At 36.7% G+C, this 72,089-nt stretch overlaps 3 protein-coding genes and 2 pseudogenes across 3 annotated transcripts; 1 reads left to right on the top strand and 4 right to left on the bottom strand.

Moving 5' to 3' along the window:
• The first annotated feature begins 8,482 nt into the window (after positions 1–8,482).
• LOC147372227 (olfactory receptor 9S13-like) lies at positions 8,483–9,418 on the top strand. The gene has a single exon (XM_086403643.1). It carries the CDS (start codon positions 8,483–8,485, stop codon positions 9,416–9,418), a length of 936 nt encoding a protein of 311 aa, XP_086259769.1.
• Positions 9,419–34,864: 25,446 nt separating this feature from the next.
• Positions 34,865–35,806, bottom strand: LOC147372226 (olfactory receptor 9K2-like; annotated as a pseudogene).
• Positions 35,807–53,771: 17,965 nt separating this feature from the next.
• Positions 53,772–54,798, bottom strand: LOC147372225 (olfactory receptor 9K2-like). The gene has a single exon (XM_086403642.1). The coding sequence runs from the start codon at positions 54,741–54,743 to the stop codon at positions 53,772–53,774; it is 972 nt and encodes a 323-aa protein (XP_086259768.1). The 5' UTR covers positions 54,744–54,798.
• A 3,672-nt stretch (positions 54,799–58,470) lies between these two features.
• On the bottom strand, positions 58,471–59,473 carry LOC147372224 (olfactory receptor 9K2-like; annotated as a pseudogene).
• Positions 59,474–61,151: 1,678 nt separating this feature from the next.
• On the bottom strand, positions 61,152–63,389 carry LOC147372223 (endogenous retrovirus group K member 6 Env polyprotein-like). Its single transcript, XM_086403641.1, is given in 2 exon segments — positions 61,152–61,826; positions 61,829–63,389. Coding segments are annotated over 2 exon segments (1,929 nt in total). The 3' UTR covers positions 61,152–61,458.
• Between the last annotated feature and the right edge of the window lie 8,700 nt (positions 63,390–72,089).

Raw genomic sequence — 72,089 nt, 5'->3', positions numbered from 1 at the left:
AATTCCTGCTGGAGAGACTGTATCCAAATGTTGTATGACTTCACATGACTTACAATAAAGCCAATCAAGAAAATCATGAAAGGCATTGAAGACAGGGCAAAAAAGCTGGTGAAGTGAGTAAGGTGTTTCAAGATATGGATGTTGGAAAAATTCAAGAGCTGATTAACACAACAGATGAATTAACAAAAAAATTGATTTATTTTTACTTTTGTTACCCTTGTTAGAGGAGATTGATCCAAAAAAATACTGCTAAGAGTGATATCAAGAGTGTATTGTGTATGCTTTCTTCTAAGAGTTTTATGATTTCAGATCTTACATTTGAGTTCTGAATCCATCTTGAGTTTATTTTTGTATATGGTATGAGAAAGTAAACCCTTTTGTATGATTCTTTTGCATATGGCTATCCAGATTTATCAACACCATTTATTAAAGAGTCTGTCTTCTCTCTATTGTGTACTTTTTTCTCTGTTATTGTTATTTATTGATGCATAAACCTGGATTTACTTCTGGGCTTCCTATTCTGTTCCATTGATCTATATGTTTGTTTTTGTGCCAGTACCATGCTATTTTGGTTACTTTGCTTTGTAATATAGTATGAAATACAGGATCATGATATTTCCAGTTTTGTCCTTCTTTCTCAAGATTGGTTCAGCTATCTGGGAGCTTTTGTTCCCATATAAATTTTAGAATTACTTGCTGTCATTTTGTTTAAATATGTCATTGGTAATTTGATAGGGATCACACTAAATCTGTAGATTGCCTTGGGTAGTATGGCTATTTGTACAATATTAATTCTTACAATTCAGGAGCATGACAGATATTTGTTTCTTTTGTTGTCTTCAATTTCTTTCATCAGTATCTTACAGGTTTCCATGTCCAGATCTTTCATCTCATTGCTGCTAAGTCACTTCAGTTGTGTCCGACTCTGTGCGACCCCATAGACGGCAGCCCACCAGGCTCCCCTGTCCCTGGGATTCTCCAGGCAAGAGTACTGGAGTGGGTTGCCATTTCCTTCTCCAATGCATTAAAGTGAAAAGTGGAAGTGAAGTCGCTCAGTCGTGTCCGACCCTCAGCGACCCCATGGACTGCAGCCTTCCAGGCTCCTTCATCCATGGGATTTTCCAGGCAAGAGTACTGGAGTGGGGTGCCATTGCCTTCACCCTTTTTATCTCATTAGTTAGATTAAAACTTAGGTACTTAGTTCTTTTTGAACCAAATATAAATTGAATTTTCCTTAGTTTCTCTTCCTGATAGTTTGTTCTTAGTGTACAAAAGCACTATATGTTTATGTATGTTAATTTTTATTCTGTAACTTTGATGAATTCACTTATTAGTTCTAATAGTATTTTTGGTGGCATCTTCTAGGATTTTCTATACATAGTATCATAACATTTAAAAATACTGATAGTTTTATTTTATTCTTTCCAATTTGAATTCTTTTTCTTGTCTGATCATCTTTATTTTATTCCTAATTTAGAGGAAATTTTTTCAGCTTTTCACTCATGTTGATCATTCAAATCTAAATGGATGTTGAATCCTATTCAAAGCTTCTCATGGATCTACTGAGATGATCATATAACTTTCATTTTCAATTAGTTAATGAGGTGAACATATGGACTGAATTGTTGATTTTGACCCATCCCTTCATCCCAGGGATAAATCTCACTTGAAGATGGTATATGATCCTATTCATGTATTGTTGAATTTTTTTTTTTTTTTTGCTAATAAGTTGTTGAAAATTTTTTCATCTATACTTAACAGTGATGTTGGCTTGTACTTTTGTTTTATTCGTGTTATGTCTGGTTTTTTCATCAGGGTGTTGGCCTCATAGAATTACTTTGGAAGTTGTTCTTTCCTCTTCAATTTTTTGTAATAGTTTGAGAAGGATAGGTGTTAAGTCTTCTTAAATGTTTGGCAGTATTCTTGGAAAGCTGTCTGGGCTGGCTGTTTGTTGGGTAGTTACTATTACTGATTCAATTTCATTCAGTTCAGTTCAGTCGCTCAGTCGTGTCCGACTCTTTGCAAACCCATTAGCAGCAGCATGCCAGGCCTCCCTGTCCATCACCAATTCCCGGAGTCCACCCAAACCCATGTCCATTGGGCTGGTGATGCCATCAAACCATGTCATCCTCTGTCATCACCTTCTCCTCTTGCCCTCAATCTTTCACAGCATCAGGGTCTTTTCAAATGACTTAGCTCTTCGCATGAGGTGACCAAATTATTGGAGTTTCAACTTCAACATCAGTCCTTCCAATGAACACCCAGGACTGATCTCCTTTAGGATGGACTGGTTGGAACTCCTTGCAGTCCAAAGGACTCTCAAGAATCTTCTCCAACACCACAGTGCAAAAGCATCAATTCTTCAGCCCTCAGCTTTCTTTATAGTCCAACTCCCACATCCATACATGACCACTGGAAAAACCATAGCCTTGACTAGACGGACCTTTGTTGGCAAAGTAATGTCTCTGCTTTTTAATATGCTGTCTAGTTTGGTCATAATTTTCCTTCCAAGGAGTAAGTGTCTTTTAATTTCATGGCTGCAATCACCATCTGCAGTGATTTTGGAGCCCAGAAAAATAAAGTCTCTCACTGTTTCCACTGTTTCCCCATCTATTTCCCATGAAGTGATGGAACCAGATGCCATGATCTTAGTTTTCTGAATGTTGAGATTTAAGCCAACGTTTTCACTCTCTTCTTTCACTTTCGTCAAGAGGCTCTTTAGTTATTCACTTTCTGGCATAAGGGTGGTGTCATCTGCATATCTGAGGTTATTGATATTTCTCCTGTCACTCTTGTTTCCAGCTTGCGCTTCCTCCAGCCCAGCGTTTCTCACGATGTACTCTGCATATATGTTAAATAAGCAGGTTGACAATATATAGCCTTGACGTACTCTTTTTCCTATTTGGAACCAGTCTGTTAGGTTCATGAATCAAGGCAAATTGGAAGTGGTCAAACAGGAGATGACAAGAGTGAACATCGACATTCTAGGAATCAGTGAACTAAGATGAACTGGAATGGGTGAATTTAACCCAGATGACCATGATATCTACTACTGTGGGCAGGAATCCCTTAGAAGAAATGGAGTAGCCATTATAGTCAACAAAAGAGTCCTAAATGCAGTACTTGGATGCAATCTCAAAAATGACAGAATGATCTCTGTTTGTTTCCAAGGCAAACCATTCAATATCACGGTAATCCAAGTCTATGCCCCGACCAGTAATGCTAAAGAAGCTGATGTTGAACAGTTCTATGAAGACCTTTAAGACCTTCTAGAACTAATACCCCCAAAAGATGTCCTTTTCATTATAGGGGACTGGAATGCAAAAGTGGGAAGTCAAGAAACACCTGGAGTAACAGGCAGATTTGGCCTTGGAGTACAGAATGAAGCGGAGCAAAGGCTAATAGAGTTCTGCCAAGAGAACACACTGGTCATAGCAAACACCCTCTTCCAACAACACAAGAGAAGACTGTACACATGGACGTCACCAGATGGTCAACACCAAAATCAGATTGATTATATTCTTTGCAGCCAAAGATGGAGAAGCTCTATACAGTCAGCAAAAACAAGACCAGAAGATGACTATGGCTTTGATCATGAACTCCTTATTGCCAAATTCAGACTAAAATTGAAGAAAGTGGAGAAAACAACTAGACCATTCAGGTATAACCTAAATCAAATCCCTTATGACTATACAGTGGAGCTGAGAAATAGATTTAAGGGTCAGATCTGATAGACAGATTGCCTGATGAACTATGGATGGAGGTATGTGACATTGTACAAGAGACAAGAATCAAGACCATTCACAAGAAAAAGAAATGCAAAAAAGCCAAATGGCTGTCTGAGGAGGCCTTACAAATAGCTGTGAAAAGAAGGGAAGTGAAAAGCAAAGGAGAAAAGGAAAGATATACCCATTTGAATGCAGAGTTCCAAAGAATAGCAAGGAGAGATAAGAGAGCCTTCCTCAGCAATCAATGCAAAGAGAGGAAAACAATAGAATGGGGAAGACTAGAGATCTCTTCAAGAAAATTAGAGATACCAAGGAAAAATTTGATGCAAAGATGGGCTCAATAAAGGACAGAAATGTTAGGGACCTAACAGAACCTAACAGAACCTTATATCTTAAGGTTCTGTTAAGATATTAACAGAAGATATTAAGAAGAGGTGGCAAGAATACACAGAAGAACTATACAAAAAAGATCTTCATGACCCAGATAATCACGACTGGTAATCAATATGTTCATATTTTCTATTTCTTCTTGATTCAGTCTTGGGAAGTTATACATTTTTAGTAATTTCTCCTTTTCTTTTACTTTTTGCATTTTATTAGCCTTTACTTTTTCTTAGTAATATTTTATAATTATTTGTATTTTGGTGGTGTTGTTTGTGACTTCTCTTTTATTTCTGATTATACATACTTGGGTTCTCTTTTTTTCTGACAATTTTGGTTAAATGTTGATCAATTTTCTTTATTTTCTCAAAGAAACAGAACTTTGTTTCATTGGTCTGTTCTATTGTTTGTTATTTGCTATTTTACTTGTTTCTGCTCTGATCTTTATTATTTCTTTCCTTCTACTCACATGTAGTAGTTGGTTTTTCTTTTCATTTAATCTTTATTATCTCTAACTTCCTTTAGGAATAACATTAGAGTGTTTATTTGAGATTTTCTTCTTTCCTGAGGTAGGATTGTACCAGTATAACTTCCTTCTTGTGATCTCTTTTGTTGCTTCCCATTATTTGGATCATTGCTTTTCATTTTCATTAGTCTCCATTTAATTATGACTTCCTTGTTGATTTCTGCACTGACCTATTGGTTATTTAATAGTGTACTGTTTCATCTTCACATCCTTATGTTTTTGTAGCTTTTTCTTATAATTGATTTCTAGTCATATACTATTGTAGTCAGTAAAAATGCTTGATATGATTTCAACCTTCTAAAATTTACTGAGACTTACTTTGTAGTCTAGCATGTGATCTATCCTGAAGAATGTTCTGTGTACACTTGAAAAAATGTGTTCTGCTGTTTGGGGAATGTGTATGTGTGTGTGTATATATATATATTCCATATATACACTTTATGCATGTATAGAAATAGAGGAAAACAACAGAATGGGAAAGAATAGAGATCTCAGAAAATCGGAGATATCAAAGGAACATTTCATGCAACATGAGCACAATAAAGGATGCATAAGTATCTTTTCTAGCTAAAGGGAAATATTATTAGAAGAAACAAGAATCTTAAGGAACATTTTCAAATGTACAGAACATAACTGTGAAGTCTTAAAAATATTTTATGTAAGAGTTCTTCTTTTCCAACATATTCATTGAGGAATCTTTATATATTCTACAGTCATCCAACTATAGCCTCTAGGCCAAATGTTTGCATTTGTTCATTTACCTATTGTCTATGGTTGGTTTCACACTATAAAGGCAGAACTGAGGATACAGGAATACAAGACATATGTTTCTCTTTCAATTGGATTGTTTCTCTTTTCCTGTTCTATCGCCTATTGTTCAAACCCCACCATGGTTCTCAGTCTTGAAGAGATTTCCAGGCTTCTGAGATCCTTTAACATCTCCTCTTTTAGTGCCTTGAAATCATAGGTGGATCTATAATCTCCTGATCTTGCTAATACCTATGTTACTTCAAAATCAGCCCCACCTTTCCCTTCAGCTCTTCCATGGACTGTTTAGATTATTCTGTGTATTAATAAAAACATGATGTATTTACAGTAGAGATAAGAAATTAATTTCTAAATGGTTGTAACCCATTCAAATGAAAAATTATGAATACCCTTCTGTGTAAATCATGAAATAAAAGAAGAATCAAATATTTATTATCCAAATGTGTTTTTTAAAATTATTAAGTTTTGTAAGTATAACTCTAGTCCTTATGTCCTCTAGAGAGAGTATCTAACTCTCTAATGGTCTTGTGAACTTACTAATTAATATTTTTTCTCTCATTTTTCTTTTTTCATTATATCGATAGAAAATACATCATAGGTGAGAAAGGTCTTAATCCCCAAAGAATACCTTGCAGAGGGAATGCTCACCATCAAGATTTCCCTTCCCATGAAAGAATTTCTCTCAGGACCCATTTCTAGTATATTTTTTGATTTAATCAATGAAAAGTATAGTAAATGAGACAGAGAGATAAACCACAATTTGTGTTAGCACCTGTTCACCTTAGCAATTTGAGACATGATCTTAACAGTGATGAAATGCAACCTACATCGCAGAAAAACTTCCTGTTAAACAAAGATTTGTTTCTTTTCATACTTTTGTTTCTTTTCATACTTTTGTTTCTTCATAAATGTACAATACAGTACTTATCATAGAGGATATACTAAGATGAGAAGTAGTATCCATTCTTGTGAATCTATTTTATACATAAGTTGTTCTCAACACTTTTCCCATTTAGATAACTTTTTCTGTTGAAATAAGAAACTTTATATATGAATTTTAAGGAAAGTAAGCATTTTGTAGTTGACAGTCTTGACAGAGGTTTTCTTTCTCTCTCTCTTTTTTAACCATTCCTCTGCCTTCTAAAATCGATCAGTCAAAGCTCTTAATAACCTTTAAAATTTTCAAAAAAGTAGATACTCTAACTGTGCTGAATTGATTTTAATATACTTTCACAATTCTAACTAGTCTGAGAATAATGTCACAGGAATAAAATCATAGTTCTGGCAACAAAAAATATAAAAAATTTTAGGAGACATTTCCTAATTTAGATCATATGTGATTTTATTTATTTACTGTAATTATTTTATGTATATAAAGTTATAAATTTTTATTATAAAAGATATTTCTATGGTACATGAGTTTTTTAATGTATCATTTTTATAGTATGTGAGGTTTTAAATTTATTGTCAGTTTTCTTTAGTATTTTATGATTATTGAATAACAAGTCACTATGCTGCTCAACCTCATGACTCTAAATAAATCTCTTGAATATGTTATTTGTTCAATAAATAACATTCATAAAATTAGAAGAAAAGCTACTTTCTTTCTTTACCTCTCAGTGTATTTTATCTGAGGACATTTTATAGTCAAAATAGCATAAATCTAAATAAATATAGTACAAGCTTGTTTAAATACATAGTTTTTCTTTTGTGGCTATCTCTAAATTGTTCTATGTGCCTTCCATGCTGCATATGAACAGATCTTTGTATTTGTAATTAAATTTTTTCTGCTTCTGAAAAGACAGAAAAATATGTCAAAGATCTTTAGAATTCTTCACTTGCATTCTAATCTGAAAAATTCAAAATAAGCAAAAGAGAGAAGAAACAAAGGAAGAAAAATAGGAAGGAAAGAAGGGTGGAAGGAAAACAATAAAGTCTGATTTCATTGTCTTCAGGAAATATAAGCAAGAATCATTCTGTTTTCAGCAAACTGTGCTATTAAGAGTGTATGTCACCATAGGCACAAAAATAATGGAGAAACAAGGATATGATGTAAATGTGTAAAAATGCATTTGAGTCAGTTCTAATGAGGTGGATGAAACTGGAGCCTATTATACAGTGTGAAGTAAGTCAGAAAGAAAAAAACCAATACAGTATGTTAACACGTATATATGGACTTTATAAAGACGGTAATGATGACCCTATATATGAAACAGCAAAAGAGGCACAGATATAGAGAACAGACTTTTGCACTCTGTGGGAGAAGGCAAGGGTGGGGTTATTTGAGAGAATGGCATTGAAAAACGTATATTACTATATATGAAATAGATGACCAGTCCAAGTTCGATGTGTGAAACAGGGCACTCAAAACCGGCGCACTGGGACAACCCAGAAGGAAGGAATGGGGAGGGAGGTGGGAGTGGAGTTTAGGACAGAGGAACACATGTATACTGATGGCTGATTCATGTCAATGTGTGGCAAAAACCACCACAACATTGTAAAGTAATTAGTCTCCAATTATAATAAATGAATTAATTTAAAAAATTTTAAAAAAGGATCATGCTTTTGTCAGAAGTGTTTCTTCTAAAGATAGAAAGACAGGTACAATATTTACATATTATTTTTCTAAAGTAGATAAACTAATCATTAACAATAAAATGAGATTATAAATTAAACAGATTTTACTCCAGGTAAAATCTTAAGTGGGAAACACCATTCATTAAAGGAGGCAGCTTTCAACACCAGCAAACTGATAATAAACCCAGGGGGAAAGGGCTATTTCCAAACATTTTCTTAGAATCTCCACTTTGCCAAAGCACATTTGGAGAGCAAATCCATAATATTTGTAAATAAGCATATCTGAAAAAGGATAACCAGTCAGATTTAACTCTTCACTAGGAAGACTTTTTTAAAAATAGTTATCTTTTTTTTTCATTGATGATTTGTTAAATATTGGGAACAATATGGTATGAAATGATTTTATCCCATGCTGGTTCCTTCTTATTTTTACTACAACATGTATTCTGATTGTTCATTTCTTTCATGTTACTATCTCTCCAGCTCTACCTTTATCTCAGCTATGAAGAGTAAGCTTAATAGGAACTTCTCAGAGGTGACTGAGTTTATTTTGCTGGGATTTAGAACCCCTCCAAAGCTACAGATCCTCCTGTTTCTAGCATGCCTGTTGGTCTATGTGGTCACTCTGGTGGGAAATATCAGCATGATAGTTGTCATTAAGATGAACTCCAGACTTCAAATGCCTATGTATTTCTTCCTCAGAAACTTGTCCTATTTAGATCTCTGCTACTCCACAGTCATTGCTCCCAAAACTTTAGCTAACTTCTTGTCTAATGAAAAGAAAATTTCTTACAAAGGCTGTGCCGTCCAATTTTTTTTCTTTGCTCTGTTTGTCACCACTGAGGGCTTTCTTCTGGCTGTCATGGCATTTGATAGATTCTCAGCCATTTGCTCCCCGCTCCTGTATCCTGTGCAAATGTCCCCAAAACTCTGTGTTCAATTGGTAACTGGATCCTATGTCTGTGGCTGCATTAATGCTGTAGTCCAAACAAGTTTCACCTTTAGTTTGCGTTTCTGTGGAGAAAACAGATTGGACCACTTTTTCTGTGATGTCCCAGCCCTGATCAAGATCTCCTGTGTGGACACCTTTGTGAACAAGGTTGTACTGTTTATTCTTTCTGCTCTCATCATCATCACCACCACAACTACCATTCTGGTTTCCTATGCATATATCCTCTCTACTGTCCTAAAGATGCCTTCAACTCATGGCAGGAGTAGGACTTTCTCCACCTGTGGCTCCCATATAGCAGTGGTTAGCTTATTCTACGGGACTGTGTTCTTCATGTATGCTCAACCTGGAGCCATCTCCTCACCAGAGAAGAACAAGGTTGTAGCTGTGCTCTACACCCTTATAATACCAATGTTAAATCCTCTAATATACAGTCTGAGAAATAGAGATGTGAAAGATGCTGTGAAAATAATATTACACAGTAAATGATTCTCTCACTGATATTTGTAATGCCTTTATAATATATAATGGACAAACTGTGTTTTCTAATTGTCTTAGTTATTCTTGTTTTTATAAAATTACTATACCAAAGATAGTTATATATATGACAACAAATATTTTTCTAAGTTTTATAATATAATATGTCTAACAGATACAGATATATAGATCATTATTTTATTTCCTTAAAATGTATGAAAACATTGTATGTTCTCAACTTGTGATGTGACAATATTTTTATTTCAATGTTACTTTGATTAGGAATTCAATATTAAGAGCTTCTCTTACTCATTAAAATAATATTATATCAGTGTGAATAATATTATATCATAGTTTCTGTAGATAAAATAATTATTCTTTAATTCAAAGCAAGTGAACTGATATTTCTTTGGACAAGATAACAGCCCCACTGTGTATTAGTAATGGAATAGTAATGGTTAGTTACATAGAATACTTTTGATATGAGGTATATCCTTCTCCAAATTTCCATATTTGTATTCTGAGGAGTATCATCCAAAGAGTTCAGTTCAGTTCAGTTCAGTCGCTCAGTCATGTCCGACTCTTTGCAACCCCATGAATCTCAGCACGCCAGGCCTCCCTGTCCATCACCAACTCCCGGAGTTCACTCAGACTCACCTCCATCGAGTCAGTAATGCCATCCAGCCATCTCATCCTCTGTCGTCCCCTTCTCCTCCTGCCCCCAGTCCCTCCCAGCATCAGAGTCTTTTCCAATGAGTCAACTCTTTGCATGAAGTGGCCAAAGTACTGGAGTTTCAGCTTTCGCATCATTCCTTCCAAAGAAATCCCAGGGCTGATCTCCTTCAGAATGGACTGGTTGGATCTCCTTGCAGTACAAGGGATTCTCAAGAGTCTTCTCCAGCCCCACAGTTCAAAAGCATCAATTCTTCAGTGCTCAGCCTTCTTCACAGTCCAACTCTCACATCCATACATGACCACTGGAAAAACCATAGCCTTGACTATACGGACCTTAGTTGGCAAAGTAATGTCTCTGCTTTTGAATATGCTATCTAGGTTGGTCATAACTTTCCTTCCAAGGAGTAAGCATTTTTAATATCATGGCTGCAGTCACAATCTGCAGTGATTTTGGAGCCCCCCAAAATAAAGTCTGACACTGTTTCCACTGTTTCCCCATCTATTTCCTAAAGAGTTACTACTCCCAAAGAGTTTTCCAAAGAGTTACTATTCCCATAAAACAGAGGCCCATAATATAATATTTGAGGAAAATTCTTCAGATGGAAATATGTCAACATTCTACTAATTTTTTTGCCCCATTTTCTTCTTAATATATGTATAATATCATATATGAAATGAATAGCCAGTCCAGGTTCGATGTATGATACAGGATGCTTGGGGCTGTGCACTGGGATGACCAAGAGGGATGGTACAGGGAGAGAGGAGGGGGGGTGGTTCAGGATGGGGAACACGTGTATACCTGTGGTGGATTCATGTTGATGCATGGCAAAACCAATACAATATTGTAAAGTAATTAACTTCCAATTAAAATAAATTTATATTAAAAAAAAACAAAAAAAAGGAAAGAAAAAAAAGTAGAATGATATATCTGCAGTGATTTTGGAGCCCCCAAAAATGAAGTCTGACACTGCTTCCCCATCTATTTCCCCAAAGAGTTACTATTCCCAAAGAGTTTTCCAAAGAGTTACTATTCTTATAAAACAGAGGCCCATAATATAATATTTGAGGACAATTCTTCAGATGGAAATATGTCAATATTCTACTAATTTTTTGCCCCATTTTCTTCTTAATATAAAATGATATATCTTATGATAATAAAAGCTGATACATAAAGAACAGGTTCTATATGCCATAATCATTTTTATTCACTATTTTCAAATGAGAAAATTGATATTAAGCAACTTGGTGTATCTAAAACTCTATACTAATATAGGTCCAAAATTTTAATTATGCAAATATATCTTTCAAAGCATGTGGGTTTTTTTTTTTAAATGTTATCTTGCAACCTAAAAACAACCATTTCTGAATGGAGGTATTGATATGGAGCCAGTCTGGGAACTAGAATAAATTTGATGTTTCTCCTTTTATTATGTGTGTAAATAATATTCTGGGTTTCTATTTCAACATTTTAATCAACATTTTGGTGTAGAGCAGTACAATTCTTTTTATCAGTCTTTTCTCTTTTAAATTATATATATTTATACAATGAAAATAAAATATTTTCTAATGTCAGTTTTTAAATTTATTATCAATATTTTATTTTAATTTTGGCCATGGTGCGAGGCTTGTAGGATCATCATTCCCAATCTGTGATCGAACTCACACCCCCTACATTTGAAGCACAGAATCTTAGCTGTGACTTCCAGGGAAGTCTCTTATATATTATTTTAAAATATTGGTTAACATAAAATACTTTTTCTATATGATGTGAACTAAAGTTTTTACTCAAAATTTTTCTATCAACTAACCATTTTTTTTCTAACACTTAAAAAATATAGAGAGGAAAGGAAAGTTTTTGCCCTACTTTTTCTTGTTTTATTTCTTTTCTTTAAAGATATGTGAATACTAAATTAGAATTTAGGAATCTAAATTCTAAATTTAGATTCATAAATATTTTTTTAGGAAAGTATTAATGGGTGTGGATCACTTGTTTTAAAACTGTATATGTGTGGTTTGTCACTGTTCTGATACTTACCCACATCGGGTCAGACCAGAAGTTCTTTCATTTCTCTTCCTCTCACACATGAGTTATATTCAATTTCATAGTGGCAAGGTTATTTTTTCCCCCTTACCTAGTACAATAATGGAACGTAGGCAGAAAGGGAATGTCTTCCAAGATCCCATGGTTTCCCCAAATACTTTAGTTCAACCTGATAATCAGTTCCCACCAATTAAATAATTTGCTTCTAACTTACTACCGTACTTCTAGCAAATAAGCTTTACAGATAAATCATGATAGGGTGCACAGCCAAGCAGGGTCAAGAAATTACTGGTATTCTGGTAAAATATTAGCCAATAGGGCCCAAGATATATATAAAATTCCTAATAAATTCTAATTTCTTTTAGTTTATGGAACTTATTGTATGACCATGTATTAATAGTACATTTTATACATACTAGATATATTTCAAGCTTTTTGTTTCTTTCATTGATTTGCTGTCTCTTTCTGCTGGTATCACATGCTTATTGAAAAATAAGATGTAATGCCTGAAACAGCTACATCTTTTCCAAAAATTTTTCAGCTAGTATTACTATTTTAGTGAACTTCAGAATTGTTTTGCATTAAAAATAATTCTTATTTGCACTTTAGCAGAGTTGCATTTTGGAGAAGGCAATGGCACCCCACTCCAGTACTCTTGCCTGGAAAATCCCATGGACGGAAGAGCCTGGTAGGCTCCAGTCCATGGGGTCGCTAAGAGTCGGGCAAGACTGAGCATCTTCACTTTTACTTTTCACTTTCATTCATTGGAGAAGGAAATGGCAACCCACTCCAGTATCCTTGCCTGGAGAATCCCAGGGACAGAGGAGCCTAGTGGGCTGCCGTCTATGGGGTCACACACAGTTGGACACGACTGAAGCGACTTAGCAGCAGAGTTGCATTTAGGAAATCACTGATTTGTTTACAATCCTCATTTGTAAGAACACGGTAAGAGTACTGCTTTGATATCAGACAACCTAGCTTTGAGGCCCTGCACTACTACTAAGCATAGATTTTGAGAGGTTCTTGAATGGTTTTAAGGTTGAATGAACTCTATCAGTTTAGCTACTTCATTCAATAGATGTAAGCAAAGTGAAAGAGTTAGTCACTCAGTCCTGTCTGACTCTATGCCACCCCATGAACTGTAGCCAGCCAGGCTCCTCTGGCCAATGACTTCTCCAGGCAAGAATACTGGAGTAGGTAGCCATTCCCTTCTCTAGGAGATTTTCCGACTTAGGGATCAAACCCATGTCTCTTAGGTCTCCTGCCTTGCAGGCAGATTCTTTATCATTTAAACCACCAGGGAAGCTCATAATATACTATAATCAAGCTTTTGGCATAAGAAAATTTTCAATTAATAGTAGCTTTAATTATTATTAACACCATTATCATCATCATCTATTTTAAATTTGCTTTGTATTGTGGCAACATTGGTTTGTAACATATTATTATATAGGTTTCATAAATACAGCATTACCTTTCCACTTCTATATACTACAGCATGTGTGTGTGTGTGTGTGTGTGTGTGTATGCACATGCATGTGCATGTGTGCTCAGTCGTGTCCAGCTATTTATGACCCTTTGGATTGTAGCCTGCCAAGGTCCTCTGTCCATGGAATGTTTCAGGCAAGAATACTGGAATTTCCTCTTCCAGGGGATCTTCCCGACTAAGGGATCCAACCCCCATCTCCTATGTCTCCTGCACTGGCAGGCGGATTCTTTACCACTGTGCCACCTGGGAAGCCATACTACAGCATGCTCACACCAAAAATTTAGTTTCCATCCATAACCTTACAGTTGACCCACTTTATGCATTTCATCTTCTCTGTTGACCTGTTCCCCTCAGATAACTACTAATCAGTTCTCTGTATCTATATGCTTGCTTTGTTGATTTGTGGCATCATCTTTTCTATAAGTTTTAGTAGTGTGAAATTTCTATATTTGAGAGCCACAGGTTTTTCAGTAAACATATTACTATATATTTCATACATTAGTTGCTATTATGGCAAGAATCTTCATCACCTTGTGTGCCTAATGGATAATTCAAGGATTCAAAGAACTTTTAAAATTATTAACTTCCCTGATAGCTCAGATGGTAAAGAATCCACCTGCAATGCAGCAGAACCCAGTTTGATTCCTGGGTTGGGAAGATCCACTGGAGAAGGGATAGGCTATCTACTCCAATATTCTTGGGCTTCCCTTGTGGTTTAGCTGGTACAGAATCTGCCCACAGTGCGGGAGACCTGGGTTCTATCCTCGGGTTTGGAAGATCCCTTGGAGAAGGGAAAGGCTACCCACTCCAGTATTCTGGCTTGGAGAATTCCATGGACTGTATAGTCAATGGGGTTGCAAAGAGTCAGACACGACCGAGCAACTTTCACTTTAAAATTATTATCTTGCTAAACTTTCACTCAATACTTAGATTTTTAAAATTATGTATTAGATTTGAGGCTTGCCTGGAAAAGGGTCAAGTTTTGGAAAGCTTCCATGAGCATTCTCTCAGAGTTGATATTAATGAAAAATACTTTCTATGTATTGCAGTTACTATATAAAGTACACATATACTTTCTTCACTACCCAGTCAGATTTATGGTGAAGGTAACAGTTTATATATATATATATATATATAATGTTATTATATTTATTAATATAAATTAATATGTGTATAGAGACTGTATCTTAGAAGAGTTATGTAACGTTTAATTTCACATTGCCAGTAACAATGGAGAAGGAAATGGCAACCCACTCCAGTACTCTTGCCTGGAAAATCCCATGGACGGAGGAGTCTGGTAGGCTACAGTCCATGGGATCACAGAGTTGGAAACAACCAAGGCCAGGGCTGGACACTGAACTTTCTGATCCTACAGCCCATAGAGATAAATATTATGTGGCAGTGCCTCAGAGAAAGGTTTGTCCTTTATAAGTTTTCATGTTGTGAAGATATTTGTTAACTAAAATATATTAATTTTATTCATATGTCATTAACATTTGCTTTCTTGATATATCATAAACTGTTTTAAAATATTGCATGAGCATTTCATTGGTTATTTTATCCATTGCAATAATTTTTGCTTTATTGTATTATATATGCCATTTAGTTACATATTTTATTAATATAGATGCATTTCTTGCATATATAGATGCATATTTATAATCTCATTAGACTCAAAACTACTTTATTTAATACTGATATGGTACTTGATTTATTTAAGAAGTTTTATCTGGTATGGGAAGAACTAAAGAACCTCTTGATGAGGGTGAAGGAGGAGAGTGAAAAAGCTGACTTAAAACTAAATATTAAAAAACTAAGATCATGGCATCTGGCCCCATTATCTCATGACAAATAGAGGGAGAAAAGGTGGAAGTAGTGACAGATTTCCTTTTCTTGGGCTCTAAAATCACGGTGGATGGTGACTGCAGCCATTAAATCAGAAGATGTTTGCTTCTTGGCAGGAAAGCTATGACAAACCTAGACAGTGTGTTGAAAAGCACAGACATTATTCTGCCGACAGAGGTCCATTTAGTCAAAGCTGTGGTCTTCCCAGTGGTCACATATGGTTGTAAGAGTGGGACCATAAAGAAGGCAGAGCACTGAAGAATTGATGCCTTTGAACTATGGTGCTGGAGAAGACTCCTGAGAGTCCCTTAGACAGCAAGGAGATCAAATCAGTTAATCTAAAGGGAAATAAACTCTGAAAACTCATTGGAAGGACTGATGCTGAAGCTGAAACTCCAGTATTTTGGTTATCTGATGCAAATAGCTGAGTCACTGGAAAAGTGCCTGAGGCTGGGAAAGATTGAGGGCAGAAGGACAAGAGGGTGTCAGGATGAGATGGCTGGATGGCGTCACTGATGCAGTATAGAACTTAGGCAAGGTTTGGTAGATGGTGAGGGACAAGGTGGCCTGGTGTGTTGCAGTCCATGGGGTTGCAAAGAGCCAGACATGACTGGGCAACTGAACAACAACAAAATCTGGTATGTATTATTAAAATATTAATTTAAAAATTTTTATATAGCTTTTTACAGCTGTGACTTTTTAAAATTCACGAATGGAGATTCAAAAATATGCAAATCAGGAAAGATAATTACCATACATTAAAATATGAATGCAAAAGGAAATATTTTGTTAAAAATATAGAGAGCATTTGATGAAACTACTTGTTATAATTGAATATACTCAATCATAGGATATTTCTCAACTTCAGAGGATAACAACAAATCATATCCAAATAGGTTTAGCCAATTTATTTTCCCACATCAGCATATGAAATGCCACATTGATTCTCATCCTTTCACATCTCATTCTCAACCAAAAGGTATTTTAACAAAATGAGAAGGTGCAAGAAGGCCTCTGAGACTCCTCTTTTTCTTCCTGGAAGCAGGAGATAAACCCTTATGACATTCTTATGATCAAGGATGGAGAATTGAGACTGAGAGAATTCTGTACAACACAGACTTTGTTACAATAATTTTTAACTTCCTTTATCCTCCCCACACAATTTATTAGTTCTCACAATTGACTTTTTTTGTTCAGCTTAGTATAAAGCATTTAGGTTTTGTCACTTTGGGTCTTCATGCTTTTATAAATGCTCCTGTGTCATGTTAAATATACTAAGTAAATTTGTATGCTTTTCTCCTATTTTTCTGTCTCATGTAAATATACTTACCAGGCCCAGCCAAGACCCTAGAGGATAGAAATAAAATTTTGCCTCTTCTGCATTATCAGAACTTCCCTTGTAGATCATCTGGTAAAGAATCCGCCTGCAATGCAGGAGATCCTGGTTTGATTCCTGGGTCAGGAAGAACCCATGGAGGAGGACACAGCAACCCACTCCAGTATTCCTGCCTGGAGAATCCCCCATGGACAGAGGAGCCTGGCAGGCTACAATCCATGGGTTGCAAAAAGTCAGACATGACTGAGCAACTAACACACAACATGACATTATCAAGTGTTTCTTATAACTCTATTGAGATAATGATTTCCTCCATGTTTTCTATAAGTGTGAGCTACATCAGTTGATTTTCTAATATGAAACCAACTCTGTATTCCTGGGATATAATCAACTTTGTTATAATATTTTATTCTTGTTTTATACTGCAGAATCACTTTTCTAATGATTTAAGATTCTACTTTAACATGAAAGAAATAATTCCAAAATACTTTTTCTCTAAAAGTAAATGTCTAATTATTGTGAAGTCAATGATATGACTCAGGCAAGGATGTGCAGAACTGCTTAGGATTCCTGGAGGGTCCTGGTTCAAAAAGCAAAACACTTGATGCAGCTGCAGTTGCTGCCATCTGGTGGCTGTTATCAAGTCTGACTAAATCAAGGACAAAGATTCTAGGTGCTATGATAGAAAGGAACTTTCAGAATAACAGTTAATAAATCAGAGTATTTTTTAATTACTTGGTTTCCATCCCTATCATACTGAGCAGGGGAGACTGACTGGAAATAACTAGCAATGTGCAAAGTCCCCAACACCTCCCTGTCTCCTGAGATGAAGTTGTTTCTGGCATTGTCAGTCCTATTTATTCTCCCTTCCTTTTGTTCTTTCCCTCATCAAAAATGAGTTCTGTAAGATCTCATTTGCTGTTCCAAAAATATATGAATGTAAATGGAAAATACTTTCCAATTATATCCGAATTTGTCAATCTTGAGATATATTTTCATGCATCTTTCTTATTCAGTTATATTTAGAATTGTGTATATATTCAGGGGGCTTTCCTGGTGGCTCAGCAGTAAAAACTCTGCCTGCAATGCAGGAGTCCCAGGAGACACAGTTTTGATTCGTGGGTCAGGAAGATTCCCTGGAGGAGGACATAGCAACACACTCTAGTATTTTTGCCTGGAGAATCCCGTGACAGAGAAGCCTGGTAAGCTACAGTCCATAGGATCACAAAGAGTTGGACACCACTGAGGTGATTTTTAGCACACATGCACACATATATATTAAACACCAAGACAAAGTTCGTTTGATTAGTATCATATTAATCATGGCACATTTTGTACTCAAGCTTGTCTTTTTTTGTAATTTCAACAACATCTGGACTTTAGTTAATAAGATTGTATCACATGTTAATTTCCTGTGATTTTTTTTTTTGAACAACATAGTGTTTCTTTATATTGGATTGGATTAAAATTGGATTAGAAATTTCAAACCTCATTCAAATATTTTTAAAAAATCACTAAGATAACAAACTGTCTAATGTTTCAGCAATAATACTAGATAACAAAATACATGGAACTACATTGAAGTTTTGAGTGAATATGAAATGCATTCTATTCATGTTGTCAAACAAGTGGAATCAAAATGTCATAAAATTTTTAGCTAGGCAAAAATTCATAAGTTTTCTAAAATATATGTATATATATATATATATATATATATGTATGTATACAAAAGCTTTCTACTACACTTGATAACTTGAGAGAGAACATCAGAAACAAGAAGAGATGGAAAAATTGGAAAGCATAAACTAAATGAAATGAGAATATTGAATATGAAGTAGAAAAAGTGAAACAAACTAGATAAAAGTAATATATCATCATATAGTTTAGTTGTTTTAAAATATGGCTGCTCATTAGAAATGCATCTGGAACTTTGGAGAAAAAAAGCAACACCTAGGCATTTGAATTTAAAAAAAATTCCAAGATAATTTTGATATGCATCTGGATTTAAAAAGTGACACACATTTTCATCCATCCAGTCAGTCTATGTCTTTTGGTTGGTTCATTTAATCCATTTACATTTAGGACAATTGTCATAATGTATTACCATTTTCTTAATTGTTTTGGGTTTATTTCTGAAGGTAGGTCTTTTCCTTCTCTTGTGTTTCCTGCCTAGAAAAGTTCCTTTAGCATTTGGTGTAAAGCTGGTTTGGTGGTGCTGAATCCTCTTAACTTTTGCTTATCTGGAAAGTTTTTGATTTCTTCATCAAATCTAAATGACAGGCTTGCTCGGTGGAGTATACTTGGTTGTAGATTCTTCCCTTTTATCACTTTAAATATATCATGCCATTCTCATCTGGCTTGTAGAGTTTCTGTTGAGAAATTAGAATTTCTCAATAAACTTATGGGGGTTCCCTTGTATGTAATTTGTCTTTTTTCCCCTGTTGTTTTTAATATCTTACTTTTATCTTTGATTTTTGTTAGTTTGATTACTATGTGTCTCAGTGTGTTCCTCCTTGGGTTTATCCTGCCTGGGAATCTCTGCACTTTCTGGACTTGGTTGACTATTTCCTTTTCTGTGTTAGGGAAGTTTTCAGCTATTACCACTTCAAATATTTTCTCAGGTCCTTTTTCTCTCTCTTCTCCTTCTGGGACCCCTATAATGGAAATATTGGTGATTTTAATGTTGTACCAAATGTCTCATAGGCTGTCTTCATTTTTTTTTTTTTTTTTATTCATTTTTCTATAGTCTGTTCTGCAGCAGTGATTTCCACCATTCTGTACTTCAGGTCACTTATCCATTCTTATGCATCAGTTATTCTGCAATTTATTTCTTTTAGTGTATTGTTCATCTCTGTTTACTTGTTTTTTAGTTCTCCTAGGTCTTGGATAAACATTTCTTACATCTTCGCCATTCATTTCTGAGATTCTGGATCATCTTCACTATCAAACTAATCTCCACTTCATTTAGTTGTTTTTCTAGGCTTTTATCTTGTCCCTTCATCTGGGACATAATTCTCTGCTTTTTCATCCTGATTAATTTTCTGTAGTGTGGTTTTCACTCTAGCCACTGTGGTTCTTCTTGCTTCTTCTGTCTGCCCTCTGGTTGATGAGGCTAAGTGGTTTGTGTAAGCTTCCTGATGGGAGGGACTGGATGGGAAAAACTGAGTCTCACTCTGATGAGCAGGGCCTTGCTTAATAAAGCTTTAATGCAATTATCTGCTGATGGTGGGGTTGCCGTCCCTCCCTGCTAGTTGTTTGGCATGGGGTCTATGGGATCTATAGTAGGGTTAATGGTGACCTCCAAGAGGACTTAAGCCAAGGGGCATCTTCCAAGACTGCTGCTTCCAGTGCCCCCATCCCTGCAGTGAGCCACTGCTGACACATGCCTCCACAGAAGACCCTCAAACACTAGCAGGTAGGTCTGTTTCAGTCTCCTGTGGGTCCCCTTGGGTCTTGGTGCACACAAGATTTTGTGCCCTCCAAGAGTGGAGTCTCTGTTTCCCCTAGTCCTGTGAAAGTCCTGTAATCAAATCCCACTGGCCTTCAAGGTCAGATTACCTGAGGATTCCCAGTCCATTTGCTGGATCCCCAGTCTGGGAAGACTGATGTGGGGCTCAGAACCTTCACAACACTGGGAGAACCTCTTTGGCATTATTGGTCTCCAATTTGTGGGTCACCCACCCGGTGGGTATGGGATTTGACTTTATCATGATTGTGCCACTATACCATCTTGATGTGGCTTCTTCTTTGTCTTTGGACTTAGGGTATCCTTTTTTGAGGGTTTCACTATCCTCCTATCGATGCTTGTTCAACAGCTAGCTGTGATTTTTGTGCTCTTGCAGGAGGAGATGAGCGCACATCATTCTGCTCCACCATCTTGAATCGGGCAAGCTTGTCTTAACATCATTAAAAGATGGATTTTTTCTCCTTTTTTATTACTTCACTGTTTATGCTGAGTAATATTCCTAATATTGTATTGTATATATGTACCACATCATCCATTCATCGGTCAATGGACGTTTAGATTGCTTCCACCTCTTGGCTATTGTAAATAGTGCTGATATGAACATAGTGTGCATGTATCTTCTAAAGTAAGAGTTTTCTGGAGATATATGCTCAGGAGAGAGATTGTTGGATCATATGGTAGCTCTATTTTTAGTTTCTTGTGGAACCTCAGTACTGTTTTGCATAAAGACTGCACCAATTTACATTCCCACCAACAGTGTAGGAGGGTTCCCTTTTCTCCAAACCATTTTCAGCATTTGTTATTTGTAGACTTTTTAATGATGGCCATTCTGCTCATTATGAAGTGGTACCTCATCATAGTTTTGATTAGTATTTTTCTAATAATTAGGAGTGATGAGTATCTTTTCACGGGCCTATTGGCCAACTGTGTCTTCTTTGGATAAATGTCTATTTAGGTCATCTCCCCATTTTTTTTAATTGCTTTTTTTTTTTTTCCTGTTGCTGTTATTGAGTGGTATGAACTGTTTGTATATTTTGGAAATCAAGCTGAAAGAGTCACTTTAACGGTTTTTGTAGGTTCAATTTAGTGGTGATGAACGTCTTTAACTTTTGCTGGTCTAAAAATTTCTTAATCTCTCCTTCAATTCTATAAAATAACCTTGCCAGGCAGACTATTCTTGCTTGGAATTCTTTTTCTTTCTTTCAGGCCTCTGAATATATCATTCCCTTCTGTCTTGCAAAGTTTCTCTGAAAAAAATCTTGGTAATCTTATGAGGGCACCTTTGTATGTAACAAGTTGCTTGTTTCTTGCTACTTTTAAGATCCTATCTTTATCTTTAGTTTTTGACATTTTAATTATAATGTGTTTGGTATGAATTTCTTTGCATTTAACTTTCTTGGAACTCTGTGCTTCCAGCACCTGGATGTCTGTTTCCTTTCCCTGATTCAGGAAATTTTCAGCCATTATTTCTTTAAAGAGTTTTTTTCCCGTTCTCTCATGTTTTTCCGTCTGGGACCTCTAGAATGTGTGTTATCCTGCTTGATGTTCTTCATAGGTCCCTAAAATTATCTTCACTTAAAAAAATCATTATTTCCTTTTTATTGGTTATGTAATTTTAAAATTTAAAGTTATTTTTAATTGGAGGATAACTGCTTTATAATATTGTGTTGGTTTCTGCCATATATCAACATGAATCAGCCATAGGTATATGTATGTCCCCTCCCTCTTGCGCCTCCCTCCCACCTCCCACTTCCCACCTTCCATCCCAACCCACCCTTCTAGATCGTCACAGAGCACCAGATTTGAGCTCCCTGCATCATACAGCAAATTTCCACTGGTTATCTAATTTTACATGTGGTAATGTATATGTTTCAATGCTACTCTCTCAACTCATCTCACCCTCTCCTTCCACCGTTGTTTCCACAAGTTTGTTCTCTATGTCTGCATCTTCATTGCTACCCTGAAAGTAGTTATCTTCACTTTTCAAAATTAAAATTCTTTTTTAAAAATGATTTTTGTTTGTCTTTTGCTGCTCATTTGGATGATATTTTTCTGCCCTTGCATTCCAGGTGATGAAATAAAATTCATATTTAAAGGCAGGACAAGGAAAATTAAACATAAAATTCTCTGTGTCTATTTTGCCTCCTCCCACAGAGAGGTGTCTGTACTACACACTAACCGGAGTTCCTCAAAGATGGGAAAGCCTGATTCACCATAAATATCACTCTTCTGATGCCAGTAATATAAGTCCTTAAAAGAACAGTGTTCCTTCCCAATGCTGTAGGAATTATTGTGACTTGACGTTTGATTTGCACATTCTTACCTGGACAATGTAGCTTTGGTGAACTTTATGCAAATATCAGTATTTCATTTGTTTTGCAATCCTTTGTCTTGAAAATGTACATGACTGTGCTTTCAACTTCTAACAGGTGGAACAGTTGTCAGAGATTTCTAAGCATCTATTTCTTAGATTATAACCTTTAGTTTGGCTCAAATAAGTTTCCCTTTTTTCTTCTTAACTTGACTGTTATTTGAATTTTTATCTACACAAGTCACTGATCTGATTTTCTTTCTATACAGGGTGTCACTGAATCACTCCAGTGTGTTTCCCAGTTAAGCTACTGTATTCTTCAGTTCTGTGACCACAATTTGGTACTTATAGTTTTTGTCTCTTTGCTGAAGTTCTCACTGTGTTCATCCTATCTTTTCCTGAGTTCTGTTAGTACTTTTATGACTGTTACTTTGAAATCTTTATCAGATAGATTACTTATTTCTGTTCATTAAGGTCTTGTTTCTGAGGTTTTATCTTGTTCTTTAATTTGGAACATATTCTTCTGTTTCCTTGTTTTGATTGACTCTCTGTATTTGTTTCTATTTATCAGTGAAGCATCTACCTCCTCTAGTCTTAACAGCATTGCCTTGTGTAGGAGATGACGTGTGGGGTCTAGAAGTGCCATCCCCCCAGGCCAAAAGAAACAAGGGGTGTCACTTGTGTGGACTGTGTGTCATAACCATCTGCGGTGGGTCTCTGAAACTATAGTGTAGGAGTTGGTGGGGGGCGGTGCAGGGAGCTTGCCTGACTGGCTGTGGCAGCGCCATGACTGCAAAGGACAGTGTTTGAGGTTTGTTCCAACCTCTGAAATGCGTTTCTTACTGTTTCCTTCCTTGGTTATTTTTAGTAACCTTCTAGTTGGTCTATAGATAGACTTTGCTCTCATGGAACCATCAGTCTCCTCTTAATTGCTTATCATCATGTATTCATTAAGCTTTGGAGTTCACTTCAATTGAAATTTCCCACACATTTTTTCCCCACATAGAGTCAGTTCACTTGAAGAGAGCTGTGGAGCCCTCTGTTATGATGGTACACCTTTCATTCTAGGTTAAACCTGTGTTCATCTGTTCTGGAACAGGAGCAGGAACAGTGGCCCAGTTTGCTCGGAATTATATTCTTGCTTGAGGAGCAGGTTTCTGAGAGCTCAGTAGCCTATAGTATTCTAAGCATAGAATTCTATCCTTTTAGAGAACTGGAGATGCTACATTGGAGCCTCGTACTCCTGGCCTGGCATGCTCTGGGTAGAGCTTTTGCCCTATGAATGGGGGCTGGGTAGATATAACCAGACATTTCAGCTACTCTTGCTTTAAATAGATCTTCTTTAATGTGGAGCTGGAGGGGACATTTGCAGCAACTACAATCAAGAGAACATGGTAACCTTTGACTGGGATCCAGGAGCAGAGGGATCTCTATGTTCCTGCCTGCACCTGCCTGAGTGCACTTTCACCTCTGCTGGGATAAGAAAGGGCAGGGAGGGTGAGGGTGCTGGTTCAAATATCATAGATTCTTGCTATTCTTCCTGGGATTTAGGTTTTGCTGTCTAAATATTTTTGGTTTGTTGTTTTCTTATTCCTAGATATTTCCCTGGTAGACCCTTCAAGTTGAACATATATTTATTATAAGAGCTCAGGATCTTAAGCCTCAAAAATTTTCAAGGATAAAGAAAAAAATATAGGCAAATATATATCAAAACCTATACCAGCTTTATTCTTAATATCTAAAAACTGAACTCACATCAACTGCCCACTTACTTAAGAGTGTATAAACAAATTTTCATATATGTGTACAATGGAAAATGGAAAATACCCAGCAATAGAAAGAATAAATTACTTATACATGACAAAATAAATAAATCTCAAAGTCATTCTACTCAGTGAAGAAGCCTGAGAAGAAAGAGCACATGCTGTATGATTCTAGTATATATCATTCAGATCATTGGTTATCTGGAGATGGTTTAGAGTGAAGAGTGGACTGAAGGGAGGCATAATCATCTTTTGGAAAATATGGTAATATTCTCTATTTTGATGTGGTGGCATTTTCATCAATGCCAAAACTCATGGAATTGTGCACTTTGAATGCATAATGCTTATTTCACACCAATTATTTCTCAATAAAGTGCTTTAAAAAATAATGATTAGATTTTTTTAGACCCAAGTATTTGCATTGTAAAGACTCAGAAATACTTTGTTTTTAAAGGAAGTTTTAATTTTCACCTGTAAAATAGAAAGTTATGCACGAAATTTGAAAATTTATTATTACTATGTATTAATTATATATTTATTATTTATGACATTCTGAATATTAAAAGTAGGCTGGGGGGGCGGTCCTAAGGTGGTGGAGGAATAGGATGGGGAGACTACTTTCTCTCTTGCAAATTCATCAAAAGAACATTTGAATGCTGAGTAAATTCTACAAAACAACTTCTGAATGCTGACAGAGGACATCAGGCACCCAGAAAAGCAGCCCATTGTCTTTGAAAGGAGATAGGAAAAAATATAAAAGATAAAAAGAGAGACAAAAGAGGTAGGGACAGAGATCCGTCCTGGGAAGGGAGTCTTAAAAAAGAGAAGTTTCCAAACACCAGTAAACACTCTCACTGGCAAGTCTGTGGTGAGCCTTGGAACCTCAGAGGGCAACATAAATGTGAGGAAAAATAAATAAATAATTAAAACCCACAGATTACGTGCCCAACAGTAACTCCCAGAGGAGAAGCAGCACAGATGCCAGCACCCACCATTAGCAAGTGGGGGCTGGGAAGGGAGGCCCGGGCTGTATTGCTTAGAGTAAGGACTCGGCCTGAATGTCCCGAGGGCAATCTGAGGGAACTAGCTTGGGCTAGCAAACCAGACTGTGGGATAGCTACCACGGGAAAAGCCCTAACCTAAGACACTGCCAGGCCTGCTCACAGAACAAAGGACTGAGCAGAGCTAGTTAGCTGCGGACTGGCCCATCTCCCACCAGAGACAGGCAGGCGAGGGCAGCCAGAGCCGGAAGGGGGCAATCGCGGCCCCAGAGAGGCATCATCTACCAAACTGCAAGCAGGCTTCGTTGCTAACCAAGACTTCTTGAGATTCTGGATAGTAGACATCCACCTGAGAAGGTGTGCCGGTTGTACACCCAGAAAACCGAGTGGTAGGGACGGGGGAGGTGATAAGTTGCAGCAACTGTGCTCGCCAAACACATGGTAACCTGAGCTATACAGACCTGGGAAGGGCACAAAACGCAGGCCCAACCCAGTCTGTGCCTTTGAGGAGTACCCAAGTACCTGAACCTGAGTGGCTTAGACCTGGGAAGTGCATACAACCCAGGGCTAGCCTCAGACAGTTCCCGGCAGACCAATCTAGAGCTTAAGCAGTGTAGACAGGGAAAGCACACATGCCATGAGCCGGGGCAAACCCAGTGTGGCAGAGACACTGTGAGCACACACCAATGTTATTTGTTTGCAGTGTTCCTCCCTCCCCAGAGCACAACTGAACAAGCGAGCCTAAAAAAGTGTCCACCACCGCCTCTTTGTGTCAGGGTGGAAATTAAATGCTGAAGAGGCCAGCAAACACAAGAAGCTAAAACAAACAGAGGGAACCACCTTGGCAGTGACAGATGGAGAAGTCTTGAGGTTATTGTAAGAATAAGACTGAAAACCAGAGGCAGGAGGCTTAAGTCCAAATCCTGAGAACACCAGAGAACTCCTGACTCCAGGGAACATTAATCAATAGGAGCTCATCAAATGCCTCCATACCTACACTTAAACCAAGCACCACCCAAGGGCCAACAAGTTCCAGAGCAAGATACCACGTAAATTCTCCAGCAACACAGGAACATAGCCCTGAGCTTCAATATGCAGGCTGCCCAAAGTCACTCCAAACGCACTGACATCTCAAAACTCAGTACTGCACACTTCATAGAGAAGAAATCCAGCTCCACCTACCAGAACACCAACACAAGTTTCCCTAATCAGGAAACCTTGACAAGCCACCCATCCAACTGCACCCACAGTGAGGAAACTCCACAAAAAAGAGAACTCCACAAACTGCCAGAATACGGAAAGGCCACCCCAAACACAGCAATATAAACAAGATGAAGAGGCAGAGAAATACCCAGCAGGTAAAGGAACAGGATAAATGCCCACCAAACCAAACAAAAGAGGAAGAGATAGGGAATCTACCTGATAAAGAATTCTGATAGTGAAAATGATCCAAAATCTTGAAAACAAATTCTGATAGTGAAAATGATCCAAAATCTTGAAAACAAAATGGAGCTACATATAAATAGCCTGGAGACAAGGATTGAGAAGATGCAAGAAAGGTTTAACAAGGACCTAGAAGAAATAAAAAATCAATATATAATGAATAGTGTAATAAATGAGATAAAAAAACACTCTGCAGGGAACCAACAGTAGAATAATGGAGGCAGAAGATAGGATAAGTGAGGTGGAAGATAGAATGGTAGAAATAAATGAAACAGAGAGGAAAAAATAAATGAATTAAAAGAAATGAGGAAAATCTCAGAGACCTCTGGGACAATGTTAAACGCCCCAACATTCGAATCATAGGAGTCCCAGAAGAAGAAGACAAAAAGAAAGACCATGAGAAAACACTTGAGGAGATAAAAGTTGAAAACTTCCCTAAAATGGGGAAGGAAATTATCACCTAAGTCCAAGAAACCCTGAGAGTCCCAAACAGGATAAACCCAAGGCAAAACACCCCAAGACACATACTAATTAGATTAACAAAGATCAAACACAAAGAAAAAATACTAAAATCAGCAAGGGAAAAACAACAAATAACCCAAAAGGGGATTCCCATAAGGATAACAGCTGATCTTTCAATAGAAACTCTTCAGGCCAGGAGTGAATGGCAGGACATACTTAGTGATGAAAGAAAATAACCTACAGCTCAGATTACTGTACCCAGCAAGGATCTCTTTCAAATATGAGGGAGAAATCAAAAGCTTTACAGACAAGCAAAAGCTGAGAGAATTCAGCACCACCAAACCAGCTCTCCAATAAATGCTGAAGTATCGTCTCTAGACAGGAAACACGGAAAGGGTGTATAAACTTGAACCCCAAACAATAAAGTAAATGGCAACGGGATCATACTTATTAATAATTACCTTAAATGTAAATGGGCTGAATGCCCCAAGCAAAAGACAAAGACTGGCTGAATGGATACAAAAACAAGATACCTACATATGTTGTCTACAAGAGACCCACCTCAAAACGAGGGACACAAACAGACTGAAAGTGAAGGGCTGGAAAAAGATATTCCACACAAATGGAGACCAAAAGAAATCAGGAGTAGAAATACTCATATCAGAGAAAATAGACTTTAAAACAAAGGCTGTGAAAAGAGACAAAGAAGGACACTATATAATGATCAAAGGATCAATCCAAGAAGAAGATATAACAGTTATAAATATATATGCACCCAACATAAGAGCACTGCAATATGTAAGACAAATGTTAACAAGTATGAAAGGGGAAATTAACAATAACACAATAATAGTGGGAGACTTTAATACCCCACTCACACCTACAGATAGATCAACTAAACAGAAAATTAACAAGGAAACACAAACTTTAAATGATACAATAGACCAGTTAGACCTAATTGATATCTATAGGACTTTTCACCCCAAAACAATGAATTTCAACTTTTTCTCAAGCAGACACGGAACCTTCTCCAGGATAGATCACATCCCGGGCCATAAATCTAGCCTTGGTTAAATACAAAAAAATTGAAATCATTCCAAGCATCTTTTCTGACCACTATGCAGTTAGATTAGATCTCAATAACAGGAGAAAAACTATAAAAAAATTCCAACATATGGAGGCTGAACAACAAGCTACTGAAAAACCAAAATCACAGAAGAAATCAAAATATGCATAGAAATGAATGAAAATGAAAACACAACAACCCAAATCCTGTGGGACACTGTGAAAGCAGTGCTAAGGGGAATGTTCATAGCAATACAGGCATACTTCAAGAAACAAGAAAAAGTCAAATAAATAACCTAACTCTACACCTAAAGCAACTAGAAAAGGAAGAAATGAAGAACCCCAGGGTTAGTAGAAGGAAAGAAATCTTAAAAATTAGGGCAGAAATAAATGCAAAAGAAACAAAAGAGACCATAGCAAAAATCAACAAAGCCAAAACTGGTTCTTTGAGAGGATAAATAAAATGGACAAACCATTAGCCAGACTCATCAAGAAACAAAGGGACAAAAATAAAATCAATAAAATTAGAAATGAAAATGGAGAGATCACAACAGAAAACACAGAAATACAAAGGATCATAAGAGACTACTATCAGCAATTATATGCCAATAAAATGGACAACTTGGAAGAAATGGACATATTCTTAGAAAAGCACAACTTTTCAAAACTGAACCAGGAAGAAATAGAAAACCTTAACAGACCCATCATGAGCACGGAAATTGAAACTGTAATCAGAAATCTTCCAGCAAACAAAAGCCCAGGTCCAGACGGGCTTCACAGCTGAATTCTACCAAAAATTTAGAGAAGAACTAACACCTATCCTACTCAAACTCTTCCAGAAAATTGCATAGGAAGGAAAACTTCCAAACTCATTCTATGAGGCCACCATCACTCTAATAACAAAACCTGACAAAGATGCCACAAAAAAAGAAAACTACAGGCCAATATCACTGATGAACATAGATGCAAAAATCCTTAATAAAATTCTAGCAAACAGAATCCAACAACACATTAAAAAGATCATACATCATGACCAAGTGGGCTTTATCCCAGGGATGCAAGGATTCTTCAATATCTGCAAATCAATCAATGTAATACACCACATTAATAAATTGAAAAATAAAAGCCACATGATTATCTCAATAGATGTGGAGAAAGCTTTTGACAAAATTCAACGCCCATTTATGATAAAAACTCTCCAGAAAGCAGGAATAGAAGGAACATACCTCAACATAATAAAAGCTATATATGACAAACCCACAGCAAACATTATCCTCAATGGTGAAAAATTGAAACATTTCCTCTAAAGTCAGGAACAAGACAAGGGTGCCCACTTTCACCACTACTATTCAACATAGTTTTGGAAGATTTGGGCACAGCAATCAGAGCAGAAAAATAAATAAAAGGAATCCAAATTGGAAAAGAAGAAGTAAAACTCACTGTTTGCAGATAACATGATCCTCTACATAGAAAACCCTAAAGACTCCACCAGAAAATTACTAGAGTACTCAATGAATATAGTAAAGTTGCAGGATATAAAATCAATACACAGAAATCCCTTGCATTCCTATACACTAATAGTGAGAAAATAGAAAGAAAAATTAAGGAAACAATTCCATTCACCATTGCAACGAAAAGAATAAAATACTTAGGAATATATCTACCTAAAGAAACTAAAGACCTATATATAGAAAACCATAAAACACTGGTGAAAGAAATCAAGAAGGACACTAATAGATGGAGAAATATACCATGTTCATGGACTGGAAGAATCAATATAGTGAAAATGAGTATACAACCCAAAGCAATTTTAGATTCAATGCAATTCCTATCAAGCTACCAACAGTATTTTTCACAGAGCTAGAACAAAGAATTTCACAATTTGTATGGAAATACAAAAAACCATGAATAGCCAAAGCAGTCTTGAGAAAGAAGAATGGAACAGGAGGAATCAACCTGCCTGACTTCAGGCTCTACTACAAAGCCACAGTCATCAAGACAGTATGGTACTGGCACAAAGACAGAAATATAGATCAGTGGAACAAAATAGAAGGTCCAAAGATAAATCCATGCACATATGGATACCTTATCTTTGACAAAGGAGGCAAAAATATACAATGGAGAAAAGATAATCTCTTTAACAAGTGGTGCTGGGAAAACTGGTCAACCACTTATAAAAGAATGAAACTAGAACCCTTTCTAACACCATACACAAAAATAAACTCAAAATGGATTAAAGATCTAAACGTAATACCAGAAACTATAAAACTCCTAGAGGAGAGCATAGGCAAAACACTCTCCGACATAAATCACAGCAGGATCCTCTATGACCCATCTCCCAGAACGTTGGAAATAAAAGCAAAAATAAACAAATGGGACCTAATTAAAATCAAATGCTTCTGCACAACAAAAGAAACTATAAGCAAGGTGAAAAGACAGCCTTCAGAATGGGAGAAAATAATAGCAGATAAGCAAGGTGAAAAGACAGCCTTCAGAATGGGAGAAAATAATAGCAGATAAGCAAGGTGAAAAGACAGCCTTCAGAATGGGAGAAAATAATAGCAGATGAAGTAACTGACAAAGAATTAATCTCAAAAATATACAAGCAACTCCTGCAGCTCAATTCCAGAAAAATAAATGACCCAATCAAAAAATGGGCCAAAGAACTAAACAGACATTTCTCCAAAGAAGACATACAGATGGCTAACAAACACATGAAAAGATGCTCAACATCACTCATTATCAGAGAAATGCAAATCAAAACCACAATAAGTATCATTTCACGCCAGTCAGAATGGCTGCTATCCAAAAGTCTACCAGCAATAAATGCTGTAGAGGGTATGGAGAAAAGGGAACCCTCTTACACTGTTGGTGGGAATGCAAACTAGTATAGCCATTATGGAGAACAGTGTGGAGATTCCTTAAAAACTGGAAATAGAAATTCCATCAGATCATATTGATCAGTCATTCAGTCGTGTCCGACTCTTTGTGACCCCATGAACCAGAGCACGCCAGGCTTCCCTGCCCATCACCAACTCCTGGGGTTCACTCAGACTCATGTCCATTGAATCAGTGATGCCATCCAGCCATCTCATCCTCTGTCGTCCCCTTCTCCTCCTGTCCCCAATCCCTCCCAGCATCAGAGTCTTTTCCAATGAGTCAACTCTTAGCATGAGGTGGCGATCTTCACGACCCAGATAATCATGATGGTGTGATCACTGACCTAGAGCCAGACATCCTGGAATGTGAAGTCAAGTGGGCCTTAGAAAGCATCACTACAAACAAGGCTAGTAAAGGTGTTGGAATTCCAGTTGAGTTATTCCAAATCCTGAAAGATGATGCTGTGAAAGTGCTGCACTCAATATGCCAGCAAATTTGGAAAACTCAGCAGTGGCCACAGGACTGGAAAAGGTCAGTTTTCATTCCAATCCCAAAGAAAGAACTTCCATATGACCCAGCAATCCTACTGCTGGGCATACAACCTGAGGAAACCAGAATCGAAAGAGACACGTGTACCCCAATATTCATTGCAGCACTGTTTATAATAGCCAGGACATGGAAGCAACCTAGATGTCCATCAGCAGATGAATGGATAAGAAAGCAGTGGTATATATTCACAATGGAGTATTACTCAGCCATTAAAAAGAATACATTTGAATCAGTTCTAATGAGGTGGATGAAACTGGAGCCTATTATACAGAGTGAAGTAAGCCAGAAAGAAAAATACCAGTACAGTATACTAACACATATATATGGAATGTAGAAAGATGGTAATGATAACCCTGTATGCGAGACAGCAAAAGAGATACAGATGTATAGAACAGTCTTTTGGACTCTGTGGGAGAGGGCGAGTGTGGGATGATTTGAGAGAATGGCATTGAAACCTATATGTGAAATGAAACAACAGTCCAGATTTGATGCATGATACAGGGTGCTCGGGGCTGGTGCACTGTGATGACCCAGAGGGATGCGATGGGGAGGGAAATGGGAGGGGGGGTCAGGATGGGGAACACATATACACCCATGGTGGATTCATGTTGATATATGGCAAAACCAATACAATATTGTAAAGTAATTAGCCTCCAATTAAAATAAATAAATTTATATTAAAAAATAAAAGTAGGCTGAAGCTTTTGAATATAATTGCTGTTAGTATAGCAGCAGATGAATGAAGATTCAATATTATCAGCATTATTGTTTAAATTAAGAAAATCTTACTAGTTACGACACTGCAGTCAGCTATAATTATAAATGTAATCGGACATCACAAGATGATTTTAAAGAAGTAAGAATGTTTAGACAAGTGTAGCCTTTATGTTACTTAGTTCAGTTCAATTCAGTCACTCAGTCGTGTCTGACTCTTTGCGACCCCATGAACCACAGCACGCCAGGCCTCCCTGTCCATCACCAACTCCTGGAGCCTTCCCAAACTCATGTCCATCGAGTCGGTGATGCCATCCAACGATCTCATCCTCTGTCATCCCCTTCTCCTCCTGCCCTCACTCTTTCCCAGCATCAGGGTCTTCTCAAATAAGTCAGCTCTTCTCATCAGGTGGCCAAAATATTGGAGTTTCAGCTTCAACATCAGTCCTTCAATGAACACCCAGGACTGATCTACTTTAGCATGGACTGGTTGGATCTCCTTGCAGTCCAAGGGACTCTCAAGAGTCTTCTCCAACACCACAGTTCAAAAGCATCAATTCTTTGGCGTTCTGCTTTGTTTATAGTCCAACTCTCACATCCATACAAGACTACTGGAAAAACTATGGCCTTGACTAGACAGATCTTTGTTGGCAAAGTAATGTCTCTGCTTTTTAATATGCTGTCTAGGTTGGTCATAAATTTCCTTCCAAGGAGTAAGCGTCTTCTTTTAATTTCATGGTTGCAATCATCATCTGCAGTGATTTTGGAGCCCCCCAAAATAAAGTCTGAAAATATTTCCACTGTTTCCCCATCTATTTGCCATGAAGTGATGGGACCAGATGCCATGATTGTAGTTTTCTGAATCTTAGGCATATATTAAACAGCATTCTTTATGTGTAAAATGAAAAATCTTTCATGAAACACTTTGAGTCCTATGATGGAACAAAACTTCAATGTAGAAAATTACTAATTATTTTCAGTTTCTTCTCATCTAAATCCCAGGCACAGGATCTTTGCCCATCAGACATTAGTAATTTTATATTAAACTGAGAAACAAGAGTTTCTGCAAAGTCAAGACAGTTGACCTTGGAACACATAGGCAAAAGCAGAATTTGAAAGCTCAGTCTGAGTTCTGAGAATATTTTCTTAACTCTTAATGATTAAATATTATTAATCATATTTTCTTCTTTATTTTATGAGGCAGCATTTTCCCAGTGAGAGATTCTTAAACACTGAAATAATTATTCACTTCCACCAGGCTTCATTTTATTAACCATCCCAATATTCAGCTTAGTTTATCCATGGTTTTAAAGATATTCCCTCTCTTCACTGTCTCATGTAAGACTGCTGTCATTAAAACAATCATAACCTCTCATTTGGATATCAGAGGCTTTCTGTGATTCTCTTCTTCTACGAATATTTAGCTACCCAAAGTTAAAATGCAATTTTTCTATAATACAAATTTGAACACAATATATCCTTTTAAAAATCCACAGTGCTTCCTGCTGCCTGCAGAATAAAAGAAATCTTCCTTGTCTTGTTATATAGGTCTGTATGAGTTCCATGAATTTCTTTCTAAGTTTCTCTTACTCCCTCTCTTGTGCATTTAAATCAAGAACTAAATTTCAGGAAGTTTTGAAGTTTTCTTTGATTATTTAGATCACTCATCTTTAAAGACTGCACTCTATATGTATTTCTATATTTGCTTTTATGCACTGGGTTTAACATATGGCATGTTAGCTCTCTAGTCAGATATTTTCCCCTCAATTACTGTGACCTCAAGTAGAGAAATTACTTATGCCTAGGAATTTTTATAGGGCAAAGAGTACATCAAAATTCAATAAATATTGGATTGATAAAAGAATTCTCACTAAGGCACATATAACAGAATACTAAATTTACTCATTTATTTTATCACAGTTTTCTTATAAGAAGGAAGGACATACAAAAATAATTTATCAGATTAATCAATATTCAAATGATGTGGAGATATAATTATTCACGTCAGAGAAACCATGAAATAAATTCATTTAGCCTCTGGGCAATTAAAAGTTACTTACATGTCACCCTTCAGACTGTGCACTGCAAAATGATTATCTCACTAATAGCTCACAAAGATTTCTTCAGTAAATATGATATTTCATTAGCTTATTACCTTAGATTGTGTTACCTCTACCAAGTACACTTATATCCACATAACACATGTTACTAATGCAAGAAAATTGAAGAGGAAGCATAGAGAAAGTCATTCCAGTCTTGAATCAAAACAGGCAAACCATAGTCCAAATGTACTTTTCAGCTGTAAGTACATGGAATTCTAATAAATGAAAACTTTATGATTAAATATTTCTAAGATCAATGGGTACAACTTTTTAATCAGTTGCTTCCCCAAGTTGTTATAATTCCCAGGACTTTCATTTACATCACTGTAAAAATAGAAGTAAAGTATCTTTTCTCTAGGCTCTTTCTCAGAGCTTCTTTGACATCTTTGTTCCTCAGAGAGTAAATCAAAGGGTTCAACATAGGAGTGACTAGGGTGTAACATAAGGAAGCCACTTTACTGAGCTCAGGAAATGTATCAGGTGTGAGATACATAAAAAGTAGAGCACCATAGAGTACACTCACGACTCCTAGGTGAGAGCTGCAAGTGGAGAAGGCTTTCTTTCGCCCCTCAGTGGAGCATATTTTTAGAACTGTGGATACAATATATATATATGACACAATAATGACAATTAATGATAATACTGCACAAGAAAAAAGAAACCAACTTATGAAAATAGAGATCAGAATAAGAAATCTTGTGAAGTGGATGATCAGCACAAAATGGTCAATGGTTCGAGATGCACAAAAGGATAAAGTAAATGTTATGCTAGTTTGAAGAACTGAGCTGATGCAGCCAAAAAAATAGGAACTAGCCACCAACTGAACACAGAGATGTGTTGACATCTGGACAGTGTAGAGGAATGGGCTGCATATGACAATGAAGCGGTCATAAGCCATGATTGCCAGGATAAATCCTTCAGTCACAATGAAGAGAGCAAAGAGAAAGAACTGGCTAATACAGCCTGCAAATGAGATGGACTTGCTCTCGGACCAGAAGTTGATCATAGCCTTGGGTGCAATAACAGAAAAATAGAAGAGATTAATGAAGGAGAGGTTGCCTAGGAAAAAACACATTTGTGTGTTCAGCCTGGGGTCAGTCATAATAATGACCATCATGCCAATATTTCCTAGAAAGATCATGGTGTAGATAAGCAGAGATAGCAGGAAGAGGAGAATGTGAAGTCCTGGGTGGATCCTGAAGCTGACAAGTATGAAGTCAGTCGCTTCTGAGTAGTTGCTTGTTCCCCTGTCACCCATGGCAGACAACTGCTGAGAGGCAGAAGGCAAAAGAAATGAAACTGTGACTTTGAGTCATCAATTCATCAATACACTCTTAAATGTATCTATACATCATTTACTTCTTAATGAGAAAAGGTATACAAAACAATTTTAACGTCAATAAGATGCATGAATTTGGATTTAGATATTACTAAACTTCAGGAATTGTTATTCTATTAAACAATGAAAGAAGTTATTTGGTTATTTTATTTAAATCATACATTGGCAAGGATTTCTATAAGAAATTGGTGTATTTTATTGTCTAAAATTACTCACATTCTGAATTTCTATTCTTGCTATATTTATTGTTAAAAATTATCTTATCCAAATTAGGAGTATTACATCTTATCTAAAATAAGCATATTGCATGGAATCTCTATGGTAGTGTTTATAGCCATTATGATAGCTAAGTCAGTATTTGTGTCATTACATGACAGTATTAAAAATATTTGAAATATTTTTACTTTATTTTACCTCAATATATTTAGTTTCCATTGTTATTGGAGCCATCTTTGAAAACAATGTGATTAGACCATATTGGTATGTTAAGTAAAATCAAAAATCACTAAAAGTAGATAAAGTTCTCTAACTCTACTTCTAAACATATGTTCCTTTTCTCATATCAAAGTCATTTCCCAAATACATGAATTTAAATTGCTTCATCACAAATGTTGAACTTGCATTAATAGTCATTAAATCTTAAAAAATGTGGTAATTACTTGGCCCTCTCTTTAAAAGCAAAGAGAGAAGTTGGTGAATATTCCAATCCTTATACCGCAATGAACAACTTTCTACCAAGGCTGTGTGAATCTCACCCTTTAGACAGAGAAAGTAAACTTCAGTGATATACATAAAGAAAATCCGTTTCCTGAATACTAGTGTACCTGATATGTCTTAAAGTAAGGATAACTGGGTAACTATGGATATTTAAAGATCATAGCAACCTTGTATCACCCAGAGTCTGTGATCATGAGCTAGTGAATCAAAAGTGGTGTTTTTAGTGGCCTCAGTTATTTTTAAATCTCTGATACCTTTTACAAAAGTATTTTAGCATCGAGCTTTTACTCATCCTCTATGATGGATTCCACTGGGAGAGGAGTAATCGTGAAGTCAATTATGGAGACATAAGTGTAGACTCCAGTGCTGTTGTCCATAAGGACTGAAATAACCTCAGGTACAGTGTAGTAATAGTCCACATACAAGGAACTTTTCCTTCTATAGTTGTGTATGTCCTTTGGGAAATATTTCTGGACTTTATTTTCTTTACTGACAAAGAAAAACTTTATGGTATTATCTCAACATACATATTGGTAAGCATAGAAAAGAGATTTAAAAGTTTGCATATGAGGAAAGTTTTAGATAAATAAATATTTTAAGTTATGTAGTAAATTATACTTACGATTTTAAAAAGAAAAAAATCCCACTTCAGTTTGTAATTATCTATGCTTCTTAATGTAGGTATATTTCATGATATGACAAATGCCCACTAAATCACAAAAGTGAGATAATGGTTGATAATTCTTTGTATTCCTATATTTAAATACAAAACAGTTAGAGAATATATTGGAAGATATGATAGTATTCAATACATTTAAAAAATCCTTTGTAAAAATAGTTTAAGATCAGGATCTATATTTGAAAATTCTTTCAAAACTACATGGTGACTGAAAGACTACATTAAAGTCACAGTCATAGTGTACTTCTTAACAAGCCTAATTTTCTAAGAATGCCATTTTTCCTAAATATGTTTATAATTTAATTTTATTCTTAGAAAATAACTGTCTAAAGAAAAAAAAACATTTTTAGATTTTATCTGGGTTTTATAACTGTATAGACAGCAAAATGATGTGGGACCCGGTCTTCTTTTTATTATAATACAGTATTAGCAGAAGTTTAACCAGTAGAGGAAGAGAAAGCAGATTAGATATTTTAAAAAGGAGAATACTAATTAAGGTTAGTTAAGGCCTGTTGACAATCATATGTCTTTGCGAAAAATGGATATTCAGATCCTCTGCCTGCTTTTAATCTGATTGCTTTTTGCTTCTTTTTTGTTTGTTTGTTTAGTTTTGTTTTTGAAGTTGAGTTGTATGTGGTATTTTTTGGCGTATTTTGAATACTAACCTCTTATAAAATGTATTGTTTGCAAATATTTTCTCCTATGCAGTCGGCTGCCTTTTCATTTTGTTCAAAGATTCCTTCATCTGCAAAGGTTTTTGGTTGATGTTGTCCCATTTGTTTATTTTTGCTTCTGTTTCACTTGCCAGAAGAGACAGATCCTTCCTCCTCAAATATATACATTGCTGAGACTGATGTCAAAGAGTTTACTGCCTGTGTTTTCCTCTAAGAGTTTTGTGGTTTCAGAGCTTACATTTACATTTTTATCCATTTTGAGTTTACTTTTGTACATGGTATGAGAAAATACACCAGTTTGATTCTTTTGCATGTATTTATCTAGGTTTCTCAGCACCATATATTGAAGAGCCTGTCTTTCCCCATTGTGTATTCTTCTTCCTTTATTGTAGATTAATTCATGTATGAACCTGGACTTACTTCTGGACTCTCTATTCTGTTCCACTGATCTATGTGTATAGATCTTTGTGCCAGTACCATACTGTTTTGATTACTTAGCATTGTAGTATAATTTGAAATAAAGGATCACAATACTTTCAGTTTTGCCCACCTTTAACAAGAATGTTTCAGCTATTTGGGATCTTTGTGTTTCCATACAAATTATAGAATTACTTTTTGCAGTTCTGTCCAAATATGCCATTGGTATTTTAATAGAGATTAGATTGAATTTGTAGATTGCCTTGTGTAGTATTGTCATTTTAATAATATTAATTCTTCCAATCCATGAGCATGGCATATCTTTCCATTTGTTTGTGATGTCTTCAATTTCTTTGATCAGCATCTTCTAGTTTTCCAAGTTCAGATCTTTTACCTCTTTAATGAGTTTTAAGTGTAGGTACTTTATTTTCTGATGCAACTGTAAATTGAATTTTTATTACTTTCTCTTTCTGGTAGTTCACTGCTAGGATATAGAAACACTATGCTACACAGATTTCTGCATATAATTTTTTTATCCTGCAACTTTATTGATTCAAATATTATTTCTAATAGATTTTTGATGGCATCTTTATCAGTTTCTCTATATAGTATATTTTTTTGTAAACATTGACAGTTTTCTTTCTTTCTTTCCAATTCAGATTCTTTTTCTTTTCTTTTGTTTTATCATCCTTGTCTAATTTCTAATTTTAGAGGAAGCATTTTCAGTTTTTCAATGTTAGGTATGAGGTTGGCTGGGGCCTTGTAATATACGACCTTTATTATGTTGAGATATAGTCCTTCTAGACCCTTATTGTTGATCATTTTAGTCATAATGGATGTTAAATCTTGTTAAAAGCTTTTGTGCATTTACTGAGATGATCATATAGCTTTTATTTTTAATTAGCTAGGAGGTGATGACATTGACTGAATTGTTGGTACTGACACATACTTGCATGCTGGGGATATATCCCACTTGACGATGGTGTATGATACTTTTAATATATTGTTCAAAAAATTTTTGTTAATATCTTGTTGAGAACTTTGATTTATGTTAAACATGATGCTGGCCTTTTGTTTGGTTGTTGTGTCCTGTCTGGTTTTATCATCAGGGTGATGTTGGCCTCATAGAATGAGTTTGAAAGCTGTTCCTTCCTCTTCAATTTTTGTTTTTCTATATAAGTTTATTTATTTTAATTAGAGGCTAATTACTTTACAATATTGTAGTGGTTTTTGCCATACATTGACATGAATCCAGGATAGGTATACATGTGTTCCCCATCCTGAACTCTCCTCCCACCTTCCTCCCCATCCCATTCGTCTGGGTCATCCCAGTGCACCAGCCCCGAGCACCCTGTATCATGCATTGAACCTGGACTGGCAATTCATTTCATGTATGATAAATAGACATGTTTGAATGGCATTCTCCCAAATCATCCCACCCTCGCCCTCTCCCACAGAGTCCAAAAGACTGTTCTATACATCTGTGTCTCTTTTGCTGTCTCACATACAGGGTTATCATTACCATCTTTCTAAATTCCATATATATGCATATATATTCCATATATACTGTATAGGTGTTTTCCTTTCTGGCTTACTTCACTCTGTATAATAGGCTCCAGTTTCATCCACCTCGTTAGAACTGATTCAAATGTATTCTTTTTAATGGCTGAGTGATACTCCATTTGTGTACCACAGCTTTCTTACCTATTCATCTGCTGATGAACATCTAGGTTGCTTTCATGTCCTGGCTATTATAAACAGTACTGTGATGAACATTGGGGTACATGTCTCTTTCAATTCTGGTTTCCTTCGTGTCTATGCCCAGCAGTGGGATTTCTCTGTCATATGACAGTTCTATTTTCCAGTTTTTTAAGGAATCTCCACACTGTTAATTTTTGGAATAGTTTGAGAAGGATAGGTGTTAACTCTCCTTGAAATGTTTGGTAGTATTCACCTGTGAAGCTGTTTGTTTGTTGGAATTCTGTTTGTTGGGAGGCTTCTATTACTGATTAAATTTATTTACTGGCAATCAGTCTGTTCACATTTTCTATTTCTTCTTGATTCAGTCTTAGGAGATTATGCATTTCTAGGAATCTGTCCTTTTCTTTTAAATTGTCCATTTTATTGGCATACAATTTTTCTCAGTAATATTTTATAATTTGTGTTTCTGTGGTGTTGGTTGTAACTTCACTTTTATTTATGATTTCATATATTTGGGTTCTCTATTTTTTTCTGATGAGTCTAGCTAAAAGCTTATGAATTTTGTTATCTTTCTGAATATCAGATATTTGCTTCATCAGTCTTTTCCATTTTTTTAGTCTCTATTTTATTTATTTCTTCTATGATCATTTTTCTTTCTTACTACCCACTTTGTAGTCTGATTGTCTTTTAATTTCTTCTTTTTTCAAGTTCCTTTATGTATAAGTTTGCTTATGTGAGATTTTTCTTCTTTCTAGAGGTAGAATTATACCAGTATAATCTTCTCTCTTAGAACTTTTGCTGCTTCCCACAATTTGGATCATTGTTTTTCATTTTCAATTGTCTCCAGTTATTTTGATTTTTTTTATTGATTTCTGCAATGACCTACCATTTATTTTATAGCAAATTATTTCATCTCCACGTGATTTTGTCTCTGAAGGTTTTCTGCAGCTATTTTATTATACTTGATTTCTAGTCTCATATCTCTGTGGTCAAAAAAGATGTTTATTATGATTTTAGTCTTCCTAAATTTACTGAGACTTGCTTTGTGGCCTAGCATGTGATTTATCCTGAAGAATTTTCTGTGTCCACTTGAAAAGATTGTATATTCTGCAGTTTTTGGATGAAATTTTTGCATATGTTATATTTAATATGTTGAGATATAGTCCCTTTAGACTCTCATTGTTCAGCATTTTTATTGTTAATAGGTGTTTAATCTTGCAAAAGTTTTTGTGCATCTATTGAGATGATCAGATAACATTTATTTTCACTTAGTTAAGAGGTGACCACATTGACTGAATTGTTGATATATATATGTCCTAGTGTTCTGGGGATAAAGATTACTTGAAGATGGCATATATAGGTTACAATATATAGGAAGATGACATATATCCAACAACATAAGAGAAAACTCTATACATGGACATCACCAGATGGTCAACAACGAAATGAGATTGATTATTTTCTTTGCAGCCAAAGATGGAGAAGCTCTAAACAGTCAGCAAAAACAAGAGCAGGAGCTGACTGTGGCTCAGACCATGAACTCCTTATTGCCAAATTCAGACTTAAATTGAAGAAAGTATGGGAAACCACTAGACCATTCAGGTATGACCTAAATCAAATTCCTTATGATTATACAGTGGAAGTGAGAAATAGATTTAAGGGCTAGATCTGATAGACAGAGTGCCTGATGAACTATGGACTGAGGTTCGTGACATTGTACAGGAGACAGGGATCAAGATCATTCCCATAGAAAAGGAATGCAAAAAAGCAAAATGGCTGCCTGGGGAGGCCTTACAAATAGCTGTGAAAAGAAGAGAAGTGAAAAGCAAAGGAGAAAAGAAAAGATATAAACATCTGAATTCAAAGTTCCAAAGAATAGCAAGAAGAGATAAGAAAGCCTTCTTCAGCGATCAATGCAAAGAAATAGAGGAAAACAACAGAATAGGAAAGACTAGGGATCTCTTCAAGAAAATCAGAGATACCAAAGGAATATTTCATGCAAAGATGAGCTCGATAAATGACAGAAATGGTATGGACCTAACAGAAGCAGAATATATTAAGAAGAGATGGCAAGAATACACAGAAGAACTGTACAAAAAGATCTTCACAACCCAGATAATCAGGATGGTGTGATCACTGACCTAGAGCCAGATATCCTGGAATGTGAAGTCAAGTGGGCCTTAGAAAGCATCACTATGAACAAAGCTAGTGGAGGTAATGGAATTCCAGTTGAGCTATTCCAAATCCTGAAAGATGATGCTGTGAAAGTGCTGCACTCAATATGCTAGCAAATTTGGAAAACTCAGCAGTGGGCACAGGACTGGAAAAGGTCAGTTTTCATTCCAATCCCAAAGAAAGGCAATGCCAAAGAATGCTCAAACTACCGCACAATTGCACTCATCTCACACGCTAGTAAAGTAATGCTCAAAATTCTCCAGGCCAGGCCTCAGCAATATGTGAACCATGAACTTCCTGATGTTCAAGCTGGTTTTAGAAAAGGCAGAGGAACCAGAGATCAAATTGCCAACATCTGCTGTATCATAGAAAAAGTAAGAGAGTTCCAGAAAAACATCTATTTCTGCTTTATTGACTATGCCAAAGCCTTTGACTGTGTGGATCACAATAAACTGTGGAAAATTCTGAAAGAGATGGGAATACCAGACCACCTGATCTGCCTCTTGAGAAATTTGTACGCAGGTCAGGAAACAACAGTTAGAACTGGACATGGAACAACAGACTGGTTCCAAATAGGAAAAGGAGTTCATCAAGGCTGTATATTGTCACCCTGTTTATTTAACTTATATGCAGAGTACACCATGAGAAACGCTGGACTGGAAGAAACACGAGCTGGAATCAAGATTGCGGGGAGAAATATCAGTAACGTCAGATATGCAGATGACACCACCCTTATGGCAGAAAGTGAAGAGGAACTAAAAAGCTTCTTGATGAAAGTGAAAGTGGAGAGTGAAAAAGTTTGCTTAAAGCTCAACATTCAGAAAACGAAGATCATGGCATCCGGTCCCCCCACTCCATGGGAAATAGATGGGGAAACAGTGGAAACAGTGTGAGACTTTATTTTACTGGGCTTCAAAATCACTACAGATGGTGACTGCAGCCAAAATTTTAAAAGACGCTTACTCCTTGGAAGGAAAGTTATGACCAACCTGGATAGCATATTCAAAAGCAGAGGCATTACTTTGCCAACAAAGGTTCGTCTAGTCAAGGCTATGGTTTTTCTTGTGGTCATGTATGGATGTGAGAGTTGGACTGTGAAGAAGGCTGAGCGCCGAAGAATTGATGCTTTTGAACTGTGGTGTTGGAGAACACTCTTGAGAATCCCTTGGACTGCAAGGAGATCCAACCAGTCCATTCTGAAGGAGATCAGCCCTGGGATTTCTTTGGAAGGAATGATGCTAAGGCTGAAACTCCAGTACTTTGGCCACCTCATGTGAAGAGTTGACTCATTGGAAAAGACTCTGATGCTGGGAGGGATGGGGGCAGGAGGAGAAGGGGACGACAGAGGATGAGATGGCTGGATGGCATCACTGACTCGAAGGACGTGAGTCTGGGTGAACTCCGGGAGTTGGTGAGGGACAGGGAGGCCTGGCGTGCTGTGATTCATGGGGTCGCAAAGAGTCGGACAGGACTGGGTCACTGATCTGAGATATATAACAACATCTATCTTTCTGACTTCCCAGATGGCTCAAGGTAAAGAATCTGCCTGCCAATGCAGCAGACACAGGGGAAATGGGTTCAATCTAGTCCAGGAAGAGCAGGAATATCCCCTGGAGGAGGAAACGGCAACTCACTCCAGTATTCCTGCCTGGAAAATCCCATGGACAGAGGAGCCTGGTAGGCTACAGTCCATGGGGTTACAAAGAGTCAGACAAAATTTAGCAACTGAGCATTTTCTATCTATCTATCATTCTTTCTTTCTATACGTATGTTTAAGTGGATGATCTCTTAAGTTTGATTGTGCATGTATGTGCGCTCAGCACTCAGTTGTGTTCAAGTCTTTGCCACCCAAGGGCTGTAGCTCACAAGGTTCCTCTGTCCATGGAATTTTCCAGACAAGAATTCTGGAGTATGTTGCTTTTTCCCACACCAGGGGATCTTCCCAGCTCAGGGATTGAACCCATATCTCCAGTACGTTCTGTATCGGCAGGTGGAATCTTTTGCATTCTAGCAGCCTTACATTTTAAATCCATGTCCTACCTTTAATGGTTTTGACACCATATTTTATACATTTTTGCCTTGGCTATCTTTACCACATATTGTGAGTATAAAATATTTTTACTACTTTTGTCTTTTAACCTTCTGATAACTTTATAAATGGTTGATCTACTACTTTATATGTTTTACTTGTTTTTTTTTCACCAATGATATTTCTCATTCATAATTTTCCCATTTTTGTTGTGGTCTTTTTTTTCTCTGCTTAAAGTTCCTTTACCATTGCTTATAAAGCCAATATAGTGATTCTTAAACATTTTAGTTTTTATTTGTATGGAAAAATCTTTATCTCTTCTCCAAATCTGAATAATTACATTGCTGGGTAGAGTATTCTTAGTTGCAGGTTTTTCCTTTCATCACTTTGAATGCATCATGCCCATGCTACTCATTTCTGGCCTGCCTATTTTCTACTAAAAAGTCATCTGATAGTCTTATACAAGTTTCTTTGAATGTAACTACTTGTTGTCTTGCTGCTTTTAAGATTCTCCCATTATCTTTAATAGTTGATAATTTAATGATAATGTGTCTTCATGTGGATCTATGAGTTAATCTAACTTGAATTTCTACACTTCCTGGACCTAGGGGTCTGTTTCCTTCCTGAGGTAGGGATGTTTTCAGCCATTATTTCTTCATATAAGTTTTCTGTTCATTTCTCTCTTTCCTTCTGTGATCTCTATAGTGTGAATGTTGGCATACTTGATATCATCCCAAAAGTCTCAGATTATTTTAATTAAAAAAAAAATTCTTTTCTTCTTTTTTATGGTCATCATGTGTAATTACCAATGACCTGTCTTTCAGAGCACTGATCCATTCCTCTGATCTAATCTACTGATAATTCCTCTGGTGTGGATTTTATTTCAGCTATTGTATTCTTCAGTTCTGTTTGATTTTTACTTATAGTTTCTAACTTTGCTGAAGTCCTTATTGTTTTTATTCAACCTCTTTCTGAGTTCCATGAGCACTTTTAGATCATTATCTTCACTCTCTATGGAGTAGATTTATTATCTCCTCTCTGTTTAGTTCTTTTTCTTAGGTTTTGTTTTATTTCATCATCTGGAATGTATTTCTCTGTCTCCTTACTTTTCCCAGTTCTCTATGTATTTTCCTGTGTACATCAGTTATAGTTTTCAATCTTGGAGAAGTGATTTTGTGTAGAAAACATCCAATGAGGTCCAGAAGCATTCTCTCATTTGGTCAACAGAGGTATAGGCCCCAGTGCTGCCCTCATATGGGATGCATGTACCCTTCTGTAGTGGTAGGAGTTATTATATTAGGCATGCTGGCATGTGGGGTTGGACCTCAGCTGAGTTGGCTATGTAGCTACGCCTTGTACATTTGCTTTGAACCCACTGGAGGGTAAGGGATCCCATCCTCATGATTGGTTGAGTAGCCAGGGGTGGTGGGTAGTGCTGCTACTGGCCCACTGGAGAGTAGGGCCAGGTCCTCATGCAGCTGTCTGCTTAGCCAAGGGATAGTCAGGCTGGTGTTGGCCTCCTGGGAGTGGCGATGGGTCCCTGATTTGCTGTCTGCACAGCTCAATGGAGTTTGGGCTGAAACTGACCTGCTGCAACTGAGCATGGGTGGGTACGTCCTCCAGTACTGATAGGTTTAAGTTTGCAAAATGACACTTGGTAGGCTGATGTCATCACAGTAGAAAGACCTCCTCAAAATGGCTACTTCCAAATGGCTACTTCCAGTGTTCCCTTTCCAAGGGGGAGTCTCAGTTGCCTTCATCCTATTCAGGAGGCTCTCCAAGATCCGCAGGTGGGTCTGACCTAAGCTTCTTTCAAATTAGTGCTTGTGTACTGGGACTTAGAGTGTATGATATTTTGTATGCACAGTTAAAGGGTGAAGTTTCTGTTTCCTACAGCCTTCCAGCTCTTCCAAATAGAAAGCTTTCAGGCTGTCAAAGCTAGATTTTCTGAGGGCTTGTCTTCCCTGTGCAAGCCCTCCTGGACTCAGAAGCCTAATGTGGGGACGTTGAACAGCTGTGTGTTCATTGGCAAGAACGTCTACATATGATACTCCTTCCATTTGTGGGTTGCTAACCCAGAGGTGTCAGTCCTGACTATATAATGTGTCTCTGCCTCTCCTATCCACCTCACTGTTGTTCCTGATTCAGGTCTTTAGATGTGGAAAATTCTTCTGACAGTCCTTAGGATATATATATAGATAGCTGCTTTGTAAGTGGTTGCAATTTTGGTGTGTCTGTGGGAGGAGGTAAGCTCAAGGTCTTCCTACTCTGTCATCTTTGCCACAAGCCCCATCAATAATTTAGCTTCAAAAGATATAACCACAATATTAACAACTAATGCACTTCAATATACAAAGAAGAATACATTCTCACGGAAATATGTGCTTATACTACAAATATAAAATTCAGATAACATTGAAAAAATACAGAACTTAAGATGCTTCCACATGTACTCTTGAGCAAGTAATTACTATAAGTTCTGTCTTCCATGACAAAATCTAAACTTTCTAGAAATTAAATGAACCAACCATATTTAGATACTGTACAACAAGCAGCAAATGACTCTAAAACCTGAGAAAAAGGAAACAATTCAAGAAAAATTTAAACATGAATACAAAGCAATTGAAACAAATCAAACACAATCATAGAGTTAAAAATGGAAAAAAAAAAAAAAAAAAAAAACCCAACTGACATTCAGTGATAACTGAGAAAATTTGCAAATATAATTAGAAAGGAGCTGATTAGAAAAATATTAGAAACTATAATGATCAAATTTTCTGTTGAAAGTGGATAGCAATTCTAAACACACAGATACAAGAAACTTCACAAAAACCCAAGTAAAAGGAACAGAAAGAAAATGGAATGAAGGCACAGGAGGATAACATTTCTGAAAATGTTGTCAAAGCAACAAGAAGGAAAAAAAAAAACCATTATATATTATCAAGCAAAAAGTAAAGCATAGATTTTGGTCAGAAAAATTCAAAACAGAAGACAATAGAATACTATCCTTAAAGTGCTAAAAGACGGGATAAAGGTAGACTTGAGAATGTAAGAAGAGAAGGTATTTCTTTCTCTTTCAGTATGCTTCTTGGATTGTTTCTTATTTTGGTTCTAGAATCTGGTCGGCAAACCTCACCATGGTTTTCAATCTTGAAGAGATTGCCAGGCTTCTGTGATACTTTAATACCACCTCTTCTCATGCCTTGCAATCACATATGCCCCTGAAGTTCTGATCTTGCTGAAACCTAGGTTACTTCAAAGTCACCCCACAGAAAACCATAATTCAAAAAGATATAGGCAGTTTCCAGTTCAAGATGGCAGAGTAGAAGGATGTGCACTCATCTCCTCCTGTGAGAACACTAAAATCACAACAATTGCTGAACAACCATTGCCAGGAGGATGCCGGAACCTACTAAAAAGGATACTCCACATCCAAAGACAAAGAAGAAGGCACAGTGAGACAGTAGGAGGGGCACAATCATGATAAAATCAAATCCCAAACCTACTGGGTCAGTGACCCACAGACTGGAGAACAATAATACCAAAGAAGTTCTCCTTCTGTTGTGTAGGTTCAGAATCCCACATCAGGCTTCCCAACCTGGGGACCTGACAAAAGGACTAGGAATCCCCAGGGAATCTGACCTTTAAGGCCTGCAAGAGTTGATTACAAGACTTCCACAGGCCTAGGGCAAACAGAGACTTCAGTTTAAAGGAACAAACAAAACCTGTGCACCAAGACTCAGAAGAAAGGAACAGTGACTCCACAGGAAACTGACCAAACTGCCTGGTTTTGTTGGAGGGTGTCCTGAGGAGGTGTGAGTCAGCAGGGACTCACCACAGGGACGGCGGGACTGGCAGCAGATGTCTGGAAAGGTCCCCTTTGGTGTAAACACTCTTAGAGTTTGCCATCAATCTGACCATAGAGCCTGTAGACCTGAGGGCTGGATCGCCTCAGGCCAGAAAATGACCAGGTTGGGAGTGCAACTGCAAACATCAGCACATAGATCAAGAGAGTTCCCGAAAAACATCTATTTCTGCTTTATTGACTATGCCAAAGCCGTTGACTGTGGGGATCACAATAAACTGTGGAAAATTCTGAAAGAGATGGGAATACCAGACCCCCTGACCTGCCTCTTGAGAAATCTGTATGCCGATCAGGAAGCCACAGTTAGAACTGGACATGGAACAACAGACTGGTTCCAAAAAGGAAAAGGAGTATGTCAGGGCTGTATGTTGTCACCCGGTTTATTTATTTATTTATTTATATGCAGAGTACTTGAACTGTGGTGTTGGAGAAAACTCTTGAGAGTCTCTTGAACTGCAAGAAGATACAGCCAGTCCATTCTGAAGGAGATCACCCTTGGGATTTCTTTGGAAGGAATGATGCTAAGGCTGAAACTCCAGTCCTTTGGCCCCCTCATGCGAAGATTTGACTCATTGGAAAAGACTCTGATGTTGGGAGGGATTGGGGGCAGGTGGAGCAAGGGACGACAGAGGATGAGATGGCTGGATGGCATCACTGACTCGATGAATGTGAGTTTGGGTGAACTGCAGGAGTTGGTGATGGACAGGGAGGACTGGCATGCCATGGTTCATTGGGTCACAACGAGTCGGACACGACTGAGCAACTGAACTGAACTGAACTGAACTGATGCAGAATACATCATGAGAAATACTGGGCTGGAGGAAGCACAAGCTGGAATCAAGAATGCCGGGAGAAATATCAATAACCTCAGATATGCACATGACACCACCCTTATGACAGAAAGTGAAGAACTAAAGAGCCTCTTCATGAAAGTGAAAGAGGAGAGTGAAAAAATTGGCCAAAAGCTCAACATTCAGAAAACTAAGATTATGGCATCCAGTCCCGTCACTTCATGCCAAATAGATGGGGAAACAGTGGTTGACTTTAATTCTCTGGGCTCCAAAATCACTGCAGATGGTGATTGCAGCTATGAAATTAAAAGACACTTACTCCTTGGAAGGAAAGTTATGACCAACCTAGACAGCATGTTAAAAAGCAGAGACATTACTTTGTCAAGAAAGGTCCGTGTAGTCAAAGCTATGGTTTTTCCAGTGGTCATGTATGGATGTGAGAGTTGGACTATAAAGAAAGCTGAGTGGTGAAGAATTGATGCTTTTGAACTGTGGTGTTGGAAAAGACTCTTGAGAGTCTCATGGACTGCAAGGAGATCCAACCAGTCCATCCAAAAGGAGATCAGTCCTGGGTGTTCATTGGAAGGACTGATGATAAAGCTGAAACTCCAATACTTTGGCTACCTAATGTGAAAAGCTGACTCATTTGAAAAGACCCTGATGCTAGGAAAGAGTGAGGGCAGGAGGAGAAGGGGATGACAGAGGATGAGATGGTTGAATGGTGCCACCAACTCAATGGACATGGGTTTGGGTGGACTCTGGGAGTTGGTGATGGACAGAGAGGCCTGGTGTGTTGCTGGTCATGGGATTGCAAAGAGTCAGACACGACTGAGTGACTAAATGAACCAAACTTACTTAGCAAGGCCCTATGCACCAGATAGCCTTGTGGTTGGTCTACAGTTAGCTTATCACTCTCATGGGACCACTAGTCTCCTCTTAATTGCTTATACCAAATATTTATTAAGTTTTGGAGTTCACTTAAGCCTGAATTGCCTACACATGTTTTTCTAAATAGAGTCAGTTCAAGTGGAGAGAGCTGTGGAGGCCTCCATTATCATGGTACAACTTGCTTTCTAGGTAAAACCAACAAGCAGGCACAGTGGTCCAGTTTGCTTAGAATGACACTCCTGCCTTAGGAGAAGGTTTCTGAGTGAGGTCACTAGCCTATGGTGTTCTGAGCACAAAACTTCTGTCCTTTAAGAGAATGGGAGCAGCTGGAATTGGAGCCCAGTACTCTTGGCCTGGCATTCTAAGGGTAGAGCTTTTGAATGGGGGCTGGGTAGAGATCATCATATGTTTTAGCTACCCTTGCATTGAATAGACTTTGTTCAATGTGGAGCTGGAGGGGACAAGTAATGTTTGCAGCAACAACAATCAAGGGATCATCGTAGCCTTTGACTGTGACCCAGGGGCAGAGGCATCTCTATGTCCCTGCCTGTACTTGCCTGAGTGCACTTTCAGCTCTGCTGGGACGAGAGAGGGCAGGGAAGGAGTGGGTTCTGGCTTAAATGTCATAGATTCTCAGTTTTCCTGATATTTAGTAGGTTTTGTTCAGTAAATATTTTTTTGTTTGTTCTTTATTTTTAGATATTTCCCTGGTAGTCTCTTCAAATCAAACATATGTATTATGAGATCTCAAAATCTCAAGCTTCAAGAATCAGCAAAGAAGGAAAACAAACTAGGCAAACACATATGAACGCATATCAGCTGTATTCACAATCTCTAAAAGCTGATCAAACATCAATTGCCCACTTATTTAAGAGTGCATAAACAAAATTTGGTATATATGTAAAATGTAAAATGGAAAATTACTCAGCAATAAAAAGAATGGGTTACTTATACATGACAAAATGAAGAAATCTGAAAATCATTTTACACAGCGAAGAACCCTGAGAGAAAAAATGACATGCTGTATGATTCTATTACATACCATCCAGATCACTGGTTATCTGGAGATGGGTTTGGAGGGAAGAATGGCTTGAAACGAGGCCTAATCAACCATTTGGAAATGAAGGAAATATTCTGTATCTTGATGCGGTGGTGATTTCATTGGCCACAAAACTCACAGAGTTCTTCAATTTAAATACATACTGTTTATTTCAAACCAATTATTCCTCAATAAAGTGTTTAAAAAAATAACGTGTAAGTCTTCTTTAGATCCAAGAATGTATATTTTTGAGCAATGATTCAGAAACATCTTTTTTTTTTTTTTTTTTAAAGATTTCATCTTCACCGGAAGAAAAGGAGCTGCACAATAAAATAGAAAATTTAGTTTTGCTTATTCATAATAATGATATATTTGTTATTTTAAACTAACAATTTATTTAGATATTTCTTATATTAAAAATGGAATATTTATTAAGGAGGCTAAATTTTTAAATATAATTTTTAGTGTAGCAGCAGCTGAGTGAGGATTAAATACCATGAACACTCCCATTTAGTAAAATTAGCTAGTTATGGCTCTACAATTAGCTATAATTATAAATGTAATGGGATGCCACAAGAGGAGATTAAAGTAGTAATAGTGTTTTAGATAAATGTGGTCTTCAGTTTATTTAGGCATGTTTTACTAGCACTCTTTTGCTTGTAAAATACAGAAACTTCCATGCAACGAGCTGAGTCCTATAATGGAACAAGCCTTCAAGAAATTCGTAATTCTTTTCAGTTTCACCTCACCTAAATCCCAGGCACAGGTTCTTTGCTCACTGGACCTTAGTATTCTTTTATTCAACTGAGAAATAAGAGTTTCTGTAAAGTCAAGACAGTTGACTATCAAGCACATAGGCAAACCAGGATGAGAAAGCTCAGTCTGACCTGACTTTATTTTGTTAACTCTTAATGATTAACTATTATTACTCATACTTTTCTTCTCATTTTGTTAGGTGGTATTTCCCCAGTTAGAGATGCTCAAACAGTAGAAGTCATTACTCACTTCTACCTTGTTTTAACTTTATCAACCATTAATTAATATTCAGTTTAGTTTATCTATAATTTTAAAGGTATTCCCTCTCTCCACTGTCATAAGACAGTGATTATCTTCTTCTATGAATATTTATCTTCCACAAGTTACAAATGTGATTTTTCTAAAATGTCCATTTGAACACAATGTATTCTTTGAAGCAAAATCCCTAGTGCTTCCCTGTGGTCTGCAGAAAATAAGTCAAGCTCCTTGTCTTCTTATATAGATGTACACAATTTCCATGAATTTCCTTTTAAGTCTTAAATTTCAATCCCTCTCTTTTACAGTAACATCAGGAATTAAATTTTTGGAAGTTTAACATATCATTATTTAATTGCCTTTGCACAGAAAGTTTTCTATTTATGTTTGCTGAAGTTTATTTATGTTTACAAATGTACTTATGAAGTTTTCCCTTATCATTTATATCACTCATCTATAGAAGTTGCTCTGTCTTTGTAATTTCTACCCTTGTGGCTTAGCTGGTAATGAATCTGCCTGCAATGTGGAAGACTTGGGTTCAATCCATGGGTTGGGAAGATCCCCTGGAGAAGGGAGGCGATACACATTCCAGTATCCTGGACTAGAAAATTCCATGGACTGCCCATAGAGTTGCAAAAAGTCGGACACGACTGAGCAACTTTCACTCACTTTATTCACTGGGTTTACCATATGACATGTTATTAATAACTATCCATTTAGCTATTTTTTCCAACAATTAATGTGAGCTCAAGTACAGAAATCATTTAAAATTGGGAATTTTTATAGGGCACAGAGTATATAAAAATTCAATAAGTATTAATTTGGTGAATGATTATTACTAAGGTATATATAACAAAATATGAATTATCTTTACTCTTGTTTACCCTTATTACAATTTCCTTGTGAAAAGGTACAATTTAAAAAAAACAATTAATCAGCTTAGTATATATTCAAATGAAGGGGAGAAATAATAATGATTCAAGCCAGAGAAAACATGAGATAAATGGGTCACTTGGTTAGCTTCTGGACAATTAAGAGTTACTTACATTTCACAGTTGAGACTGTGTACGGCAGAGTATCTGATTCTCTCACTAGATATTCACAAAGATTTCTTTAGTAAATCTGGTATTTTGTTCGTCTTTCTTAATATATCAGACTGTGTTACGTTTACCAAGTATATATATATAACATATGGTACTGACAGAAGATAAACAATACATCCCAAACAACAGCCTCAAAGTGTCAGAAGTTGGTATATATATGTCTTAAAAACAAATTACATGGAAACCATTATCATTATCCAAAAGGAAGTACAGAGAAAGTCAGTCCATTCCAAAATCAACAGCCAGACAAAATAGAGTCCATCTTCCTGATGTATGTATTCTGATTAGGTCCAAATACATCTTTCAAAGTATATATTCTTCATATATGCGATTCAAACAAATAAAGTCTCTTAAGATTTGAATCACATACGGAATTTATAAAGATGGTAACGATAACCCTGTAAGCAAGACAGCAAAAGAGACGCAGATGTAGAGAACAGTCTTTTGGACTCTGTAGGAGAGGGAGATGGTGGGATGATTTGGGAGAATGGCACTGAAACATGTGTAATATCATATATAAAATGAATCACCAGTCCAGGTTCGATGCATGGTACTGGATGCTTGGGGCTGGTTCCCTGGGAGGACCCAGAGGAATGGTATGAGGAGGGAGGTGGGAGAGGGTTCAACATGAGGAATACGTGTATACCTGTGGTGGATTCATGTTGATGTATGGCAAAACCAATACAATATTGTAAAGTAATTAACCTCCAATTAAAATAAATAAATATTAAAAATAGACTTGAATCAGTGATTCTCTAAGTTATTATAAAGCTCAGCAGTTTCAGAACATTACATTTACTTAGCTCTATTTTCAGTTAATATAGAATTAAATAAAAATAGTTTTTTCCCCAGAATCTTCTTCAGGGCTTCTTTGACATCTTGGTTTCTCAGAGAGTAAATCAAAGGATTCAACATGGGAGTGACCAGGGTGTAACACAAGGAGGCCACTTTACTCAGCTCAGGAAATCTGTCAGGGATGACATACATAAAGATGATGGCACCATACAGTACACTCACGACTCCCAGGTGAGAGCTGCAAGTGGAGAAGACTTTCTTTCGCCCCTCAGTGGAGCGTATTTTTAGAACTGTGGATACAATATATATATAAGACACAGTAATGACAATTATGGTAGGCAAAATGATAATGGTGCATAGGAAAAAGGATATCATATTAGGAATATAGAGATCAGAACAAGAAATCCTCAGAAGTGGACGCTCATCACAGTAAAAATGGTCAATGTTCCGAGAAGCACAAAAGGATAAAGTAAATGTCATGATGGTCTCAATAACTGAGCTGATACAGCCAAAAAAATAGGAACCAGCCACAAACTGAACACAGAGATGTGTTGACATTTGGACAGAATAGAGGAGTGGGTTGCAGATGGCAATGAAGCGGTCATAAGCCATGACTGCCAGGAGAAACCCCTCGGTCACAATGAAGAGGTCAAAGAGAAACAGCTGTGTCACACAGCCTGCATAGGAGATGGACTTGCTCTCAGACCAGAAGTTGCTCATAGCCTTGGGTGCAATAACAGATGAATAGAAGAGATCAACGAAGGACAGGTTGCCTAGGAAGAAATACATCGGTGTGTTCAGCCGGGGATCAGTCATAATAATGACCATCATGCCAATATTTCCTAGAAGGATCATGGCATAGACAAGCAGAAAAAGCAGGAAGAGGAGGATGTGGAACTCTGGGAGGACCCTGAAGCCGACAAGAGTGAACTCAGTCACTTCTGAGTGGTTGCTTGTTTCCCTGTCACCCATGGCAGAAATCTGCTGAGAGGCACAAAGCAAAATAAATGAAACTTGGCTTTGATTCTAGTGCTGTTAATACTTTCTTAAATGGAGAATTAAATTATTTACTGCTTAATAAGATATTGCATACAAAACAATTTTAATGTCAGGAAGATACAAGAATTTAAAGTAGATGTCAGTAGGCTTCTTATACTGTAATTCTATTAAGCAGTGAAAAAATGTTCTTTGGTTATTTTATTTAAATCATAACTGGCAGGGATTTCTGCAAGAAATTAGCCTATTTTATTGCCTAAAATCACTCACATTCTAAATTTCTATTCTTAAAATATTTATAGCTACGTGCTTTCTTCATCTAAAATTGTAGAATGAACATTTTCTAAAATAGACATATCTCATGTAATAAGATAGTGTTTATAGCCCTCATGAGAGCGAAGTTAGTGTTTGATTCATTACATGACAGTAGTAAATAAATTGAAAATATTTTTACCTTATTTTAGCTCAATATATTTCATTTTCCTTATTCATGTAGGCCATCTTTGAAAATACAATAAAATAGACAACATTGGCATAGTTAATAACATCCAAAAATCACTAAGTGAAGATAAAGTTCTCTAATGGAATTTTCAAATATTTTCCTTTTCTCAGGTCAAAGCCATTCTCCCAATATATACATTTTTATTGCCTCATTATAAATATTTCATTTCCATTAACACTCATTTAACAAATATCACAGTCATTTAAACTTCTTTTTGAGGCAGAGAAAGAAGGTAGTGAATATTCCAATCCTTACACTGCAGTGAATGACTTTCTACCAAGGCTCCATCAATTCAAGTGATCTCACTGTTTAGATAATGTAAGTAAACTTCACTGATATACATAAAGGGAAATCCCTTTCCTGAATTCTGTTACACCTTAGGTGTTTTAAGACAAATATACTTGGGTAAACATGGATATTTAAAGACCATAGCAACTTGCATCGTCCAGAGTCCATGATCATGAACTCGAGTATGGGTAGTGGTGTTTAAGATGATGTTAGTTATTTAAAGCCTGTGAAACCTTCCTCAGGATATTTCAGCATTGAATTTTTGCTCATCCTCTGTGATGGATTCCACTGGGAGAGGAGTAATCGTAAAGTCAATTATGGTGCCATAAGTGAAGACTCTTGGGCTGTTGTCCATGAGGACTGAAGTAACCTTAGATACAAACAAATAGTCTAATAATAGTCAAAAACAAGGGAAAAAGAGAAAATATTCACTTCAAATTATTACCTGTATATCTTGATATACCTATGTTTCAGGATATGACAAATGCCTCAGGATATGACAAATGCTCTCTAAATCACAAATTCAAAGACAGATGATGGTTGCTAATGCTGTTCTCCTATATTTAAATACCAAACAGTTAAAAAATATGCTGAAGGAAAGATAGCAGTCATACAATTAACTTTATATCTTTAGCAAAAATACTTATGAGATATGGATCCCTATTTAAAAATTCCTTTAAAACTGCAGTGTGACTAAAAGACTACATTAACACCAGAGACATACTACTCTATTTAGTAAGCCCAACTTGATAAGAATGTCATTTTTCTAAAATATTTTTATCAGTTAAATTTAACATTATTTTAAAAAACCAGATTTTATTTTAAAAATTATGTTTAGAATTTATCTGTGTTTTTAAAGTATATAGATAGCAAAAATGATGTGGGACCAGAGCTTCTCTTTTATTATAATTCAGTATTAGTAAAAGCTTAATCAGTTTAGGAAGAGAAAGTAGGTTGGATATTTTAAACAGGAAAATATTAAATAAGGATAGTTAGGTATATTAAACTGAGAAACCAGAGTTTCTGCAAAGTCAAGACAGTTGACCTTGGAACACATAGGCAAAAGCAGAATTTGAAAGCTCAGTCTGAGTTCTGAGAATATTTTCTTAACTCTTAATGGTTAAATATTGTTAATCATATTTTATTCCTTATTTTATGAGGCAGCATTTTCCCAGTGAGAGATTCTTAAACATTGAAATAATTATTATCTTCCACCAGACCTCATTTTATTAACCACCCCAATATTCAGCTTAGTTTATCAATGGTTTAAAAGATATTCCCTCTCTTCACTGTCTCATGTAAGATTGCTGTCATTAAAACAATGATAACCTCTCATTGGATAATCAGAGGCTTTCTGTGATTCTCTTCTTCCATGAATATTTAGCTACCCAAAGTTAAAATGCAATTTTTCTAAAATACAAATTTGAACACAATATATCCTTTTAGAAATCCACAGTGCTTCCCTGCTGCCTGCAGAATAAAAGAAATCTTCCTTGTCTTGTTATATAGGTCTGTATGAGTTCCCTGAATTTCCTTCTAAGTTTCTCTTGCTCCCTTTCTTGTGCATTAAAATAAAAAACTAAATTTCAGGAAGATTTTAAACTTTCCTTGATCATTTAGATCACTCATCTCTAAAGACTGCACTCTACGCGTATTTCTATATTTGCTTGTATTCACTTGGTTTAACATATGGCATGTTAGCTCTCTAGTCAGATATTTTCCCCTCAATTACTGTGACCTCAAGTAGAGAAATTACTTATGCCTAGGAATTTTTATATGGCAAAGAGTACATCAAAATTCAATACATATTGGATTGATAAAATAATTCTCACTAAGGCACATCAGATCAGATCAGTCACTCAGTCGTGTCCAACTCTTTGGGACCCCATGAATCGCAGCACTCCAGGCCTCCCTGTCCATCACCAACTCCCGGAGTTCACTTAGACTCACGTCCACTGAGTCAGTGATGCCATCCAGCCATCTCATCCTCTGTCATCCTCTTCTCCTCCTGCCCCCCATCCCTCCCAGCATCAGAGTCTTTTCCAATGAGTCAAATCTTTGCATGAGGTGGCCAAAGTACTGGAGTTTCAGCTTTAGCATCATTCCTTCCAAAGAAATCCCAGGGCTGATCTCCTTCAGAATGGACTGGTTGGATCTCTTTGCAGTCCAAGGGACTCTCAAGAGTCTTCTCCTGCACCACAGTTCAAAAGCATCAATTCTTCGGCACGCAGCCTTCTTCACAGTCAAACTCTCACATCCATACATGACCACAGGAAAAACCATAGCCTTGACTAGACGAAACTTTGTTGGCAAAGTAATGTCTCTGCTTTTGAATATGCTATCTAGGTTGGTCATAACTTTCCTGCCAAGGAGTAAGCGTAAACAAAATATAACATTTGCTTGTTTATTTTATTACAGTTTTCTTGTAAAAAGGAAGGACATCCAAAAATAATTTATCAGATTAATTATTAATCAAATGATGGGGAGATATAATTATTCATGTCAGAGAAACTGTGAAATAAATTCATTTAGCCTCTGGGCAATTAAGAGTTACTTACATGTCACCCTTCAGGCTGTGCACTGCAGAGTGATTCTCTCACTAAGAGTTCACAAAGATTTCTTCAGTAAATATGATATTTCATTTGCTTATTACATTAGCTTGTGCTACCTCTACCAAGTACATGTATATCCACATAACACATTACTAATCCAAGCAAAATGAAGATGAAGCACAGAGAAAGTCATTCCATTCTGAATCAAAACAGGCAAACCATATTCCAAATGTACTTTTCAGCTGCAAATACATGGAATTCAAATAAATTAAAACTTTATGATTAAATATTTCTAAGATGAATGGGTACAACTTTTTAATCAGTTGCTTCCCCAAGTTGTTATAATTCCCAGGACTTTCATTTACATCACTGTAAAAATAGAATTAAAGTATCTTTTCTCTAGGCCCTTTCTCAGAGCTTTTTTGACATCTTTGTTCCTCAGAGAGTAAATCAAAGGATTCAACATGGCAGTGACTAGGGGGTAACATAAGGAAGCCACTTTACTGAGCTCAGGAAATGTATCAGGAGTGAGATACATAAAAAATACAACACCATAGAGTACACTCAGGACTCCTAGGTGAGAGCTGCCAAGTGGAGAAGTCTTTCTTTGACCCCTCAGTGGAGCGTATTTTTAGAACTGTGGATATAATATTTGTGTGTATATATATATGTGTATATATATATATATATATATATATACATACATGACACAACAGTGACAATTATGGTAGGCAAAATGATAATGCTGCACAAGAAAAAAGAAACCAACTTATGAGTATAGAGATCAGAACAAGAAATCTTCTGAAATGGATGGTCATCACAGTAAAAATGGTCAATGGTTCGAGATGCCCAGAAGGATAAAGTAAATGTCATGCTGGTTTGAAGAACTGAGCTAATGCAGCCAAAAAAATAGGAACCAGCCACCATCTGAACACAGATTTGTGTTGTCATCTGGACAGTGTAGAGGAGTGGGTGCAGATGGCAATGAAGTGGTCATAAGCCATGATTGCCAGGATAAATCCTTCAGTCACAATGAAGAGAGCAAAGAGAAAAAACTGGCTAATACAGCCTGCAAATGAGATGCACTTGCTCTCAGACCAGAAGTTGCTCATAGCCTTGGGTGCAATAACAGAAGAATAGAAGAGATCAATGAAGGAGAGGTTGCCTAGGGAAAAATACATTGGTGTGTTCAGCTGGGGGTCAGTCATAGTAATGACCATCATGTCAACATTTCCTAGAAGGATCCTGGGGTAGATAAGCAGAAATAGGAGGAAGAGGAGAATGTGTATTTCCAGGCGGACCCTGAAGCCAACAAGAATGAAGTCAGTTGCTTATGAGTAGTTGCTTGTTCCCCTGTCACCCATGGCAGACAAATGTTGAAAGGCAAAAGGCAAAAGAAATGAAATTGTGACTTTGAGTCATCAATTCATAAATATGCTCTTAAATGTAGCTATACATTATTTACTTCTTAATGAGAAAAGGTATACAAAACAATTTTAATGTCAATAAGATCCATGAATTTGGATTTAGATATTACTAAACTTCAGGAATTGTTATTCCATTAGACAATGAAAGAAGTTATTTGGTTATTTTATTTAAATCATACATTGGCAAGGATTTCTATAAGAAATTAGCATATTTTATTGTCTAAGATTATTCACATTCTGAATTTCTATTCTTGCTATATTTATTGTTAAAAATTATCTTATCCAAACTAGGAGTATTACATCTTATCTAAAATAAGCATATTGCATGGAATCTCTATGGTAGTGTTTATAGGCATTATGATAGGTGTCAGTATTTGTGTCATTACATGACAGTATTAAAAATATTTGAAATATTTTTACTTTATTTTACCTCAATATATTTAGTTTCCATTGTTATTGGAGCCATCTTTGAAAACAATGTGATTAGACAATACTGGTATGTTAAGTAAAATCAAAAATCACTAAGAGTAGATAAAGTTCTCTAACTCTACTTCTAAACATACGTTCCTTTTCTCATATCAAAGTCATTCTCTCAAATACATGAATTTTAATTGCTTCATTATAAATGTTGAACTTGCATTAATAGTCATTAAATTTTAAAACATGTCATAATTACTTGGCCCTCTCTTTAAAAGCAAAGAAAGAAGCTGGTGGATATTCCAATCCTTATACCGCAACGAACAACTTTCTACCAAGGAAACATCATTTCAAGAGATCTCACCCTTTAGAAAGAGATAGGAAACTTCAGTGATATACATAAAGAAAATCCCTTTCCTGAATTCTAGTGCACCTGATATGTCTTAAAGTAAGGATAACTGGATAACTATTGATAAAGATCATAGCAACCTTTTGTCTATAATCTGTCATCATGAGCTAGTGAATCAAAAGTGGTGTTTTTAACGGCCTCAGTTATTTTTAAATCTCTGATATCTTTTTCAAGAGTATTTTAGCATTGAGCTTTTACTCATCCTCTCTGATGGATTCCACTGAGAGAGGGGTAATCGTGAAGTCAATTATGGAGACATAAGTGTAGACTCCAGTGCTGTTGTCCATAAGGACTGAAATAACCTCAGGTACACTGTAGTAATAGTCCAAATACAAGGAACTTTTCCTTCTCTAGTTGTGTATATCCTTTGGGAAATATTTCTGGACTTTATTTTCTTTACTGACAAAGAAAAACTTTATGGTATTATCTCAACATACATATCGGTAAGCATAGAAAAGAGATTTAAAAGTTTGCATATGAGGAAAGGTTTAGATAAGTAAATATTTTAAGTTATGTAGTAAATTATGATTTTAAAAAATCCCACTTCAATTTGTAATTGTGGAAATGGTCAGTTTTGATTCCAATTCCAAAGGAAGGCAATGCCAAAGAATGCTCAAACTACTGCACAATTGCACTCATCTCACCTGCTAGTAAAGTAATGCTCAAAATTCTCCAAGCCAGGATTCAGCAGTACGTGAACCCTGAACTTCCTGATGTTGAAGCTTGTAGGGATTTTCTCCCCGGGACTTGGAAATGATGAATCTGAAAGGACAAAATTTGGACAGTCTCTTGCAAGGACTGACAAATTTATTTCTGCAGTCAAGCCTTTTTATAGAAGCAGGAACAAAGAGCTTAGAGTATATGGCCAGCAGAGCATGTATGGGGTTAAGACATAATCAGTAAAAGATATTTCAAGAACAGCATGTTCTAAATGACCCAGGTGTTTATCCCAGGACCCATTTTCTCAATCAACATCTTTAGTATTATTAAATCTTGGTGCCAAGCATGGCTAAAAGCAGGAGATGTTTTTCAGCTATGGCAAAGCCTGGGTACTTTTGGCCCTCCGCCATTTTCCCAAGGACCTTCTCAGTCAAGGCTATTTTGTGCTGTGCTTCCCAAAATATCCTCCTTTTGTTTTTAGCTTAAGCACAGCAGCTGCTAGTTGGACTCTGCTGTGAGAGGCATGGAGTCTTGAATAGAGACATCTATATCCTATAATCAATGACAGAAAAAGTAGGGTGATTAATACATATATAAAAATGTTGCTTCCTGAAAACCAAGTTCTAGGGTCTAGGGACGATAGGGTTTTAGTTAAAGTATCGTAAAATTGAGTGCTGTACAACTCCTTAGGTACCTCAACTTGAAAATTAGCAATTTGTTGTTTCAACAGATTGATGTCTAAACTTGAGTTGTTTGTGAGATCCTGAAAATGTGCTTTAACTTTATCCCAAGGATATTCAGTGAATTATAAGGCATGTTAGTCAGACAAAAAGACGTAAAATTCCAGTGACAACGTATATGTGTTTGGAAAGTCAGTTGCTGCATTTGATCTCCTAAGTGGATTATCACAGCTTGTAACTCATTAATTCGTGTTTGTAATTGCTGATCTATTTGGGCTTGTCGAGTCCAAAGATCATGAGAGTCTTTGTGCCATGCAGTGATAAAATCATGATTTTGTATAGAATTGTGTAATGCCATACCAGACAGGGTTTCTACTGTAACAATGGATATTAGACTAAGAATGCCAGCAATAATCCACCCTATTATGTGCTTTGACCTTTTCAGACCATTTCTGAGCAGAACTGAAAGGAATACAGAGTCGGTCCATGGCTCTGTTAAATTGACAGGAAGCCGTAGTTTAGACCTCTGCTTGACTATAGTGACGTTGGCATTGTGGTAAGAAATAGTATGGTTTAAATATGTATATAAAGCACAAGCTGTACAGTTAACAATTTTAGCAGAAAGATCTATATCAAAGTTACCTACAATAAACATGTACAGGAGGTGCACACAGGATTGGATATAATCTGTACTATTATACATAAAGGTATAGTTTTGGGGTTTTAAAGCCTTCACAGTCCCATGTACATTGGCAAAGCATTCCAGTGCAGCAGGAATCTTCCAAATATGCCATTGTTCAGGTCCTATAAGAGGGACTATAATTCTGGGCCGAGGTGGAGATAACCCTCCATTATACCAGTTTAACAATACATCCTTATCAGTTCAAAAGCCAATATTGGACTTATAGAATCCCCACATGTTGACTCTATGATACCACGAACAGCTATGATTTTTTTCTTGCTCCTCAGAGCAATTCACAAATAACCCATGGGGCCCCCAATCCATGAATTTGAATATGAACTGATTTTGTTGTTTGATAGAAACCTTCTTGAACTGTTCCCAGCAGTTAGACCAATATAGTGGTTGAACTGATCATTTCTTTCTCCAAGATACAGCATCACATATTAGTTCTGCAGGCTGGAAAAGTGAGTCAGTATAGTTAGCTATTTGTCCAGGATAATGTCTTTCAGAACCATTTAAGAGGAAGGATGCAGTTGCAAAGATTCCTATACTGTAGGCAGAAACATTGTGTACAGAGTAAGCCCACCATTGTGTGAATATAGTCATGCACAAAGAGTGAACTCCAAGGCATATAGGTAGTGTCTTGATTCCAATTGAAATATTTATCTCTTTTCCTTCATCTTCTTCATGGATTGACCCCTGCATTGACCATGGGGCAGGGAAGTGCAGACTATCATTGGTGAATACCATAGGGGCTTTGTCAACCCAATCCACTATGGATAACAAAGGTGGATTAGGTATATATGTCCAATAAATATATTCCACACTTACCCCAGAGGAACAGGAAAGAACAGTTAACATTGCCAGAAACAGCTTATCTGGAGTCATAGGAGTTCCAGTGTTCTTCAGTGTTTGCTCAGCCTGACGAGTCATGTTTTTCACTTGAGCCCACATCAGGTAAGGATTCAGACAATGGCGTTTCTTCATTGGCTCCTTCAAGGTCATTGACAAGACCCTTCGCGTCAGCTTCGTCACTTGCCAAGGGAGTCTGGTCTTGGGGTCCTTCTTGGTAATGGACATGGCGAAGGGAAACCCAGATTTCTTCTCCATCTGCAACGACAAGACCATAACCCTTGCCTAGGAGTCATAAGATTCCTGGCAGCCATTGATTGAATTGCTTATACCATATTGGTGTATTGATTTCTAATTTGCTGTTTCTGTCTTCTGCAAAATGTCTATCTGCACGAGTGTCAGATATTTTTTGTTAAGTTTAAAAAATTTAGGGAATAAAGAATTAAAAATAATAATAATTGAGGGTTTATAGGATAAGAAGTGTACCTCCTATTCTAGATTCCCCCTTTCTGTTTTAATAAATGAGTTTTTAGAGTGTGGTGGGCTCTTTCAATAATGGCTTGACTTTGGGGATTATAGGGTATTCCTGTAATGTGTGTGATGTTCCATTCCGATAAAAATGAACGAAACGAGTGCGAGGTAAATGCAGGTCCGTTGTCTGTTTTGAGGACTGAAGGAATCTCCATAATGGGGAAGGTGAGTAAGAGTGTGGAAATGGCGTGTTTGCTGGATTCTGAAGAGACAGGTATTGCCCAGATAAAGCTGGAAAAATGCATCTATTGAGACAAGAAGCAAAGGAAATTTCCTAGGGAGCACTGAGTGAAGTCAGACTGCCAAAGGGAATTAGGCTGTTGGCCTTGGGGGTTAACTCCTGAAATCGTAGTTTGTAAGTGCAGAGGGGCGCAGACATCACAGGTTTTAATAACATGCCTTGCTTCAGTGAGAGGAATATGGTATTTAGAGTGCAATCTGTTAGCATTGGTATGAAGATTAGCATGTTTGTCACTGGCAGACGTAAAGACGGGAGCTATGAGCCTGTCAATGGCATCATTTCTTGCAACCAGAGGGCCAGGTAAACCTGAATGAGCACGTATATGTTCAATGAAGAAAGGTTCTGTATGTGAGTGAATTAAGGCTTGAGTTTGTGAAAAAAGAGTATATAATTCTTCATCTAGATTGTATAAAAAGGCGGTAACAAAGTCGGGAAAAAGGGAAGCAAGGTATTTGGAATCAGTATATACGTTGAAGGATAATGGTTGAAGAGATAAAAGAGCATATAAAACATACAATTCAATTCTTTGTACTGAAGAACAGGTAGTGGGTAATTTCTCTTTGATATTAGGGCCAACAATCCCTGTTATGCCTTTCTTGTTGCCGTCAATGAAATAGGTGGGTGCATTGGAAATAGGCTGGGATGCAATGATATTAGTTATAATGAATTTAGTACATTGTAGAAAGTCCCATAATTTTCCTTTTGGCAAATGAAATGAGATAACATTTTGAAAATCATTTAATGCTATTTGCATGGTCAGGTTATACTGTAAGGCAATTTGCAATTCCTTTTTTTGTCAAGGGGACGTGTATTGTATATGGATCAAATCCAGACAAAGTTTGTACATGGCTTCTCCCTGACACAATTAATTGCCCTATATTCTCAATATACGATACGATATTTTTAGACTGTTTAGTGTATAAATATATCCATTCTATTGGGCTGTGTTGAGCTGTAATTGCAGTGGGTGAATGTTTAGTGGGGAATATATATAAAGAAACCGGTTGATCATGATCTAGCCGAGTTGGGAAAGATTGTTGAATGCGTTCCTCCATTAAGGTTAGCTCTTCTCTGGCCTCTTTTGTTTGCTGCCTAGGGCTATTAGGGTTAAGGGATCCCTTTAAAATTTTAAATAGATTTTGTAAGGCATAGGTGGGGATGCCAACAGATGGCTGTAGCCAATTAATATCTTCTAGCAACTTTTGAAAATCATTCAGTGTGCATAGAGACTGCACAGAAATTTGAGATTTTTGAGGTTTGATTTTAGATTCTTCCATAACATGTCCTAAATAATTAAAAGGTGCTTTCAATTGAATTTTATCTGGTGCAACAAGCAGGCCATGATTTTGAAGAGTAATAGTAACTTCGTTATATAACTGTTGTAAACTGTGTTCAGATCCTAGGGAGAGAAGTATATCATCCATGTAATGAATTATGAAAACAGTAGGATATTTATCTCTAATGGGTTGTAATAAAACACATATGAGATATTGGCAAATGGTAGGAGAGTTCATCATTCCCTGAAATAGAACCTTCCATTGAAATCTTTTAACAGGAGCCATGTGATTTATAGAAGGAACTGAAAAAGCAAAATGTTTTCTATCTTTAGGATGCTAAGGTATAGTAAAAAAGCAATCTTGTAAAATAATAATTATAGATTAGCCTTTTGGTACCATGGAAGGGGAGGGTAATCTAGGTTGTAATGGCCCCATAGGAATTATAGTATTATTAATATTTCTTAGATCTATCAACATTTGCCATTTTCTTGATTTCTTTTTTATTACATCAGTTTTATCCACTCCTAGTAGTCTAGAAGGAGCCACAATTTTACCCCAATCAAGGGGTTATTTTTCCACTCTAATGATTGAAATGTTAGCTGGTATCTAGCATGCCTGTGAAATTTTTTCCCCTTATGCGTAAAGTGAGCATGGGTTTCGGATGTTCCTTTAACAAGGTGGATAGTGCAGCAGTAAGGTTGGTATTACCAAAGCCTCCCTGCCAAATTTTATCAGATGCTTTCATTGGTTTGACATATGGCAAAAGTAATAATTGTGCAAAATGTTCCCCTTTTTGTAAATGTATATTCCCCATTTTCACAATATTTACCATAACATGTATTACCCCTTTATAATCTTCATCCATAACATCAGTTAATACCATTAAACCTTTCATTGTGCAGCTATTATGTCCCAAAATTAGTCCCACCATCCCAGATGGAATTGGGCCTTAATATCCGGTGGGAATTTTGTGGGGGTTATATGATTCCATTAATTCATGTCATAAGGACTAGGTATATCAATGCAAGCACTCTTAGATGTAGCTGCTTGTAGCATCATACGTTGGGTCCTCCTTTTGTAATGGGGCTAGAGGATGGCCCCTTTATTAGTTTCCCTGTTGTTTTTGTTGTGCATCGGGGTCAATGTGTTTCCATCCTTATCAAATTTAGAATGACATTCATTCAGCCAATGGAACCCCTTTTTACATCTTGGACATCCTCCTGGGGATCTCTTCTTATTAGAATTAGTATTATTTTTTTTGGCCTGTGTTGGCAGGTGGCATTGTTTTTTCAAATGGTTGGCCTTCCCGCAGTTAAAACATTTGGCATTAGCAGCTTTCTGTACATTAAAGGTTTCTAATGCCGCCAATTTTGCTCTATGGGACAAAGATCCGATATTCTTATAAGCTTTCAAATATTCCATAAGAGAGCCAGTCTCTCGAATTGGTCTAAGCACGGATTGACATTCCTCATTAGCATTTTCAAAAGCAAGTTGTTTGAAAATAATATTTTGTAAAGTCACATCCTTAAAAGATTTTTCGATTGCATCTTTTAATTTCCCTATAAATTGAGAATATTCCTCCTCATTTCCTTGAATAATCTTAACAAATGAACCATCAGAGTTTGCACTATCAACCTTTGCCCATGCCTTGTAGGCAGTTTCTTTAATGAAATGTAACATCTGAGGGGTAATATTAGCTAATTGTGCAATCATATAGGCCATGGCTCTTGTTCCAGTGAGTATATCATAGGTTAAATTGGAAGGGTTACCACGACATTGCTGGTCAATCATCATTTGTTGGGCCTTATCATTAACCCATATTTGCCATTAAAGTAATTGTTGAAGATTTTGAACCATCTTTGCTATTTGAAAAAAATCCTATGGCATCCAATGATCAGCCCATTCTCTGAGGAATTCTACACAGTAAGGAGAAGTGGGTCCATACAGAATGCATGCTTTCTTAAAGTTAGACAACATGCCAAAATCTAGATTAGCCCAAGTATTTTGGCCTTGGGCAGATTGATTAAACTGTATTGGGAAAGTAAAAGCACAAGCAGGCATCTCCCGAGGAGGAGTAAAATGATTAGTATGAGCAAAGTTAGCAACTGCTGTTACAGGTGGAGCAGAAGGAAAAACCTCAGATTTGGGCTGTCCGTTGAATGAAATGACCTCCGTTCTAAGTGGCCTCAGTTTTGACACATCCTGTATATATATGTCTCTAAGCTGTTTTTCTAAGGATTGTATCTGATTGAACATAACATTCTTACATTTCAAAGCACCTGCATATCTTGTTCCTTAAGCTCATATTCATGTAGGGACTGAATAGTCTTTACTTCCAAATCAGCGTTATGCCCTTCAATTTGTTCTATGATAGCCCGTATTAGTGACCATGTAACCCTTGCCGATATGCTCACAAAACATTGCTTTTAACCCTTTTCTATATGTCTAGATTGAGTGTCCCCTCTTCTGGGAACCATGAATTGTTCCAGCAAAATATGATAGCAGTCGTTAAATTGATCTCTTGAAATATTAATACTATTTTGTTTCAGAAAGTGATGCATTATAGAAATGAAAGGAATCTTATTGCTATGTTGTCCCATCCTGCTTACCTCTTTCTACAGGGCTCGTCGCTTTGTTCAGGCTTCCTTTCATGTCCCTGTTCATGGCGCCACTAGTGGGGATTTTCTCCCCGACTTGGAAATGACAGACATGAAAGAACAACACTCGGACACTCTCTTGCAAGGACTGACAAATTTATTTCTGCAGTCGAGCCTTTTTATAGAAGCAGGAACAAAGAGCATAGAGTACATGGCCAGCAGAGCACGCATGGGGTTAAGACATAATCAGTAAAAGATATTTCAAGGACAGCGCATTCTAAAAGACCCAGGTGTTTATCCCATGACCCATTTTCTCAAGCAACATCTTTAATATTATTAAATCTTGGCGCCAAGCATAGCTAAAAGCAGGAGATGTTTTTCAGCTACCGCAAAGCCTGGGTACTTCTGGCCCCCTGCCATTTTCCCAAAGACCTTCTCCTGCAAGGATATTTTGTGCTGCACTTCCCAACAAAGCTGGTTTTAGAAAAGGCAGACGAACCAGACATCAAATTGCCAACAGCCGCTGGATCATGGAAAAAGTAAGAGAGTTCCAGAAAAACATCAATTTCTGCTTTATTGACTATGCCAATGCCTTTGACTGTGGGGATCACAATAAACTGTGGAAAATTCTGAAAGAGATGGGAATACCAGACCACCTGACCTGCCTCTTGAGAAATCTGTATGCAGGTCAGGAAGCAACAGTTAGAACTGGACATGGAACAACAGACTGGTTCCAAATAGGAAAAGGAGTACGTCAAGGCTGTATATTGTCACCCTGCTTATTTAACTTATATTCAGAGTACATCATAAGAAACCTGGACTGGAAGAAACACAAGCTGGAATCAAGATTTCCAGGAGAAATATCAGTAACCTCAGATATGCAGATGACACCACCCTAATGGCAGAAAGTGAAGAGGAACTGAAAAGCCTCTTGATGAAGGTGAAAGTGGAGAGTGAAAAAGTTTGCTTAAAGCTCAACATTCAGAAAACGAAGATCATGGCATCTGGTCCCATCACTTCATGGGAAATAGATGGGGAAACAGTGGAAACAGTGTAAGACTTTATTTTTTGGGGCTCCAAAATCACTGCAGATGCTGACTGCAGCCATGATAGTAAAAGACACTTACTCCTTGAAAGGAAAGTTATGACCAACCTAGATAGCATATTCAAAAGCAGAGACATTACTTTGCCAACAAAATCCATCTAGTCAATGCTATGGTTTTCCTGTGGTCATGTATGGATGTGAGAGTTGGACTGTGAAGAAGGCTGAGTGCCGAAGAATGCATGCTTTTGAACTGTGGTGTTGGAGAAGACTCTTGAGAGTCCCTTGGACTGCAAGGAGATCCAACCAGTCCATTCTGAAGGAGATCAACCCTGGGATTTCTTCTGAATGAATGATGCTAAAGCTGAAACTCCAATACTTTGGCCACCTCATGCAAAGAGTTGACTCATTGGAAAGGACTCTGATGCTGGGAGGGATTGGGGGCAGGAGGAGAAGGGGACGACAGAGGATGAGATGGCTGGATGGCATCACTGACTCAATGGACGTGAGTCTGAGTGAACACTGGGAGTTGGTGATGGACAGTGAGGACTGGAGTGCTGCGATTCATGGGGTCACAGAGTCGGATACAACTGAGTGACTGAACTGAACTGAACTGATGCTTCTTAATGTAGGTATATTTCATGATATGGCAAATGCCCACTATCACAAATTCAAAGTGAGATAATGGTTGATAATTCTATGTATTTCTATATTTAAATACAAAACAGTTAGATAATATAATGGAAGGTATGATAGTACTCAATACATTAAAAAAAATCCTTTGTAAAAATAGTTTAAGATCAGAATCTGTATTTGAAAATCCTTTCAAAACTACATGGTGACTGAAAGACTACATTAAAGTCACAGTCATAGTATGCTACTTAACAAGGCTAATTTTCTAAGAATGCCATTTTTCCTAAATATGTTTGTATTTGAATTTTATTTTTAGAAAATAACTGTCTAAATTTAAAAAAAAAGCATTTTTGTACTTTATCTGGGTTTTATAAGTGTATAAACAGCAAAATGATGTGGGACCAGGTCTTCTTTTATTATAATACAGTATTAGTAAAAGTTTAACCAGTAGAGGAAGAGAAAGCAGTTTAGATACTTTAAAAAGGAGAATACTAATTAAGGTTAATTAAGGCCTGTTGACAATCATATGTCTTTGCGAAAAATGGATATTCAGATCCTCTGCCTGCTTTTAATCTGATTGCTTTTTGCTTCTTTTTGTTTGTTTGTTTATTTTTGTTTTTGAACTTGAATTGTATGTGGTTTTTTTGGCATATTTTGAATATAAACCTCTTATAAAATGTATTGTTTGCAAATATTTTCTTCTATGCAGTCGGCTTGCCTTTTCATTTTGTTCAAAGAGTCCTTCATCTGCAAAGGTTTTCGGTTGACGTAGTCCCATTTGTTTATTTTTGCTTCTGTTTCCCTTGCCAGAAGAGACAGATCCTTCCTCCTCAAAATATATACATTGCTGAGACTGATGTCAAAGTGTTTACTGCCTGTGTTTTCCTCTAAGAGTTTTGTGGTTTCAGAGCTTACATTTATATTTTTATCCATTTTGAGTTTACTTTTGTACAGGGTATGAGAAAGTACACCAGTTTGATTCTTTTGCATGTATCTATCTAGGTTTCTCAACACCATATATTGAAGAGCCACTTTCCCCATTGTGTATTCTTCCTCCTTTATTGTAGATTAATTGATGTATAATCCTAGACTTACTTCTGGACTCTCTATTCTGTTCCACTGATCTATGTGTATATTTTTGTGCCAGTACCATAGTGTTTTGATTACTTAGCATTGTAGTATAATTTGAAATAAAGGATCACAATACTTTCAGTTTTGCCCATCTTTCATAAGAATGTTTTGACTATTTGGGATCATTTGTGCTTCCATACAAATTTTAGAATTATTTGTTGCAGTTCTGTCCAAATATGCCTTTGGTATTTTAATAGAGATTGGATTGAATCTGTAGATTGCCTTGCATAGTATTGTCATTTTAATAATATTAATTCTTCCAATCCATGAGCATGGTATATCTTTTCAAATGTTTGCAATGTCTTCAATTTCTTTGATCAGATCTTCTAGTTTTCTGAGTTCAGATCTTTTACCTCTTTAACGAGATTTAAGTGTAGTACTTTATTTTCTGATGCAATTGTAAATTGAATTTTTATTACTTTCTCTTTCTGGTAGTTATAGAAACTGCTAGTATATAAAAACACTATGCTATACAGATTTCTGCATGTAATTTTTTTTATCCAGCAACTTTACGGATTCATGTATTATTTCTAATAGATTTTTGATGCCATCTTTATGATTTTCTCTATGTAGTACATTTTTTATAAACATTGACAGTTTTCTTTCTTTCTTTCCATTACAGATTCTTTTTCTTTTCTTCTGTTTTATCATCCTTGTCTAATTTCTAATTTTAAAGGAAGCATTTTCAACTTTTCAATGTTAGGTATAAGGTTGGCTGTGGGCTTTTAATATATGACCTTTATTATGTTGAGATATAGTCCTTCTAGACCCTTATTGTTGATCATTTTCATCATAGTGGATGTTAAATCTTGTTAAAGCTTTTGTGCATCTACTGAGATGATCATATAGCTTTTATTTTTAATTAGCTAGGAGGTGATGACATTGACTGAGTTGTTGGTACTGACACATACTTGCATGCTGGGGATATATCCCACTTGACTATGGTGTATGATACTTTTAATATATTGTTCAAAAAATTTTTGTTAATATCTTGTTGAGGACTTTGCATTTATGTTAAACATGATGCTAGCCTTTTGTTTGCTTGTGGTGTCCTGTCTGGTTTTGTCATCAGGGTGATGTTGGCCTCATAGAATGAGTTTAAAAGCTGTTCCTTCCTCTTCAATTTTCGTTTGTTTTTTTGAATATAAATTTATTTATTTGTTTTGGAGGCTAATTACTTTACAATATTGAAGTGGTTTTGCCATACATTGACATGAATCCACCACGGGTGTACATGTGTTCCCCATCCTGAACACCCCTCCAACATCCTTCCCATCCCATCCCTTTGGGTCATCCCAGTGCATCAGCCCCGAGCACCCTGTCTCATGCATCGAACCTGGACTGGCGATTCATTTCATATATGATAAATATACATGTTTCAATGGCACTCTCCCAAATAAT

Source organism: Bos grunniens, chromosome 5, assembly GCF_055505025.1.
Source record: "Bos grunniens cultivar Pamir isolate PY7600 chromosome 5, Bosgru_T2T1.0, whole genome shotgun sequence".
NCBI lineage: Eukaryota > Metazoa > Chordata > Mammalia > Artiodactyla > Bovidae > Bos > Bos grunniens.
This window is presented reverse-complemented; position numbering and strand designations above follow the sequence as displayed.

Excerpts from the sequence above, each read along its gene's own strand:
- LOC147372225 (XM_086403642.1), bottom strand. The coding sequence starts at position 54,743 with ATGGGTGACAGGGAAACAAGCAACCACTCAGAAGTGACTGAGTTCACT.
- LOC147372227 (XM_086403643.1), top strand. The coding sequence starts at position 8,483 with ATGAAGAGTAAGCTTAATAGGAACTTCTCAGAGGTGACTGAGTTTATT.